Source organism: Oncorhynchus tshawytscha, linkage group LG22 (genome assembly GCF_018296145.1).
Source record: "Oncorhynchus tshawytscha isolate Ot180627B linkage group LG22, Otsh_v2.0, whole genome shotgun sequence".
Classification (NCBI taxonomy): Eukaryota; Metazoa; Chordata; class Actinopteri; order Salmoniformes; family Salmonidae; genus Oncorhynchus; species Oncorhynchus tshawytscha.
In genome coordinates this window covers 8361233-8415223 of record NC_056450.1, presented here as the reverse complement: position 1 = coordinate 8415223, position 53991 = coordinate 8361233, and the positions used below count along the sequence as shown (strand labels likewise).

General features: G+C 42.7%; 2 protein-coding genes across 5 annotated transcripts; one reads left to right on the top strand and one right to left on the bottom strand.

Moving 5' to 3' along the window:
* The first annotated feature begins 3932 nt into the window (after window positions 1-3932).
* On the top strand, window positions 3933-15572 carry LOC112221685 (myosin light polypeptide 6). Of its 4 annotated transcripts, none has more exons than XM_024383920.2 (6): window positions 3933-4165; window positions 6368-6395; window positions 12050-12199; window positions 12450-12623; window positions 12961-13038; window positions 14909-15572. In XM_024383920.2, the coding sequence occupies exons 1-6, from the start codon at window positions 3983-3985 to the stop codon at window positions 14935-14937; spliced, it is 642 nt and encodes a 213-aa protein (XP_024239688.1). In that variant the 5' UTR covers window positions 3933-3982; the 3' UTR covers window positions 14938-15572. The 4 variants fall into 4 exon arrangements, with proteins under 4 accessions (XP_024239688.1, XP_024239689.1, XP_024239690.1 ...); XM_024383921.2 differs by having other exon boundaries at window positions 3947-4165; window positions 12050-12193; XM_024383922.2 differs by lacking the exons at window positions 3933-4165; window positions 6368-6395 and adding exons at window positions 5507-5658; window positions 6112-6139.
* Window positions 15573-20458: 4886 nt separating this feature from the next.
* On the bottom strand, window positions 20459-40367 carry LOC112221683 (complement C1q-like protein 4). Its single transcript, XM_024383915.2, has 3 exons — window positions 40170-40367; window positions 38046-38711; window positions 20459-20660 (listed from the first exon to the last, which is right to left on the bottom strand). The coding sequence occupies exons 2-3, from the start codon at window positions 38595-38597 to the stop codon at window positions 20481-20483; spliced, it is 732 nt and encodes a 243-aa protein (XP_024239683.2). The 5' UTR covers window positions 38598-38711; window positions 40170-40367; the 3' UTR covers window positions 20459-20480.
* Window positions 40368-53991: the final 13624 nt, after the last annotated feature.

Genomic DNA, 53991 nt, shown 5'->3' with positions numbered 1-53991 from the left:
CCAACCCTGATCTGTACTTCTCCACAACTTTGTCCCTGACCTGTTTGGAGAGTTCCTTGGTTTTGATGGTGCCAGTTGCTTGGTGGTCCCCCTTGCTTAGTGGTGTTGCAGAATCTGGGGCCTTTCAGAACAGGTGTATATATACTAAGATCATGTGGCAGATCATGTGACACTTAGATTGCTCACAGTTGGACCTTATTTAACTAATTATGTGACTTCTGAAGGTAATTGGTTGCACCAGATCTTATTTAGGGGCTTCATGGCAAAGGGGGTGAATACATTTGCACGCACCACTTTTCCGTTTTGTATTTTTTTTTCAATTTTAAGTAATTTATTTTTCTTTCACTTCACCAATTTGGACTATTTTCTGTATGTCCATTATATGAAATAAAAATAAATATATATTTCAATTACAGGTTGTAATATTCAAACACAAAGGGGAATGAATACTTTTGCAAGACACTGTAGCTGACTATTTTCCACTCCTAATATGTCATATTTTTAATCTGACTCATGATGAAAGTGTTTGTCCTCAGGCCTGGAGGGAAGCCTCAGTTATTCAACTACCCAAGAGTGGTAAAACAGCCTTTACTGGTTCTAACAGCAGACCTATCAGCTTGCTGCCAGCTCTTAGCTGTTGGAAAAAATTGTGTTTGACCAAATACAATGCTATTTCTCTGTAAAGAAAATTAAGAAGGGCATTCAACATGTCCTACACTGACACAGGTGACTGATGATTGGTTGAAAGATAATAATACGATTGTGGGAGCTGTACTGTTAGATTTCAGTGCAGCCTTTGATATTATTGACCATAACCTGTTGTTGAGAAAATGTATGTGTTATGGCTTATCAAGCTCTGCCATATCGTGGATTCAGAACTATCTATCTAATAGAACTCGGAGGGTTTTCTTCAATGGAAGCTCCTCTAATGTCAAAAATGTAAAGTGTGGTGTACCACATGGCAGCTCTCCAGGCCCTCTACTCTTTTCTATTTTTAGCAATGACCTGCCACTGGAATTAAATAAAGCATGTGTGTCCATGTATGCTGATGATTCAACCATATACGCATCAGCAACCATAACTAATGAAGTCAGTTTTGCAGTCAGCTTTGGAATGGGTGGCCAGTAATAAACTGGTCCTGAATGTCTCTAAGAGCATTGTATTTGGTACAAATGATTCCCTAAGTTTTAAACCTCAGCTGAATCTGGTAAGGAATGGTGTGGCTATTGAGGAGACTAAATTACTTGGTGTTACCGTAGATTGTAAACTGTCATGGTCAAAACATATAGATTCAATGGTTGTAAAGATGGGGAGAGGTCTGTCCGTAATAAAGAGATGCTCTGCTTTTTTGACACCACACTCCACAAAACAAGTCCTACAGGGTCTAGTTTTATCTTGATTATTATCCAGTCATATGGTCAAGTGCTGCAAAGAAAGACCTAGTTAAGCTGCAGCTGGCCCAGAACAGAATGGCACGTCTTGCTCTTCATTGTAATACTATGCTTGCCAGTCATTCTTGGCTAAGAGATGAGGAAAGACTGACTGCATCACTTCTTGTTTTTATAATGTGTTGGAAATTGGTTTGCATAGTCAACTTACACACAGCTCTGACAAAACATGTACTCCACCCGACATGCAACCAGGGGTCTTTTCACAGTTCCCAGGTCCAGAACAAACTCAAGGAAACGTACAGTATTATATAGAGCCATGAGTGCATGGAAATCCCTTCGATCTCATAGCGCAAGTGAACAGCAATCCCGGTTTAAAAAGAACAAATAAAGCAACACCTCACGGCACAACGCCTCTCCCCCATGTGTCCTACTTGTTGTGTGTATGTACTGCCATCTATGTGTAACTAATAGATACACGCACACTACATGTTAATGTTTTTAAATATATGTCAATTGTAAATTATTTTGTCCGTAATCTCTTTTTCGCCTTGTCGGACCCCAGTAAGACTAGCTGTCGCCAAAACCTTCACAATTTGCAGGATCGCAAGTCAGCTCCATGGGTCATCATTTATAAGGTACTTCCATGTGTCATATAAAATAATCTTTTAGTAAATTAACTTATATCGGAATTCTACAAACATATACTTTTTTTTCTTCAAATTACTCGAAACAAGAGACTTCAAAAGTTTAATGTTCCATTTATATTACATTATCACAGGTGGCCCGAACACCTTGCTGTACATAAAATGATTGATTATTACCATATTCATGTTTGACATATGATCTGCTTCTCCAATGGAATAATACCCAGCCACTGTCAGGATGAAGAATCCACACAGGGTGAACTTTGTTTTTGAGAGCATCTAAATCTGGCAAAAATCTATGTACGGTTTGACACAATGCCTTTTCACACCTCCAGTATGCCTGTATGTGTGTGTGAGAGAGAAAGAGAGAGAAAGAAAGAGAGGGAGAGCGAGCGAGCGAGAGAGAGAGAGAGGAGAGAGAGAGCGAGAGAGAGAGTGTCACGCCCTGACCTTGCAGAGCCTTTTTATTTCTCTATTTGGATAGGTCGGGGTGTGATTTGGGTGGGCATTTTAGTTTTTCTATTTCTTTGTTGGCCGGGTATGGTTCCCAATCAGATGCAGCTGTCTATCGTTGTCTCTGACAGAGAGCGAGAGAGAAAGAGAGAGAGAGAGAGAGAGAGAGAGAGACAGAAACAGAATGCGAGAGAGAGAGCCACAGAAACAGAATGAGAGAGAGCCACAGAAACATAATGAGAGAGAGAGAGCCACAGAAACAGAATGAGAGAGAGAGAGACACAGAAACAGAATGAGAGAGAGAGAGCCACAGAAACAGAATGAGAGAGAGAGAGCCACAGAAACAGAATGAGAGAGAGCCACAGAAACAGAATGAGAGAGAGAGAGAGAGAGAGCCACAGAAACAGAATGAGAGAGAAAGAGCCACAGAAACAGAATGAGAGAAATTTGAAATTGGATTGAAATTTAATTGAATTGAGAAAGAGAGAGACACAGAAACAGAGAGAGAGTGAGAGAGACAGCAATAGAGAGAGAGAAACACACACTAGGAGACACAGAGAGAGAAATATGCACAACACGTCATGCCAATGAAGCAAATTTACATTGAATTGAATTGAGAGTGTCCTCAGTTTCTGTGCATGGCAGATCTGATTCTAAAATCACCACAGGAAGGAAGGAAGGAAGGAAGGAAGGAAGGAAGGAAGGAAGGAAGGAAGGAAGGAAGGAAGGAAGGAAGGAAGGAAGGAAGGAAGGAAGGGGGAGAAATATCTGGGTAATAAAGAGAATGTTTATTATTCCAGATTCCAAAATAGAACATTATATTTTTAGCTTTACTGGCTGTATCACGTCTTATTGTTACACAAATAGACACAACACACACACCCAAACCGCTTCACAGTATAATTAGTGGCAGGTGTATAGGTGATGATGTGGATAATAATCCAGGAATACTGAGCTCACTTACACAAACAAGCATACTCACTGACTCACCCACATGCCTTTCTGACCCATATAAAATGTGTGCTTTCTCTCTATAGCTGCGCCCCCTCCTCATTCGACTCTCCCTCTCATCTCCACTCCTACGCGGCTCAATCTCAGCGTCACTTACATGCTCTTCTCTTCTATACAACCACCTCTCTCTGCCTGATCCACCTGCCTGTCCCCCAGGCAACTATACTCATCCCTCTCTCTCGGCCTCTTTATCTCTCTCTCTCTTCTCTATCCGTCTCTCGCTCCCTCTTTCTAAATATATCCCTCTCTCTCTCCACTGTCTCTCTCCACTATCTCCCTCTATTTATAGACTTACCTCTCCATTTCTCTCTCTCTCTAGCTCTCTCGCCATCTCTCCCTCCCTCTTTTCCTCTCTCTCTCACTCCCGTACACATCTGACACACTTTCTCTATTTCTGCCTCCACTCCTCTCAGCAACCACATTAGTAACCAGTACAGGGAACACCGTGCGAGAGCGACAGAAGTACTGTTACGAACTCCAGAAATGGCCCCAAAAAGAGAACCATCTATTAAGAAGACTCCATCGCCTGTGGCCCAGCAGCCCAGACTAGGGCCTCCTTTCCCTTGCCTCCCCTCAGCTAACCCTGCCCAGCCAAGGTCAGCTCCTGAACAGAAACCCAGGATGCTGCGACCCTCTGATTCTCCATTTGACCCCAGCACCATGGAGGTGAGTGGAGGTGCCTCCCACAGCACCCAACTCTGTGTATGTGTGTGTGTGACAGCAATGACAGAGCTTATGTGGAATGCAATCCTAAAATCTAGATCAGTGGAAGTCTCTTTACAAAATGTATCGATACAGTGCTGAATAACTACTATGACTAATAGGGCATGCTGAAAATAGCCCAATGCTCCCATGCCATAATAGACTGGAAAGTAGGCAGAGCGATAGTCTGTTTCTTGAGATGCAAGCATTCAATCCATTTTGAAATATGCAGTTTACTACTATTGTTTTGTCCTGGGAAAATGTTCAAGGCACAAAGCATCTCAAATTATGTTTCTCTTATGTTTCTCAATAGCATGATGTGCTTACAAAGCGGACTCCACAAATCCTCTTCCAAATAATCTTCCTATTGTCTTATGCGAGACTAATAGGAACCAAACTACCAGTATCATTCTGGGATAAAGATGAGTTGAGAACTAGGGCACTGCTATAGAAGCTGTCTGTGACTGACCTCCTCTGGGAGGGAGTGTGCTTATTTCTCTCCAGGAGATACTCAGATATAACCTTGGGGGGGTAGTGAAAGGAGATTAAATAAACTAGTTTTCTTTCCTTTATAAAAATGTTCGATCAGAAATGTAAAATCACAGAGACATCACAATTGGTAGACCTATATTTGTGTTTCATCCACATTAGGTCTGTCACTCTGTTATGAAACAGCCATAGCTTTGCTCTCATCCATGCTTTGTATGTTACTTTGCAATAGAATTAATGGTCTGCTGCATGTCTGTGTTGTGAGAGTTTATAAAGGGGTCAACATACCCATAGACTGTAAACACTCCTTGGCACTTTGTCCTCATTGATCAGAGGACTAGACAGGTTGTGGCCTAGTCAATGAGCTAGTCTCCGAACCTAAGGAATCCAACACCATTTCTAGAACAGGCCAAAGTGAAACATACATTCAGAGTATAATGTAGCTAGGCCTAGGACAGTTTCAAAATGTTTTACCACAGATAAAAGAGGAAATTAGAAGGGCTAGTTATATATATAATAATGCTCCTGAGTGGCGCAGTGGTCTAAATCTCTACATCTCAGTGAAAGAGCCATCACTACAGCCCCTGGTTCGAATCCAGGCTGTATCACATCCGGCCGTGATTGGGAGTCCCATAGGGCGCCCCCAATTGACCAGGCGTCGCCAGGGTGGGCTGTCATTGTAAATAAGAATGTGTTCTTCACTGACTTCCCTAGTTAAATAAAGGTTGAATTAAAAAAGATATCTTTGGTTTTACTATGGAAAAGGGGCAGGGCAGGGGCCACTCCTGCCCTGGCACGGCCCCTGTCCATGGTTATGCGCACTGCGCAGATGCAGCAGAGGAGCTATGACAAGCAAGTAAACACTGCTGGGGCTGTGCTAGTACTAGTAGGGCTTTTCCTTGCTGTCGACCCCTCACATTCTTCCAGCTCCCGACGTCTTCGACAACACTCCAACAGCCACAGATATGGTGGGTTCTTCAATAACCAGTATTAACTAACTAGCCATCCACTCGAAATCCTATTCTATTTCGGGAATTGTAGCTATGTCGAATTAGCTAACAGTGCGTTAACTTTACTAGCTAACGTTAGCCAGTTTCATTGAGCAGAACCAATTAGCAAGTTGGCGTTTTGTCGAAACTAGTTAGCCAACTGGCTAACGTTAGTTGCTTACTCGCCAGTTTAGCAACCCTAGTTTATTGATATAAAGTGGCATACCAGTAGCTAAATCTCAATACAATTTGCCATTGTCTCCAAATGTCACCCAGATGTTAGTATTTCTCACTGACTAGTAACGTTAGCTAGCTAGTTCCTAGATAAGGGTGTGATAGAAAGTTGTCTGCCTAGCTAGCTAGCCACAGGTCTTTCACAACAGGATTTTACAATATCATAGTAGCTAGCTAACTTTATCTTTCTTTGAACAGTCTGACTTCTCAGAAGATCAAATCATGGGTGAGTTACACATTTTGCTAACTAGATTAGCTAGCTAGCTAGCTAGCTAATTTTCCCAAACTTGACCAACTATTGCATGTTGCCATCAACTCAGACAAATGCCACTTATTTTTCTTTCTTGCTCGTCTTACTTTGTCTTTACTGGCTATCATCTGCTTTATGCCTTGTCTGTCATTCCTCCTATAGTAGCAAAGTTACCACTCTTTCCCTACTGCTTGTTCTTTCCAGATTGAGTTTAACCTGGATCAAATACACGGTGAGTTATCGGCGAATGACCCTAAAATTTGTCCCCTGAGTCTTGGACCTGAATCTAACCGTGTTTAAGGCATGTTGTTGGTCTGATACAGTTGCAGTCACACCATGGATATTACGTAACAAGGTGTCACTGGTATATTTTAATGACAGACTGAGTCTTACCTGTTATTTTAGCCCATTGTGTCATGTCTGTTTCCTGTTTTTTTTTTTACTGTCAGTAGAAAGTCTGTTTTTATACCTAGTTTCATCGGCGTTAGCTCAGATCCAGTATACAAGGTAGTAATAGGCTCCTGGTGTGTTTATTAGTGCATTTCTATAGACAGGAAATGCACCTTGTGCATACCATAGGTCGTCACTCCACGTTCTGTGTTTGCATCAATCTGCATACATTCCCAATTGTCCCGTTCCCATGTACCATAAAAGTTTGCATGCTATCTTACTAGCTTGTCATCTCCCCTGGAGTGTTCCCTTTCCTTTTTTGGAGTTAGACACAGACTAGTAGATAAGTCTTCTCCACTCCCTGGCTTGTTTAATCATGGTTGACAATACAGCTCGCTGTCCCTCGCTCCTCCATGACCTAATATGGTGTTGGGAAATGGAACTCAGCGGGCCATGGGGGAAGAGGGAGGCACATTCCTGAGAACAGGAAAAATTACAACAGACCACTGCTGTGTTTGCCTGTAGTTCTGAAGGGATATCCCATACTCTGCAGGCCAGGGTTGCGGTCAATTACACTTCAATTCAGTCAATTTGGGAAGTATATGGACACTTTTAATTTAAATGTACTTCCTTTTCAGTTTATTTCCTGATTTCACAGAATTGAACAGGAATTGGCCCCTAGTCTGATAAGTGGTCCTAGAACCGAGAGACAACCACCAAGCGCTTACATAATTTCTCCTTCTAGGCCCTTTAGTTGCTTATGGGCCCTTTCTAGTTAGTTCGGCCAGCTTCTTTATAAGACTTTGCTACTACTAATCAACTTGTTTGTTTTAGGGAAATGTTCAGCTGAATAGTAAAAAAATGAAACCAAATGGACTGATCTCAATGACCTATGGTTGAGATGCTTTGGCATTGCTTCTAACACTGTCTGCTACGGATTTAGTGTTTTCTGTGTCCTACACTAATACTCAGTAGAAACCTGCATGCCTCCTTGGAAGGCTTCGATAACGTCTCCCGACCTTATATTACGCAGACCTATTCAAGGTCATCAAATATTCAGATGGAAGTAAATGCACAAAAGAGGTTAGGACATTTGAGAACTTACTGGTGCGAAGACTCAAGTGTTGGTTACATAGGAATTCATATTAGATTTTTTTTCCCCCCCTTGTTGATATTTGAGTCTACAGTGTCAGCTTAATTAGGCACATTTACAAAGCTCATGATAGTTAGTGTAGGCAGTAGCAGATGAGCCTCTTGTGGCTGTTTAGTTTGACTTGTTTGTCATTACTTGTTCATGTGGATGCGGACTAGGCTAATTCCCTTAGTGAACTGGGTGTTGTGCCATTAAAGGGGGAACCGTTGTCATATGTCATAACTGTTGTCTACAGTGGATCATTTTCCCCAGCCTTGCTTAGTTAATAACACCTGAGCAGAATGACTTCTTCCCCCGTCTACGCTGCTGGCCTAATTAACCCAAACAGCCCTCGTTATCCAGGGTAGAGTCTGATAGGCGCCTTCGTGTAAAATGAGCTGGCTTCTGTCGAAATCACACGGAGAGACCCCGTCAATGGCGCAAAATTTGCGCACGAGAGTAGCCAGCGTCAATTCACATACACTGCGAAGCCAATGGAATTGGCATGAAAATCCACAATAAACAGTTGTATTTGTTCGCTATGTAGCCCCTGGGAGGTATTATTGTGAGTTCCTTTTGACTCCCCTTAGATATCGTACGCAAGCCGCCGTACCTATGCTGAAGTCTTGTTGCTTTGCTAGCTTTTTGGTATTTTATTAGGGTCCCCATTAGCTGTTGCAAAAGCAGCAGCTACTCTTCCTGGGGTCCACATGAAATATAATACAGAATGACGTAATACAGAACATCATTAGACAAGAACAGCTCAAGGACAGAACTACAGACATACATTTTTAAAAAGGCACACGTAGCCTACATATCAATGCATACACACAAACTATCTAGGTCAAATAGGGGAGAGGCGTTGTGCCTCGAGGTGTTGCTTTACCTGTTTTTTGAAACCAGGTTTGCTGTTTATTTGAGCAATATGAGATGGAAGGAAGTTCCATGCAATAAGGGCTCTATATAATACTGTACGTTTTCTTGAATTTGTTCTGAATTTGGGGAAAAGACCCCTGGTGGCATGTCTGGCGGGTGTGTGTGTCAGAGCTTGACTATGCAAACAACTTATGGATTTTCAACAAATGTTTCTTATTAAAAGAAGTGATGCAGTCAGTCTCTCCTCAACTCGTAGCCAAGAGAGGCTGACATGCATACTATTAATATCAGCCCTCTGATTACAATTAAGAGCAAAACATGCCGCTCTGTTCTAGGCCAGCTGCAGCTTAACTAGGTCTTTCCTTGCAGCACTGGACCACACGACTGGACAATAATCAAGATTAGACCAAACTAGAGCCTGCAGAACCTGCTTTTTGGAGTGTGGTGTCAAAAAAGCAGAGCGTCTTTTTTTATTATGGCTAGACCTCTCCACATCTTTATAACCATTGAATCTATATGTTTTATCATGACAGTTTACAATCTAAAGTAACGGCAAGTAATTTAGTCTCCTCAACTTGTTCAACAGCCACACCATTCATTACCTTATTCAGCTGAGGTTAAGAACTTAAGGAATGATTTGTATTAAGTATGTTTGGCAGCATGAGTGAAGAAGGCTTTGTTGCGAAATAGGAAGCCGATTCTATAATTAATTTTGGATTGGAGATGCTTAATGTGAATTTGGAAGGAGAGATTACAGTCTAACCAGACACCTAGGTATTTGTAGTTGTCCACCTAATATAAGTCAGAACCGTCCAGAGTAATGATGCTAGTCTGGCGGGAGGGTGCAGGCAGCAATCGGTTGAAGAGCATGCATTTAGTTTTTACTAGCATTTAAAAGCAGTTGGAGGCCACGGAAGGAGTGTTGTATGGCATTGAAGCTCATTTGGAGGTTTATTAGCACAGTGTCCAAAGAAGGGCCAATGTACACAGAATGGTGTCTGTGTAGAGGTGGATCAGAGACTCACCAGCAGCAAGAGCAACATCATTGATGTATACAGAGAAGCGAGTCGGCCCGAGAATTGAACCCTGTGGCACCCCCATAGAGACTGCCAGAGGTCTGGACAACAGGCCCTCCAATTTGACACACTGAACTCTGTTAGAGAAGTAGTTGGTGAACCAGGCGAGGCAGTCATTTGAGAAGCCGAGGCTGTTGAGTCTGCCGATAAGAATGTGGTGATTGACAGAGTCGAAAGCCTTGGCCAGGTCGATGAAGACTGCTGCACAGTACTATCTTTTATCGATGGCGGTTATGATATTGTTTAGGACCTTGAGCGTGGCTGAGGTGCACCCATGACCAGCTCGTAAACCAGATTGCATAGTCGAAGGTACATTGGGATTCGAAATGGTCGGTGATCTGTTTTAACTTGGCTTTTGAAGATTTTGGAAAGGCAGGGCAGGATGGATATAGGTCTATAACAATTTGGGTCTAGAGTGTCCCCCTTTTGAAGCGGGGGGATGACCGTGACAGTTTTCCAATCTTTGGGGATCTCAGATCTCAAAGAGATGTTGAATAGGCTAGTAATAGGGGTTGCAACAATTGCGACGGATCATTTTAGAAAGAGAGGGTCCAGATTGTCTAGCCCAGCTGATTTGTAGGGATCCAGATTTTGCATCTCTTTTAGAACATCAGCTGTCTGGATTTGGGTGAAGGAGAAGTGGGGAGGGGGCTTGGGCACATTGCTGCAGGGGGTGCTGAGATGTTGGTAGGGGTAGCCAGGTGGAAAGCATGGCCAGCTGTAGAAAAATGCTTGTTGAAATGATCGATTATTGTAGATTTATTGGTGGTGACAATGTGTCCTATCCTCAGTGCAGTGGGCAGCTGGGAGGAGGTGCTCTTATTCTCCATGGACTTTAGTGACCCAAAACTTTTTGGAATTAGTGCTACAGGATGCAAATTTCTGTTTTAAAAAGCTAGCCTTAGCTTTCCTAACTGACTGAGTATATTAGTTCCTGACTTCCCTGAAAAGTTGCATATCGCGGGGGATGTTTGATGCTAATGAAGAACACCACAGGATGTTTTTGTGCTGTTCAAGGGCAGTCAAGTCTGGGATGAACCAAGGGCTATATCTGTTCTTAGGTCAACATTTTTTTGAAATCCACCATTGATCTTCACATATGGTGTCCAGGGCACAGCTGGGGGCTGAAGGGGGTCTACATGTGGCAACGGTGAGAGACTTGTTTCTGGAATGGTGGATTTTTAGAAGTAGAAGCTCGAATTGTTCGGGCACAGACCTGGATAGTATGACAGAACTCTGCAGGCTATCTCTGCAGTAGATTGGAACTCCGCCCGCTTTGGCATTTCTATCTTGTCGGAAAATGTTATAGTTGGGGATAGAAATTTCAGGATTTTTGGTGGCCTTCCGAAGCCAGGATTCAGACATGGCTAGGACATCCGGGTTGGCGGCGTGTGCTATAGTAGTGAGTAAAACAAACATGGACACCCATGCTTTGTTTAATGCCAGTGGCAGGTCATTGGTAAAAATAGAAGAGTAGAGGGTCTAGAGAGCTGCCCTGCGGTACACCACACTTTACATGTTTGACATTAGAGACGCTTCCATTAAAGAAAACCCTTTGAGTTCTATTAGATAGATGGCTCTGAATCCACAATATGGCAGAGGTTGAAAAGCCATAGCACAACATCACAAGGATGTTGTAGCTAATTAACCTGACTTGGAAACAACCAAGTTTCATTCTTCTACAAACAGTGACGTTATTCTCTCTTGAAATCAGAGTCCTCAGGTTTTGTTTAGGCTATAAGCCTGTGACACAAAGCTCCGTTCAAAAATAAAAAAAACAATGTAGCCTATTTGACTGATGAACCTTAGCTTGCAGGCAAATACATTTTAAACTACATCTTTAGTCTACTTAGCATAGGGAAGATCATAACAATTCCTATTCTGCACATGACCCACACAATTTATCTTCTTATTACATAGACTTGCTTTCTAAGTTGACGCTTGCAGTCCATCTATTTTCTCTCTAACACGTATGCATTCTATTTCCAGTGTGAGCACACTCGTTCATTCGCTTAAAAAAAGCTTTTTGTTTGAATTGGGCTTTAGGCTACCCACTCCACTGTAGTTGGTGCTATCTCATTTTACTTTCCTATGTGCCACCATGTTGATCCCGCTGGTCAGGTGAAGGGAGACCATGATTCGTCCATTAATGAAATAAACTGATGTTAAACAATGCCAAGTTCACTAACCTGTTATTCTGGCTAAAACTACCTGAAGTAATACACGCATTATCAGTTGTTTGGTGTCTTTTTTCTCCGGCCTCTGTCCAACCTCTCTTGCATTTCCAACTTGTTCACCGTCTTCCCGTCTTAAAATGTTTTTGCTCCATCTCCTCCTAACCATTTAACATCCCTCTCCCAAACCCACTCATTCTCTCCTCACACTCAACCATATCTCCCTCCCTCCTTCTAGAGTTTAAGGAGGCTTTCCTCCTCTTCGACAGAACCGGCGATGGGAAGATCAGTTACAGTCAGTGCGGCGACGTCATGCGGGCGTTGGGCCAGAACCCCGTCAATGCAGAGGTCCTCAAGGTCCTGGGCAACCCCAAGGCTGAGGGTGAGGGTGAGATACAATAGAATACTGTATACTAGTGTTCTATTTCATTATGTGCCCTAAACATATCTCTCTATCAGAACATGTTTGGACCAGGGTTCTTTGAATTTTCACAAGCGAAGGCGTTATCCGATGCCAAAATGATCTTAACCGCCTTTGACCTAGCAATCACTCTTGTGCTGAAAGGGTTGTAATGTTTAGACCCCTGTGTTCATTCATATCATCATCAATTCATTAATTTCCTCCACTTCTACTTCAGAGATGAACCACAAGATGCTTGACTTTGAGCAGTTCCTGCCCATGCTGCAGGCCATCGCTAAGAATAAGGACCAGGGCTCCTTTGAGGATTTCGTTGAGGGACTGCGAGTCTTTGATAAGGAGGGCAACGGCACCGTAATGGGGGCAGAGCTGCGCCACGTCCTCACCACACTAGGTGGGTTACTAGAGCATCATTCTTTTACTCTCATCCACATCTGAGGAAAGACATTTCATGTATTTAATGCAGAATGCAAATCCCTGAGCAAAAGGTCATCTAATTTGGAAGTTGACTCAGAAAATATAAATCCCAAATGTCGCAAAGATATTCTCTGTAATGTGACCATTTTTTATTTTTATCAAAGCACAAACATCAAGCCACACTTCAGATTTCAAGACGATTACTGATTTTAAAGTGTGTTCTTTTTAAGGTCAACACGAATGAGAACACCCAACTTTTGAACATAACAGTGTAGCTATTACTTTACTAATATATGAGTTTGTCTGTCTATCAGGGGAGAAGATGACGGAGGAGGAGGTCGAGACGCTTCTTGCCGGACACGAGGATGCTAATGGCTGTATTAACTATGAAGGTGAGCGGGAGGGAGGGAAAATGAAAGATGGAGATAGAGGAGACACGGATGTGTTGTTGGGTCTGATTAGGTTAACAATGTGTTGCAAGTACCCCACCACCCTTACACGACTTCTATTTCTAACCACAACACCCTGGTTATGCAATGATGACCGTGCATGTTTCCTGGGCTACAGTGTGTACAAAATGAAGATATGGATGTTTTGGTGCAAAGGTTTGTTTATGCAGGGACCAATATTGATAGCGCTATCTTGCAGGTAGCCTTGAGGTTAAGAGCATTGGGCCAGTAACTGAAAGGTCGCTGGTTCAAATCCCCGAGCCGACTGGGTGAAAAATCTCTCTGCCCTTGAGCAAGGCACTTAACCCCCATTCCTCTTATGAGTCACTCTGGATAAGAGCATCTGCTAAATGACAAGTGTCGATGGCTGAGTAAGTGGACATGTTGTTTTTCTATACCGTTGAAGCAGTTGGCTGAAGAATTGGACTGAGGCGGTAAAAGTACCAGAGATTACGATCTCCTGTGTCACTGCACAGCGATGCAGCTCTGCAACATTTTGTATACAGTAACTGTTTGGTGATGGGAGAACCAGATTGTGAATACAAAAACGGAATTGGTAACATGCTGTGTAACTGTTCTTCCTCCACAGCGTTTGTGCGTACCATCATGTCTGGCTGAGCTCCGGTATGAGCAGGGCAGCAGAGGGTATACTGTAGAGCCTACTTGAACAACGGGCCTCTTCTCAGGCTCTCCTGCTTTTAGGCATCCCTGCAAAACATACACACAAAAGCTGTTATTTGCCTTGTAAACCCATTGTACATCTTGCAGTGGGATAGCCTGGTGAGAGAGAGCCCTGTTGTAGGGCAGTTTGGACTGGAGGTTTTGACTCGTTGGTAGACTCCCTGTTCTCTCCTGCTGCCCCCTGTGTCTCTCCTACCCTGAGCCTGGCTGCTACAGCAGGCCCCTCTGCATGTCTGGATATCCCGTCTGTCTGAAGGATTAGTGGAATCTCATTTGTATTCCTCACACCTTTTCCTTCAATGCATATGGAGAAGAGGAGAGTGGAAATACAATTGATATTCACCCTATAGAGGGGTAGTTTATACATGCAGAGCACTCTAGCAGGAGTGGTTGTTGTACTCCATGTTGTGTTCAGAGCTGGGCTGGATAATGTAATTGAGCACCTTTTGCAGCAGGTTATTACCCACAATGCAATTTTCTCATTTGGGCCTCATCACATGAATTCCATGCTGCCACAAATAGGCAGTTTGCCTTGGAAGTCTCTTCACTGTGGAAAGCCCCTACATGAGAATTAACACTAAATTGACCATATGAATCAATGTGAGCATATCTTATATATTCCCCCAACTCTGACATAATAGACCAGTCACTCCTCCCTTTTTTTTGCAGTGCATTTGCTATTTTTGCTGGCGATATCTTTTCTCCTTAAGGACACTGATTATAGCTGAGTGCTATTGTGATCTCTGTAGAGCCCCCCTGATTTCCCCGGATCTTTGCCTCATTGAGAAAACAAAGATGGTTTCTCTTCTTTGACGGTCTCTTGGATCCAAGACCAGTCATCCTGGCCAAATCCATCCACTTTGGCTGACTAGGAGATACTGTAGAGATGATCGCTCAACCTCTGTCCTCCTCCCTCTCCCCCACTTTCCTCTACTCATGGACTTAGAGAAACAAGGGATGTATCTCCTACAACAGCATCCCGTTTATATAAAGTAAACAATGTTGAGGTCGAAGGGTTAATTTTCAAACAACCAGGATGTTGCTGTATTTGGAGTTGATCCCCCCTCCCCCAATTAGCTGTGAATTGGGATTCTAATGTTTTTTTCTCTCTTCCTCTTTCTTTACATCACAGAACTCGTCCGGATGGTCATGAGCGGTTGAAGATCGAGAAGAACATTCCTTCCTATTCTTCGTTTTCACCCTGTTTATTTCTGTGACGCATTTCCCCTCCTTTTTGCAACTAGTTTCCAGTCCTGCCCCGTTTCCTGTGCAATTTTATTAGTTCTTCACGTCTCTTTTTTTAAATTTTTTTCGAAAGTGCCTTTACATGCCCAAGTTAAGACCATTAGCGACCCAAGCTTTTTTAAAAATGTTTAATGCGTCAGCCTGGTCCATTGAATTAAGAATAAGACCAACTTGCATGTAATTAGAAGCTTTGTGTGCTGCTGGCGTGACCAGCAATAACATTCCGAGAGAGAGCACTTCATACCAACTGTTTGCGCTGTCTTGCCAGTTGCCAACTCTGTCAATGGTATGACAGTGACAGCGATGGAGTTGTCGAGACGGCACAAAAAGGATCTGAGACCAGGCTAATGAAGACTTGCTTTGGCTGGGAATGTCTCCCTTCCTATCGCTGCCAGAGCTATGCAGTTAGTTAACCAATATGTATAAGAAGCCATACAATCATGACGACATAGAAATCCATGAGCGGTTCAGTGGATTTTTACCCTTTTTTTCTTCCATTTATTTGTTGCAGCGTTCAAATAAAAAAAAAATGATTTTCTGAAGAAAAACAATGTGCTTTGTTTTTTTTTCTAACAAATTAAAATTGTGAACATGATTTGACAGGATGAACATAATACACCTGTGAGTGTTTATTGTACAATAATTTTAGCTCCACAAATGTTTAACTGACTCATTGTCTTTTAATGCTCAAAAATGTGTTGCCATCTTAAGTGGGCACAAGAGGGCAGTGTTGTGTCTGCAAAAAGACCATTCGTACTCAGCACATCCAAGCAACGTCTACTGCATGTTTTGTGAATTACATGTTAGGCGGTAACCATAAACCCACAATGAAACCATAACTAATTTAATGACTACAATTCTAAAAGTCTGCTTTTTATTGAATATTGTCATTATGAGTTTGTACTGTTGGAAAAGGCACTCAATGGAAATAGTTTTCTTCATATTACATGTTTCTATAGTTACGAAGTTCTCTTGTAACCAGTGTAATATTGTTCTTAAGAGCTTTTGTGTATTTTACAACCACTTCAACCTCAACTTTCCTTGGCTCTGACTGAATTTAAAAAAATAATTATTGCGTTGAGATTGTACTACAGTTAACTGATCAGTGTCTGATCCTGTATGACAGTGTTCTCGATTGGAACATGACAGTGTTCTGGAACATTCCCAGTAGAATCCTGTATGTTATGTTGCTTAGTGTGCCAAGACCGATTCCTCTCTGGCTTCCTGACCTTTTCCTTATTCCCCTCACAACCAGTCAACTATTTCCTCTCATTAGGTGCCAAGAGATCTATCGGTGTGTGTGCGTGCAAAAGGTAAGGTATCATAGCACAGGGGTGAATAGGTTGTCCACTAATTACTGAGCGTGTGCACAGGCCTGTGTTCGTGTTGGATGTAAGTCAAGTGTATTGATTATTTTAAACCTGCAATTTGTGAGCGTGTGATCCTCGTGGCTCTGCATTCGACAGGGGAACCTCTAATGGCCTGCAACCTGCCTCAAAACCTCTCCACCAATTAATTTTACACTGGAATCTATCTGCCAGGACTACTGGAGAGAGCAAGCGAGGGGGCTAAGCACACACACACTTTCGCTTTCTGTATTTTACTCACACACACATGCACACTCTCCCTTGCACACACGCAAAGATCCCCCACTCGTTCCCACAGGCAACAGATTCACCAAAGCCCTTTAAATCCAGAAGGCCTCTCTCCTTTAATTAAAGGTTTCCCTCTGCTCTCTGCCAATACTACAGGTACTGTAGTATTCAAGAACCAATCAAGGAGGAGGAGACATCGTCCTCTGGATGGCTAAATATTTCAACAGTGAAATTACAATAAAAAGGAGAGAGCAAAGATTACATACAAGCATAAATTAGTTCTACCTCGCATTTGAAAATACTGGGAAAAAACGTTTATCTGTCTAAATGGGATACATATCACTGGGGGAATCCCAGAGATAAATGTCTCAATTAGCCTAGTAATTACCAGACTGATTACCACTGCGTGGCGAACATGTATGTGAACTTGTGAGATCAGGCTGCTTGCGAGGCTGTCTCAATGCCAATAATAGTTATAGCTAAACTAGGATGATTATTGAAAAATTAAGATGATAATGGAAGGTTTATCATTCAGCCAAATTGATTTTTGGACTCAATTGGTATAGCACAGCTCTTGCACCACCAGGGTCGTAGGGTCTGATTCCTATTGGCGCAACACATGACTGTAAATCGCTTTGGATAAAAGCATAGGCTAACTATATACACACAATTAAATAATTTAGAGAGTAACAATGACAGTTTGAGGTGAAATCTCCATGCATATAATTCATGTATATGTTCATTTCCCGTCATTACCAGGCTTACATATCGATTTATTCCCTGAGAAAGTGACAGAAGCATAGGACTGACTATTGATTTTTTTTTTTAAAGCCAGTTCAATAATCTGCTTCTAATGGTGTACTTTTCAACTCTAACTAATCATGCGTTTTACATGACACGTTAAGCACAGACACAGAAATCAAGATCACCTCAAATATAATGTATTGACATGTTGTTTTGATTTACCACGCGACAATTCCATAGGCTCTCCATACATGTGTGAAGAGTAATATAGCTTATTCATCCTTATCATAATTATTTAGGAAGCATTTAAATAACATCTTCGATTTACCGAAGGTTACACGTGGTTTGTTGTGACAGCTAATACCTGTTGTTACGGGTCATACGGATGACTTAATAGAGCGTCCTAGAGCTTCAAATCCACATGCCTTAAACACCTGATACTTTTAAACACTGTTACACTTCATGTCCGTTTAGTTCTGTCAAGATAGATATCCTTGCCATTTAAAAAAGTAACATTGGATGGATTTTTTAGAGCAGGGTGTATCTTCTACAGCACTGGTCAATATATATTAATGTTTCATTGTAAGGCTGTGTCTTAACTAGACATATTGGAAATCCATTTAAAGAAAGGTTGGTCTGAGGCAGTGGCCACCCGTTGGGAGTTCGATCCCATTCCTCTCTCTCTCGCGCACAACCACACACAGCCATACTGCTCACAGGTCACATTTCCAATTCCACACAGACAGTTCAAGCACCAAGCAGTCACTCCAAATGAATGTCAAATTAGTGTGTTTGTGCATATATGTGCTGTTTATTTATCCTGTTAACATAGTTGGCTCCAACACAGTCCCCAGTCCATTTACAGTTGCTGGTGAATGTCATCCCCGGGTATCCAAACCAGACATGTAAGAATAGTGAAGTGAACAGCAGTGTTGTTGTTATATATATTTTAATAGCAATTCCGTGTACAACTTGGAAGTCAGCTTGTCAGGCTTTCATCCCAATGGTACAGAGAGTAGAGTAGTGTTTATACACATCAGATGGTTTTACATAATACTAAAAACTCATGTTAGCTCCCAAAGCTAACGCTTCGGGCTTTAGCTCAGTGGGCTAACACGATCTTGCATCACACACTCACAATCCGGTTTTAATAACCAGTTCGTCTCACTCCGAATGTGTAATGGGTAGAACTAATGATATTGGTTATACTATATGTACAGTTCACAATGTAAGTAGAAGAGAGACATGGAATATGCTGTATAATTCAATGTACCAAGTGTTAGTGCACCTATACTGCGCCCAATTTCCCCGATAGTGATGGGATTTGGGTTTACGAGTGTTTGAGAGATGTAACATACCTAAAAACCCCACGCAGAGAAAATGTTTGCTGTCTGTCGTTGAGGCATGTGTCGATACTGATAGGATCGAAAGAAATTCAACGCTGGTTTCGGATCAGCTTTCTCCATTTAAGTCTTACCTTGACCTAGACAGATATGATCAACTATGGCTGCAAATATCGAGGCGTCTTATTGTAATGCTTACCCTATAATAATGCACTAAATCGAGATTTGGGCACATCATTGAGCACGTTAGGCTACACATCATTAACTATATTGAGACAAATTACAGACAGTACCCTACAGTAGCAAAATATAACTCAATTGACATAGGCCTATAAGCCTACTGTATCAATATTTTAACGGAGTCATCTGGTTTTAATTTGAATAATATTTTTTTATACCTCGCTTGTTTGTATCAATTGCAAAGACAATTGCAACTTTATATGTGTAGTGTTTTTACGTTATCTGCGGCTAAACCATGTGATTCTATGTTTAGCGGAGATCTTCTGTGTGTAAAGTTAAGCTGGAGGCCAAAAAGCATCTAACGCCGCACTTGGCTTTCTATGGGCGGTCTGAGGCATGCCATAGATTACGAGCGTTTTCACGTGCAACATTAATAACGACGGTTTTGGAAAACAGCTTGAAGATTTTTAAGATGCTCACACTAAGGTTTTAACAATGAATTTATACTTAAGATGATTTTGGGAAGTCGGGCCCTGTACATTTTCTGATATCCTTACTTGTGCACACTCTGAAATGTAAACAGACAGGAGGGGTTAAGAAATTCACTTGGTCATGATGATTGCTTCAACACACAACTCTCTCATCACACACCCATAAAACACGTCATTGTAAAACCACACTCAGTCCAGTCTTTTGTGTTTGTTGCCATTTCAGTGTGTGTGTGTGTGTGTGTGTGTGTGTGTGTGTGTACTGTATGTGTGTGTATGTTGTGCGTGTGTTTGTATTCTACTCCTCTCCTTCCGTCCTCCCCTAGCCTCATGGTGTGATGGTTATAGAAGGTCAACCATCTGTGCTTAAACAGATGGGTTTGCTTTGAATGCTGTCTTCATTTTATTTTATCAGTTTTTGTGTCCTTCCTTGTTTGGTATTTTTATAACTTAAATCAATAAACAATTGATAATTAAAAATAATATTATAACAGTAAAGCAGTTCTGTCCTAGATTATGAACAACAGGGATCATACTGTACTTTGAACTTTTATTTTGAAACAGCAGGGGACTTTTATTTTGAAACAGCAACGGCTATTATTTTTTTAAACAGCTACCTTAGGGGATGTGATTGGGAACTATCCAAGTGGTCTTAAACTGAACTGCCCACTGGATTAGAGGGGGGTTAAATGTAGCGAAGTTGAGAACTTTGGAAAACTGTGATGGCTCCCGGAGCTAATTCCTTGGCTCTAGCTCAGTGTGCTAACCTGGTATTGATTCAAAACACTCCCGACCTTGGTCCCACTCAAGATGCTGAATGCATGGGTAGGACTGATTATCTTGGTTAAACTGTATGTCCAACTCACTATGTTAGTAGACGGTACATATGGCATATGCTGTATATTTCCCAATGCAACCTTGTGTACCTATTCTGTACATGTTGTAATATTCATATGTTCACACACACAAGGGGTCAATAAACATACTTGGTCATGATTGGCTTAAAATAACACTCAACACACCCATGAAACACTCCTTAATTTCAAAAACCACACTCAGTCTATGTCCTTTCATCCTTTCAGTGTGTGTGTGGGGGGGGTTGATTAGGGTCAGTCGGGGTAAATGAGGAACCCAGAGAAGGTGCTGTATTTGTTGGTGTTTCCTCCATGGACCTTCCCCCCATCCAGCTGTACACACACCTCGTCCCCCACGTCCAGATGCAGGATCACACTGTTGGATGCGTAGTCGTAGTTCTGGTCCGCATCCTGGGCTATGGCGCTGGCCTTTACCTGTCACACACACGCGTGCACACACAGAGGGGTAGACAGAGGGACAGTTAGGGGAAGGACAGAACAGACAGAGCAAATGGCATGGCTTGAAATACAGTTAAAACCATCAAGGTTCTAGCTTTAAAATAGGCAATTGTAACAGTAACTTAATTCATGCATGTGTGCCTACGTGTCCACATGAGTAAACCCAATTAAATGTTTTAACAAACAAGTAATGATCCACTGCCTGCGGGTCAATACAGACTGAGCTCCTTAACAGCATGCAAATGAGAATCTGTCTGACGCTCAGGCTGAGCCTGACACAGCAGATGCGCTCCAAATGGCACCCTATTCCCTGCACACATTTGGACCACAGTCATACTTGCCTTGATCAAACGCCGTGCACTATAAAGGGAATAGGTTGCCATTTGAGACGCTGACAGCCAGTCAATACCATGCATATTGAGCTCTGCTACTAGCACTAAGCTAGCATCATAAAGCTCGGTTTCCCGAAAGCACCTTAAGGCTAAGTAAATTGTTAGAACCTTGGTAGGTGCATCGTAAAATCGCCTAGCTGTTTCCCATAACCATTGTCATTAACGTGGCATGTGAAAACACTCGTAATCTAACGCCTTCCTCAGGCCACTCGTAGAACAGCTAAGTGCGTCGTTGTGATGCTTTTTCTGCCCTTCCACTTCTCTTTATACACAGAAGATCTCCGCTAAACATAGAATCACATCTCTGTCACCACTGATCAACTTCAGAACAAAGTTGACCACAAATACAAAGCTGCCAATGTCTTTCAATTGATACAAACCAGGGACTTATAAAAAATGCTTCAAATTAAAACCGAGATGACTGCATTAAAATATAAATACAGTAGGCTATAGGCCTATTTCAATTATATTGAAATACATTTAATGTTCAATCAAATGTGTTCTATTTTGCTACTTGTAGGCTACTGTCCGAAGGCTAATTATATGTCATGATGTATGGCCTAACGTGCACAATGATGTGCCAAATCTTTATTCAGTACATTATTATAGGGTAAGGATTAGAATAGGGCCCCCAGTGTCTGGTCTGGAGCGTGAAGTCATGAGCTCTCGCCTACTGTGTAGCAACCTCGCGGTGCCAAAAGCCCTGGTCTGCCCAAGAAAGCCTATGTAAATTACGATCACCAGAACAGCCAAACTAAAACATTTTGGAAGGCCGTTTTGGGTTCGTGTTTATTATGTTCAAGGTAAATCCCCACAGTAAATGATTTTAAAGTTCGCTACAAATTGAGATATTTAATTAAATAGTGATCCAGAGCATTGGGCCAGTAACCGAAAGGTTGCTGGATCGAATCACTGAGTTGACAAGATCAAAATCTGTCGTTCTGCACCTGAGCAAGGCAGTTAACCCACTGTTCCCCGTGAGCCAAAGACGTGGATGTCGATTAAGGCAGCCCCCCACACCTCTCTGATTCAGAGGGGTTGGGTTAAATGGGTTAAATGCAGAAGACACATTTGAGTAGAAGGCATTCAGTTGTACAACTGACTAGGTATCCCCCTTTCCATTCTGACTACTACATTGTCGTCACACAGGACCACGCGCTGACACAGACCAATCATGGGCCGACAGGCTATGTGGAGGCTCTCACCCTCATGCACGCTCTTTGCAAGTGCACCTAAGGGGGTGTGGTGTGCTCATAAATGTACTCTCTCAGGCAGGAAGAAAATTACTACATTGACCATGATCATTTGCTACTTACGGCCACTTTCACCATGATCCTTAGCGATCTTTTGGTGCCATTCAGCCCCATTCAGAAATATGGCGCCCTCCAAATTCAAATACTTCTGGTTTCATGCTCCATCGGGAGTTTTCCGTAGTGTAATGACTTGTTAGTCCTGAGATCGGGGGTGCCGGCTAGGCAAAGACCCCCCTCTCCTGGCGCTGTTGGCCAGTTTTATGATGGTCGTAAATACCTTCCCTTGCCAAGCAGTATGGAGGGAGAGACCTTAGTAGAACAAAGTACCTTCTCCTGCCAAAACTCCTACCTCTCCTAAATTTCAGAATTAAGCAACATTTCAATTTTTGAGAATGTGGAAATGGTCAGTGGAGACCAAAAGAACCCTCATGTCGAATTAGTTTTGATGTTGTAACATCATGAAAGACGGTAGAACCACATACTGTAACTGTATCTGTTTGTCTACACTTCTCAATTATGAGGTTTGCATCTGAATGTTGTATAAAATGAATGATTTAGTATCAGAATACTTTTGAGAAAATAGAAATGTGGTTTTAGTCTTCTAAATGAGAAAATGGTTTTTCATGTAAAGTTTATCAAGTCAGTAACCACTCCCACGTAAGCACAGAGATTATGCAAAACGTAATGGAATGCCCTTTTCCCCAAAGTGTTGAAAAGGATGCGCTGAAGAATTTAAATAAAGACCAGTTACGTGCAGCACCAGCTGAATACGTTACAAATGGTTCAGAAATCTACCACTCCATAGGCCATGCAGACTAAGGAGTAAAACTACAACTCTACCAAAGGACAAGACCAGAGAACGTGAGGACGCTGGTCCCCACATTGAAATGGTTACCACTCTATAGACCAAGCAGACTGACGTGTAAGCCAAATGTTGCAAAATGGTTCTAAACTCTGAAACTATCGATCACTACAGAAGAAGCAAATTCTAGACGTCACGTTATCAATCTGCAGATGGAAACGTATGTAGCCTAGGACGAGAACACCGACAACCTCTGAAGCATTCTAATGAGATCAACTTTAAGAACTACTGTACAGGGTACGTCGAAGTACCATTCTTACCACCACCACGACCAGAAGCTCTACCCAAGGACATGGTGATCTCTGGTGGCCGAACCAGAGCCGTGACCAAAGGATTTGGACGATCAAGGACTGCTCAATCGTAAATACATAAATTGCATTCTCTTTTCCGAATGAGCGGCTATTAGATTAAAAATCTGTTTTTTTCGTGAGCGTAGCTTCCCAAAGTCCGATAGAGTAACTCCTTTGTTTCCCTTCCTTACATCTTCAGCCATTGTAGGAAAGATGCATCGTCAAAACACTCATAAGCCTAAATTCCATCGTTATTGGGAAACCGTACCCAGGTCAATAGCTGGTGGTGGAAGATACTGTTGCTGTTTCTGGATCTGACTGGATGACTTCCAACCCCATAGACGACCCGTTGTCCCATGTTAACCTCTTCCTCATCTATTCTACACTAGCCAGTCAGCCTTCTGCTTCATTACACATGCCTGAGAACCCCATACACAGCTACAGCAGCTCTTTGATGACCAAAAATAGTGTGTGCGTGGGGGAGGGGGGTTAATGGACAATAAAGTACATATTATCTTATATTCACAGTCTTTTTAAAAAAGAGAGGAGTGAGTATATAAGATTTATATCTCAACTCTGTAGTCATATGTCTGTCTGGCATCAGTAGCCTAACCGTCCTTGGCTCTATCAGGCTCCATGTCCAGGCAGCCACGGCTCTGAGCACAGGCCACTCGATCTCTGTCAGCTCTCCAGACAACCGACGCACATCTCCAAGACACCGCACCACATGACAGGCTCAGAATATGATCTGCAGCTCAACTAACATGACTCTCAATCCCACCCACTGTACTGTGTCATTGGTAACACTTGACTTAAGGCTGAAAGGTATAATAATGCTTGATAAGCACGTATGAGCCCTTATGTCCTTCTCCACAACAAGCGACATTATGATATCTATATGCTAAGCTTAGGAAAAAAGGTGCTATTTAGAACCTTAAAGGGGTCTTCGGCTGTCCCCATAGGAGAACCCTTTGAAGAACCCTTTTTGGTTGCAGGTAGAACCCTTTAGGGTTCCATGTAGAACACTTTCTACAGAAGGTTCTACATGGAACACAAAATGGTTCTCTATGGGGACAGCTGAAGAACCCTTTTGCAACCCTTTTTTCTAAGAGTGTACATACCTGGCTAATCATTAGTAAGTAAGCCTTGTCTGAGCCAGAATGGCCCCTAGGTCCTTACCCCCAATCCATCTCCTTAATGCTGAGTGCCAAAACGAGAGGCATCGGGTCCCATTTTTAGAGTCTTTATTATGACTCAACCGGGGTTTGAAGCCCAAACCTTCCAATCTCAGGGCAGACCCGAACAAGAGAACACTGGCCCCACGTTCTGTATAAGTCATACTCAACAGAAATTTACCAGATGCTCTCATCCTGAGCAACTTACAGGAGCAATTAGGGTTACGTGCCTTGCTCAAGGGCACGATGGACATATGTTTCACCTAGTCAGCTTGGGGATTCAAACCAGCAACCTTTCAGTTACTGGCCGAACACTCTTAACCGCTAGGCTACCGGCAGATCATGCCGGCTTGTTTGTATGCTTTCTGTTGTTGTTGCACCATCTATGCTCAGTGGGCAGTCAGAGGGATAGAATAAAGGAATGATAGTCCTACAGTGAGCCAGGGGAATGGAGGACGAAAGAAAAAGAACATGACAGAGACGCACCACTTAGAAAAAACATGACAGTAAAAGGATGGCAAAAGGTTGACAGAGAGAGAGAGAGAGAGAAAGAAATCAGGGAATGAGAGGGGAGGAATATAGACGTGTGTGGGCTGAGGGACGAGGCAATAGGGAGATGGGTGGTGTGAGGGCCAGACTGAGATCACACCACAAGACAGATGTATAGACAAGACATGCAACATATCATGATAGCCAGACAAGTGAACAAACCATTAGAGAAAGAGAAAGAGAATGGGTTTAGACCAGGGCTCTCCAACCCTGTTCCTGGAGAGCTACCATCCTGTAGGTTTTTGATCCAACCTTAGTCTAGCGCACCTGATTCTAATAATTAGCTGGTCGATAAACTGAATCAGGTTAGTTACAACTGGGGTTGGAGTGAAAACCTACAGGAGGGTAGCTGCCCCGGGACAGGGTTGGAGAGCCCTGGTCTAAACCCATTCTGTCCCCCCTAGACAATGTCGATGTCTGTTATGAGTTACGTGAAATCAGTATACTAATTAATGAATCATGCTGACGTGATTCCTCCGGGGGATATTTCTCATGTTAACTCCACCTGTATGTGTCTGTGTTCGTGGTAGTTTCCTTCATTGCTGTTAGGGGACATTACATGTGGTTGGAGCTAGAGGTTATGGCGGTGACATAGTGACAGCAGTTTTTCCCCTGCCCTTGCCATCAAAAGTAATAGAGATTTGGTATTTAACGTTCTACCACGTTTGCAATGGTCTTGTCTACACTAATACTGTCTACACTGCTTTATAATATACCACAGAGGGGTAATATGTCATGCTATACTTCTTAAACACAACATCTCCCCTAACCTCTCATTAACTTTGTGGTGGTGCTATCGTTAATCTATTCATTTGTAGTCCCACGCGGACGATCTGTACATTATCTGGAAATAATGGGCAAAGTGGTAGGGACCTCAATACAATGTGCAATATGGACATACTGTCTTCATTCCCTCTGATTGAAGCTATCCCTGGCTCTTATTAATCTTTAATCCCGTAATCTTTTAATAGATCACCTGAAAGGTCAAGTGATTTCATACGGCCGTATTAAAATGTCAGGCCCCTGGCCCATTCTGTAATGACCAGCACCTGTATTAACTCCAAGTGACATGGATTGCTTCCCAAATGGCATCTTATTCCCTACATAGTGCATTACGTTTGACCAGAGCCCTAGTGGACTCTGGTCAAAAGAAGTGCACTAAATGGGGAATAGGATGCCATTTGGGGCACAAACATGGATATGGTAGAGCTGCTGAAATATAATATAATTATCCTTCAGAGTACTATAACGAAGGAAGCTCTGGCTCTGCCTATGTACGGTGCCTGACTCTTTGAAGAAGTGATGTAACCTGTATTTGAGACTTCAAGGCAACCAATAAAAGAGTTCATGATTATGTCATATAAATCTCTCAAAATAGAGATCTTTTGATCCTTCACGCCAGAGTAATTAGTAATCAGGTATGTACACAGTAAAGGCCTGTTCACCCGGCTACCATCTAAAAGGCGGAGACAGTAAAGGTGCATCAAAGCTGAGAGCGAGAGACTGATAAACAGCTTCTATCTCCAGGCCATCAGACTGTTAAACAGTCACCACTAGCCGGCCTCTACCCAGCCCAGTACCCTGCCCTGAACCTTAGACACTGCTGCCCTATGTAAATAGAATCATTGAACACGGGTCAGTTTAATAATGTTTACATATTGTTTTACCCACTTTAAATTTAAGCTAAGTACACGAAACATTAGAAACACCTGTTCTTTCCATGACATAGACTGATGAGGTGAATCCAGGTGAAAGCTATGATCTCTTATTGATATCACTTGTGAAATTTACTTTAATCAGTGTAGGATGAAGGGGAGGAGACAGGTTAAAGAAGGGTCTGTAAGCTTTAAGGCTGTTCTGAGGGCAAAAGGGGGTGCAACTCAATATGAGGAAAATGTTCTTAATGTTTTGTATACTCAATGTATATACTGTATTCTAGTCATGGCTCATCCTATTTAACTACTGCTGTACACACCTTTTCTATTTATACACAGTCCATACTGTCTATACACATCATTATATATATATAATCTGTATATACAATGCATTTGGAAAGTATTCAGACCCCTTGACTTTTTCCACATTTTGTTACATTACAGCCTTATTCTAAAATGGATTAAATAAAATAAAAACACAAAATAATCCATAATGAAATTTTTGCACACTTGAAATTCTTCATTTACATAAGTATTCAGAGCCTTTGCTATGAGTTTGAGATTGACTGAGTTTTTTTGGTAATGGGGTTGCTCCCTATGCACCTGCCAATGTTAATCTATTGAATATATTAGCAGCCAGACAGGAAACAGTTCTAAAGTTTTTTCCCCATTGATAACCTGAATGACAATGAACCTGACTCTCACCCTGAGGACATGACAAGGGAAAATACATATTGTAAGAGGAAAATCACATTTTTACCACCCGAAAGAAATCCCTCTCTTGAAACATATTGCCGCCTAGTTGAGAAAGATGTACATCATCTCCTGACTAAGAATAAATAGTACAAGGTATTCCACAATATGTCCAAAGCAGAGAAATAATATATTATGGAACTCTTATGGAACTGAAAGATCATTATAAAACCTGCAGACAAAGGAGGTGCAATAGTGATGCTAAATGCAGTAGACTATGAAAAGGAAATTCTGAGACAACTTAGTGATGATGAATTTTACAAAAGACTCCCAAAGGACCATACTAATCAATTCAAGTCTCTGATCCATTATAAATTGTCAAAAATGTGGAATGAAGGGGAAATTACAAAGACAGAATATGAGTTTATGAAAGTTGACTGCCCAATCACATCTGTCATATACGCTCTACCCAAAATTCACAAGCGCATGACACTACCTATACCAGGCAGGCTCATTGTGAGTAGTAATGGATCTCTGACAGAGAATATCTCTACCTTTGTAGACCATTTTGTGAAACCCTGGACAATCTCCCTCCCCAAGTATACTAGAGACTCTATTGATTTTATACTTTTTTTTTTTAACTCAGTGGACCATATACCTGAAAATCATATTCTGTGTACTTTTGATGTTACCAGTCTATGTACTAACATCCCCCATCAGGGTGGCCAAGAGGCCCTCAAGTTCTACCCCTAATGCTCTACCCAGCACCAATTGCATTGTTTTATCTTCAGAGGAGACTTTTTCCTCCAAACCAAAGGGACAGTGACAGGGAGCACTATGGCTCCTCATTATGCTAACCTATATCTAGGAATGTTTGAAAAACAGGTGATGTTGAATCCAGACCTTAACCCATTTCTCTTCAATATTCTCCTAATTCTGAGATGTTTGGATGACATTTTCATGATCTATACTGTCACCCTGGAAGAACTTTTGGAATCCCATGCTTATCTACACTCTATGAATGAACACCTTCACCATTATTTATGACCTATCACAAATCAGTCTTCTTGATGTGATGGTTATTAAGGACAAAACCACCCTCTATACAGATCTCTATAGGGGAAAGGGGGATACCTAGTCAGTTGTACAACTGAATGCCTTCAACTGAAATGTGTCTTCCGCATTTAACCCAACCCCTCTGAATCAGAGAGGTGCGGGGGGGGGGGCTGCCTTAATTGACATCCACGTCTTCGGCCGCCGGGGGAACAGTGGGTTAACTGCTTTGCTCAGGTGCAGAACGACCAATTTTTACCTTGTCTGCTCGGGGATTCGATCCAGCAACCTTTCGGTTACTGGCCCAACGCTCTAACCACTAGGAAACCTAGGGACAGGAACACCCTCCTTAGAGGTGACATCTTTCATCCACGTCCACTTATTAAAAGTCTCCCTATAAGTCAATTCAGTCATATCAGAAGAATATTCAGCTCTGATGCTGCTTATCAGAAACAGACCACGGACTTCACACAAAGGTTTAAGCAAAGGGGGTACAAAGACAAGTGGGTAAAACATGGCAATGATCGTTTTGAAGGACTAACACAGTTGGAAAGCCTTCAACCAAAAGTCAAAGAAAAAGCAGAGCATGTACCATCATGCATTACCCAATTCTCACCATTGGGTAAGGCATTGAAGGACATTATCAGGAAGCACTGGTACATTATTGATACTGACCCATAATCGAAACACATTTTTAAATATCCCCCACGTATGGTTTTTAAAAGACCTCCAAACGTGAGAGATATTGTGGTTAAATCTGATTACCCACCAGAGAAAAGGGAAACTTTTTGGGACAAGGTTCCGGAAGGTAATTACAAATGTGGCCAGTGTTCTCGATGCAGCTTACCCACCCCCGCACAGGAGAACGATTTAAGATCAAGGGCCTGATTACCACCAATGTTATTTACATGTTGAAATGTCCTTGTGGTCTGTCTTACATAGGGAAAACCCATAGAAGCCTTAAGACACGGACCAGTGAGCACCGCAGCAACATACGAACAGGTGAGACAAAACATCCGGTTGCTGTTCATTTTGTACAAGCTGGACACCCAATTAGTTCTCTGAGATACATTGGAATAGAAATGGTCAAGATGTCACGCAGGGGAGGGGACATTGAGAGGAAACTTCTTCAAAGGGATTCTTTCTGGATCCACAGGCTGAACACACTGTCTCCTCTTGGCCATAACGAGGAGTTTGACTATAGTTTCAATGTCTAAATTGTGTTTGTTTTTATCCTAATTTAATATTGTATGTGTATTACTGTAAATATTGATCACATTCCCTGTGTATGATCATATATTTTGATTCATTGAATGTTAATATTGGGAAACTATGTTCTACATTTTCTTTACCTCCTGTTTCAGGAAGTGATGTCACTGAGTACTGCCCCTATATATAGGATGTTCCACCCCCACCTGGGATATTGATGCCTGTCGTAAATAAATATCATCTGGGAGCATGAGCAGCAGGGAGCGGCTTTTTACTTTCTGTTGTCCACAAATTAAATTGATTGCACGTGATTTGGAAAAGCACACACCTGTCTACATAAGGTCACACAGTTGACAATGCATGTCAGAGCAAAAACCAAGCTATGAGGTCAAAGGAATTGTCCGTAGAGCTCCGAGACAGGATTGTGTCGAGGCAAAGATCTGGGGAAGGGTACCAAAACATTTTGGCAGCATTGAAGGTCCCCAAGAACACAGTGGCCTGCATCAATCTTGAATGGAAGAAGTTTGGAACCACTAAGACTCTTCATAGAGCTGGCCGCCCAGCCAAACTAAGCAATCGGGGGAGAAGGGCCTTGGTCAGGGAGGTGACCAAGAACCCAATGGTCACTCTGACAGAGCTTCACTGTGGAGATGGGAGAACCTTCCAGAAGGAAACCATCTCTGCAGCACTCCACCAATCAGGCCTTTATGGTAGAGTGGCCAGACGGAGAAACTAGGTAAAAGGCACGTGAAAACCCGCTTGGATTTTGTGAAAAGAGTCTCTGGTCTGATGAAACCAAGATTGAACTCTTTGGCCTGAATTCCAAGCGTCACGTCTGGAGGAAACCTGACCCGTACCCGTACGGTTAAGCACGGTGGTGGCAACATCATGCTGTGTGGATGTTTTTCAGCAGCAAGGACTGGGAGACTAGTAAGTATCGAGGGAAAAATGAACGGAGCGAAGTACAGAGAGATCCTTGATAAAAACCTGCTCCAGAGCGCTCAGGACCTCAGACTGGGGGCGAAGGTTCACCTTCCAACAGGACAACAACCCTAAGCACAGAGCCAGACAACGTAGGAGTGGCTTCGGAACAAGTCTCTGAATGTCCTTGAGTGGCCCAGCAAGAGCCAGTACTTGAACATTATCGAACATCTCTGGAGAGACCTGAAAATACCTGTGTAGCGACGCTCCCCATCCAGCCTTACAGAGCTTGAGAGATTCTGCCGAGAAGAATGGGAGAAAATCCCCAAATACAGGTGTGCCAAGCTTGTAGCATCATAACCTCGATGACTCGAGGCTGTAATCGCTGCCAAAGGTGCTTCAACAAAGTAATGAGTAAAGGATCTGAATACTTATGTAAATGTGATATTTCATTATTACATTTTTTTATACATTTGCAAACTATTAGGAAAACCTGTTTTTGCTTTGTCGTTATGGGGTTTGTTGTGTGGATTGTTGAGGGAAGAAAAGCAATTTATCAATTTTAGAATAATGCTATAACGTAGCAAAATGTGGAAAATGTCAAGGGGTCTGAATATTTTCCGAATTCACTGTATGTACAGTTCCAGTCAAAAGTTTGGACACACCTACTCATTCAAGGGTTTTTCTTTATTTTTACTAATTTCTACATTGTAGAATAATAGTGAAGACATAAAAACTATGAAATAACACGTATGGAATCATGTCGTAACCAAAAAAAAGTGTTAAACAAATCAAAATATATTTTCTATTTTAGATTCTTTAAAGTAGCCACCCTTTGCCTTGATGACAGCTTTGCACACACTTGGCATTCTCTCAACCAGCTTCGTGAGGTAGTCACCTGGAATGCATTTAAATTAACAGGTGTGCTTTGTTGAAAGTTAATTTGGTATAATTTCTTTCCTTTTTAATGCGTTTGAGCCAATCAGTTGTGTTGTGACAACAGAAGATAGCCCTATTTGGTAAAATACTATGTCCATATTATGACAAGAACAGCTCAAATAAGCAAAGAGAAATGACAATCCATCATTATTTTAAGACATGAAGGTCAGTCAACCCGGAAAATTTCAAGAACTTTGAAGGTTTCATCAAATGCAGTCGCAAAAACCATCAAGAGCTATGATGAAACTGGCTCTCATGAGGACTCTACAGGAAAGGAAGACCCAGAGTTGCCTCTGCTGCAGAAGATAAGTTCATTAGAGTTAACTGCACCTCAGATTGCAGCCCAAATAAATGCTTCACAGAGTTCAAGTAACAGACACATCTCAACATCAACTGTTCAGAGGAGACTTGGGGCCAAGAAACACAAGCAATGGATATTTGACCGGTGGAAATCTGTCCTTTGGTCTGATGAATCCAAATTTCAGATTTTTGGTTCCAACCACTGTGTCTTTGTGAGACGCAGAGTAGGTGAACGGATGTGTGGTTCCCACCGTGAAGCATGGAGGAGGAGGCGTGATGGCATGGAGGTGCTTTGCTGATGACACTGTCAGTGATTTATTTAGAATTCACTTAACCAGCATGGCTACCACAGCATTCAGCAGCGATACGCCATCCCATCTGGTTTGCGTCTAGTGGGACTATCATTTGTTTTTCAACAGGACAATGACCCAACACACCTGCAGGCTAGGCAAGGGGTTTTTCACCAAGAAGGAGAGTGATGGAGTGCTGCATCAGATGACCTGGCCTCCACAATCAACCGACCTCAACCCAATTGAGGTGGTTTGGGATGACTTTGACCGCAGAGTGAAGGAAAAGCAGCCAGCAAGTGTGGGAACTCCTTCAAGACTGTTGGAAAAGTATTCCAGGTGACTCCCTCATGAAGCTGGTTGAGAGAATGCCAGTAGTGTGCAAAGCTGTCATCAAGGCAAAGAGTGGCTACTTTGAAGAATCTAATCTTGTTTATTAACACTTTTTTGGTTACTACATGATGTGTTATTTCATAGTTTTGATGCCTTCACTATTATTCTACAATCTAGAGAATCGTGAAAAGAAAGGAAAACCCTTGAATGATTAGGTGTGTCCAAACTTTTGAATTAAACTGTATATATTTACAAAAATATGTGTGGGGGATTGGAAATGATGCAGACAATTACATTGATGGAAGCTACAATCTATCTGCAATATTAAAGCTGACCTACCTCCTCATTTTTTTTTTAAATAAACATCTCAAGGAGGATCATTGGAAACAGGATGCACCTGAGCTCAATTTCGAGTCCTATAGCAAACGGTCTGAAAACTTATGCAAATGAGGTATTTCTGTTTTGAATTTTTTGTACATTTGGAAAAATGTCTCAACTTGTTTTCGCTTCGTCATTATGGGGTAATGTGTATGTTGATGAGGAAAACAATTAATTTAATCCTTTTAGAATAAGGCTGTAACATAACAAAATGTGGAAAAGGGAAGGGTCTGAATACTTTCCAAATGCACATTTATCTGCAAATCTGTGCACGCAGACGATAAACTTTGTTTTCATTTTAATTACATATTCAGACCTCGTAGTCTAGACTGTTATTGTATAGGACTGTGAGAAGAAGAGAAACCTTGACATATGGTATCAAAATGTACAATTTAGCCCAAAGTATAATATATTGTAAATGAGATCTTTTGCATATCACAGTAATGCCACTGACATAGTCAACTGTATTTATAAGAAGGTAGCCCATTAGATGTTGTTAGCACTCACCCTCATTCATGTAAAATGCCAACAAAACTCTAGAAAACAATGCAATGCTAAAGTAGCTTGTTTCCCTGTAAAACCCAACCAAGAGTCCTCTTGGGGCAGCTAAAACCTTTTCAATAAATCTTCTATTTCTACTGCTTTCTCCTCACCCCGCTCTCGCTCTCTGCCTGCCTGTCTTGTCTTGCCATGTGCAGCAGAGAGAGAGAGAGAGAGTCCCCTCTCTAAAGAGCTACTTTTCTATTGGCTTCGCTCTAATAGGTCAGTATATCACAGCCAATGAATCCTGTCAGTTTTATTACCACTGGACCAAGGCACTACAGATAAAAACAAGGCTTTGTATACCCTCACATCTCCCTGCTGGTCTCACAGAATAGCTGTGCTTGATCAGTTTGTTACCCTAGCCACACCCAGCCCTCCTTCACCACCACCCCCCTCCTCTCATCCCTCTGGTCCTTCTGTTTTGTGTTTCTCCTTTCGTCTACCCTTGTCTGACTCTTTCAACACACACGTTCACACATCCCAGGTTGTATATGAAATGACAGTGCAGCTGCCTCCCTCGCTCCCTCCTTTCCAGGACCGTTAACCAGAGACTCTGTGTTGAAAGGGCCAGGCCCAGCCAGACACAGATAGAGAGACAGCCCCAGGCTCTAGGCTGGCCCCAGGGGCCCCCTTTCTCCTCGAAGCCCCAGGATCCGCTCAGTGTGGCGGCCTCACATGGAGGATCTCACTCCCCCTCTCCTGGCCATCTCCATCCCCCTGTTGCTCTCTCTCTCTCTCTTGCTCTCTCTCTCTCGCTCTCTCTCTCTCTCGCTCTCTCTCTCTCACTCTCTCTGTCCCTCTCTCTCTGCTCTGACTCTCTCTTTCTTGCTCCCACACAACCCCCACCTCCACATGAATCTCCTTCATAATCCTACCATGCCTCCCTCACGACTGTTTGTCTCTCTGTCATTTCACCATTACCAGCAAAAATAGCAGACCTACGTAAATAATCCTTTCACATATTGGAGCAATAGTTCTACCATAAAAGCCCCTGCACCCAAATATTATGCTTAATACATGCATAATAAATTATGTTAAAAAATCTTACAAAATAATAGACTTATACTTATACTGCTCCTTCTTTGAATAATTGGGGAAATCAAAAGTGGCCACATGCCAGCGTTTTTAACTTGAGCTTCCCTCCGACTATATGCCTGAGGGAAAAAAGCACCCATTCACAGTTTGCCCAAAATAATGAGGAGGATGACATATGCTGGGTGTCAATGGGAAGTCACAGCAACACAGCATCACTGTCATCAGCAACATGAGATGCTAATGTAATATTGGCTTGTCACTACGGACGTCTAGCAGAATGACAAGCTGACCTTTACAGATGACAATCAATCGTTGTTATTTAAATAATCTATGAGAAAACACATTGCTAAGAGCAAATATATGTAGCCTATATTACTTTTGTCTATATCATTACCTTGGTCAAAATGGTTATGTTATGGTAACACAAGATATTACCACTCCAGAGGAGTGGATGAATCAATTAATTAATCTGATGGGTTTTTAAACTTTAACCACCACATACTGTATAGAACCACTACTAACAGCCACATACAGTCGCTTTCTATAACATGTCTAAGATCTAATAAGGTTACGGCCATAGCACCACACACACACACACACACACACACACACACACACACACACACACACACACACACACACACACACACACACACACTTGCTTAATCTATCTGCCTTAGAGTGGACACTGGACAGACACACAGGGCTTAGCTGCACCTCTAGCTGGCTGGCTGGCTATAGACATGCTTCATGTCCTGTGTGGACTCCGTGACCTGCGTCTGATTTAGAAACAACTACCATACGGACGCTGACCAGGGCATGGAAAATAACTGAGGCATTGATCGATGTCTGGAAACAGAATGTAACTATGTAAATGGTGACTAAGAAGTAGTTCTAATATAGCACCACCAATGAGAGAAGCTTGGTGGGGGTGTGGGCGTTCACATAGATTTTCAGTGTGGAACGCATTTTCTCCCATGTTTATATTTTTACTTGATTCATTTAATTATCAGTCAGACCAACACAATGCCGTTGTGGCTATGAACTTTGATATTTTGTATTTATAATCCTTTAAAGCCACAGCTATAGACAGACACTGTGGGGCGTGTCCCTAAAGGACACTACTTAATCCCTATAGTACACTACTTGAGGACTATAGGCTGCAGTCAAAAGTGCATTATAGAGATAATAGGCTGCCATTTGGGGGACACACAACTTTCTCACAAAGTTGCAATACTGCTGCACCTGCGGCAATGGAAGAAGAGGTCCTTTGACTCTGAAGTCAGGAGGAATACAGCATGTTGGACACAGCGGCCATTTTGTAGATACTGTACCATCACTGATAGGGATATAGCCTCAGGGATAGAGCTCTTCTGCCTCAGGTGTTCAGAATGTAATGCACCGTTTGGAGGGTACGAAGAGTCAGGTAAATGAACGATACGACTTGGACAAGAGACAGCATACGGAATTCAACAGGACATTACTTTATTCTTGGTCAGGCAGCCACCATCTCAATCAGTTTACGTGACAGAGAGGAATATATAGACACAGGTCAGGCATTACTAATCAATGATCATCAACTCGAATTTGAACTCTTACAAGAATAAGACCATGCAGCAAAACAGTAGTGATTCATTTACACCACACTTCTATCTACATACATCTAATCTCTCGCGTGGACAGATGCACGTACCACAACTGGTATCATTGCATTTGTCAACAGACTGTGGGACGCAATGACTGACAAGGAACATTGTCTTGGTGCGCTGGTTTTTCGTCACTGACCATTTGGACAAATCATGATTTCGCAGGTACTTGCATCTTTCCAATCTCAAGAGGAGGGGACATTTGGCCCATAGACTTGCAACTTGCGGAGAGAGAGAAGGGTGGTGCAACCGCCTTGCTCTCGCCCCTCTTTCTGGTAACTTTTATAACACATCTCCCCACAGGACTTGAGCATCAGATGCAACTAGGCAAGATTTTAGTTCTGGGTTTCCGAGATTAAGTAAGCTAAATACATATCCCGAAAAACTTTTTGGGGAATTGACTAGGCTGCAGTCGCGGTAACTCGAAAAATCATCTTCTTATATTTAGAGTGGAACATGAACACTGATATTGTGCTGGAGATAATGAATAAGAGGGTAAAAAGTGGTGAACTGTCGCTTTAAACCGATTTCTAATATGAGATCTGATCTCTATATAAACTGTTAAAATAAACGGGGCCACCTGATGGTTGTGAGATGGACGTGGGTCTCTGTGACGTTAAATAATTGAATTGAGTGAAACTATAATTTATGGACAATCAATGGACAATGACGAGAGGAGGGTAGGAGTGGAGGATAGGGGGTAGAGAGAGGAGGGTGTAGAGGGTGGTAGAGGCAGGAGAGGCAGGAGAGGGGCATACGGGGGTAGAGCGGAGGCAGAAGTGGGGGGTGGGGGTGGTGTTTCAGAGGATCTAATCTAGGAGTTATGAATGATTTAACAGGGTGATGAGATGACTAGAATGACAATATATCTGATATCGCTAACTGGTAGCCAAATACATTCACTCAGGCTTTGGACACATTTAAAGGACTGAATGCCACACTGCTAAAATAAAGAACGTGGTGACTGTCTGATTTATTCAGATGAAAACATAGCAGTGTTAAAGTCCTCAAATTAAATCCCTGTGATTTATCCCACACCTCTTATTTTCCTCTCCAATTTTTTGTTCCTCTTCCCACCATCAGGCCCTCTATCTTTAATTAGTACCAGGGGAACGAGAGAACAGGGAACGAGGGATGAGTGGCCTGTCAGTTTCACTTTCATTATTTATTTATCTATCTGACGTGTAAGCTGACTCGTCCGAGTTGTGACAGCCTGTGCCCCAAATGGCACCCTATTCCCTTTATAGTGCACTACTTTTGATCAGCGCAGGGCCCAAAGGGCTCTGGTCAAAAGTAATGCACTATGTAGGGAATCGGGCGCCATTTGGTACACACACTGAAGGACAGACATTTCTCCAGTGCTCCTTAGCGCTTACATTTAGGAGATATTTAAGTCCTGGAGTATAATACCAAATGGCACCCTATTCCTATGGGCCCTATATAGTGCACTATATAGAGGATAGGGTGCCATTTGGGACACAATCCTGGTGTATTATATCGACTCATTTTACTTTCCTTTGGTGAAGACCGACGGCAGCATACTGCCACTTGTCATTTGGCTACGGCTTATGGGAATACAAATATTAGTAACTGTGATTTGAAAGTGTAAATGGTGTTTTTAAAGCACGACTTCTCTTTAATGAGGGAAAATATTTTCTTAGCTATATTTTGCTGCCGTGTTGCTGCGACCCGTAGGTACATGGGAATGTGATGTGAATTGAAAGTGACCAATCTTGTATAGCAAAGGTGAAAATGAGTCAATTAGTGACTCTGAGGTAATGGTCAGTGGAGATGTGTTGCTCGGACAAACACACATGCACGCACACGCACACTCTCTATCTCTCCTACCTGTCCGTTCTTCTTCAGGTCGGCCCACATGCTGGTCCCGTCTCCACCCCTCATCAGAACATGGTAGGTGAAGTAGTAAATACCTGGTAGAGGACAGGTGAACTTCCCAGTACTAGGCTCATAGTAGTTCCCTACATTGGTCACCACATCATCAAACTTCAACACCTCGATGCCCTCATGCTGTTTCCTTAGCCCTGCATAGAAGGCAATCTTAGGGCTGTAGAAGGAGGGGACATAACCATTAGGTCCAGGGCCGGGAGGCCCCTGTGGGCCTGGCTTGCCTGGTTCCCCAGGGGGCCCTGGGTCGCCCGGAGGACCAGAGATCCCAGGGACCCCGCGGTACCCCGTTTTCTTCCGCCCAGGGTAGTCCGGTTGGGGGGACACGGCTGTCAGCTCCTGGCCTGGTTGGGCAGTACTATATGGATCACAGACCATTCTGCAGCTCCCCAGCATCTCATAATGGGTCCCCCCTCCGCCACTTCCTGGGTTAGCTCCTCCACCTTTGGCGGTGTGGACCAATAGAGGGATGGCGATCAGGAGGAGTAGGACCATGGCCACGCCCACGGCGGCTCCGATGACACACTTCCAGCGGCTGAGCCGAGAGGCAGCCAGGGTCAGAAAGTCCTCCTCCCCTTTAGACGGAATGCTGCCGGGTGCCAGGGTGGACTATAGAGAGACAGAATATGAAAGAGTGTAAGGGGGGGTAGGTGAATGAAAGACTAGAAGGAGTGCATGGAGAGGTTTGGCTGCTGTATGAATTTGGTGCTCTCAGACTAGGACCACAGGCAGCCAATAGAGAGGGTCCATTGAGACACCCTGAGTAGAATGTGGGCGAGAAAAAGGAAGATGGCGGACGGAGAGATCAATGACGAAGGGAAGAGAGGAACAACAGGGGACAGGGGGATGACGAAGGGAAAGGGGTGGTGAAGGAGCAGGATTGAACTATTTTAAAATCAGTGTTCAGGCAACACTGTGTTGTAGTTGATCTGGACAAAGATCTGGTTTGGATTGTGTTGGACAGCTTATAGAAAACATCATTTATTTCATTAAGCCTCTTTCACCCGTTTTTTTCCCAGTTCTTGTCTTCCAGAGTTCTTCTAGTCTCTGCTTTGAATAAATTCCTTATATTTTCTGTGCATCAAACATCAACCAAACCCAGCCCAAGAGAGAGTACAATAGTTAAACTTGTGACATCAGAACTTATCCAGAGCTCACTGATTCGACATCAGGTGCCAAATTCAGCTAATTATGTACTGTAGTTGGCAATTGTTTTTTGTTTGTTTAATGAAGAGTCATTCACAGTCTCTTGTTAATTAAATAGAGCACATCTGCTTTACTTAATGTCCCCCTACGAAGGACTGCATCTCACCTAATAGAGGTGTCATGGCTGTGAGGGAAAAGATAGGAAGAGAAGGAAAAAATAAAGTCGATGTGTTCAGAGTTCCCTTCCTGTCAGAATAATTTTAGTCCTCTGTGTTTAAAGGATGGTAGTGGTATTATAGGGTTTCCTGGTCTAATTGGAGGGTGCCGGGGAGAGAAACCAATAAAATCTTTATTTTGTGATCCAAGGTATTCTGGGACGCACAAAGTCTGTGGAAAGATGAAGGAAACAAAATACATTCATATAGTGTTTATATTTCTATTATTTTATATTATCCCATCCAATTAATATAATTATCCAAGCTACAACTCAAACGCTCCTTGAGGTTTGACACTGACCACTCTCATTTAAAACAACTGGTATTTTCTACATGGAGGACAGTGTTTCATTTCAGGTCCTCTTTTCAGATACATGCACAAATAAGCCAATTATTGAAATCGTTTATGAGATCTTACAAGGTCAAAATTTTACAAAATCTGACAAAATGTAGTTTTATGTTCATCCCAAGCGATCCCTACATATTTAATTAACAGCCTTTTTTAAAGGAATTTAATTCACTTCCAATTATCAAGTAATTTTTATTTGTTATATACTTAATCGAATTATTAGTAGCTTATAGGTAGCCTACAGTATTTATATTCGTTTGTATTACTGTTCAGAACATGTCTCACTCTCTCCATGACAAATCTGGGGAACGGACACATCAAATCAAAAAGCATGCACTGCGCCTTATTGTTACTCACTCTCTGTCTTCCTACTGTAATGACACTGGAGTCAAGAAGATATCTCCACCGGGCGTCTTTGAATGGAGTGTATCCAGGTACGAATCCTCCCAGGTGCGATGAGACTCCGCGAACAACTTCGCGCGTCAAATAAATAGCCGAGGGCGCGCGCACTTTTAAGCAGGAGAAGCCCGGGAAGTGAAGAGAAGGAATATAAAAAATCACTCCTCACCACCACTTCTACGGTAATTCTCCGTTTCGACTGAGATCAGTACAGTGCGGTTACTTATGAAGTCCAACATAGATCTCAATAAATGAGGGAAATAACCAACCCGAAGTTGCTAAAAATGTTTTTTTTTGTCGCCCTCGGTAGCTTGTCCAAGTTACTGTTGAGTGTTGAACACGGAGCATCCTTTTGTTTATAAAAACCGAGTTACTTTGAGGAACGGATTTTGTTCCATCTCCAACAAACCGCGTTAAAAAATCTCCCACTCCCTCCCTGTGTAGGCAACACCTGTAAGATCTCTCGCTCTCTCACCCTCTATCTCTTTCTCTCTCCCCCCACCGTCTCCCTCTCTCTCTATCCTTGTGTTTTTGATTGCAATCATTTTATTACAAAATATAGCCCTTGGAATGTCTTTTATATGGAAGCCCATACCCGCCTCCAATTATTCTTTTTTATGTCGATATGTCGAGATACTATCTAAGAATGTCAAGATACTAACTTCAAAGTTTGAGATACTTTTGTATATATAGTGTATGTGGACACCCCTTCAAATGAGTGGATTCAGCTATTTCAGCCACACTCCCTTGCTGACAGGTGTATAAAATCGAGCACACAGCCATGCAATCTCCATAGACAAACATTGGCAGTAGAATGGCGCGTACTGAAGAGCTCAGTGACTTTCAACGTGGCACCGTCATAGGATGCCACCTTTCCAAGTCAACTCGTCAAATTTCTGTCCTGCTAGAGCTGCCCCGGTCAACTGTAAGTGCTGTTATTGTGAATTGGAAATGTGTAGGAGCAACAATGGCTCAGCCGTGAAGTGGTAGGCCACACAAGCTCACAGAACGAGTGAGCTTGTGCTGAATGCTGAAGCGCGTAGCGTGCTGAGTGCTGAAGTGCGTAGCGCATAAAAATCGTCTGTCCTCGGTTGCAACACTCACTACCGTGTTCCAAACTGCCTCTGGAAGCAAAGTCAGCACAATAACTGTTCGTCGGGAGCTTCATGAAATGGGTTCCATGGCCGAGCAGCCACACACAACCCTAAGATTACCATGCGCAAATGCCAAGTGTCGGCTGGAGTGGTGTAAACCTCACCGCTCTGGAGTGATGAATCATACTTCACCACCTGGCAGTCCAACGCCGAATCTGGGTTTGGCGGATGCCAGGAGAACGCTACCTGCCCGAATGCATAATGCCAACTGTAAAGTTTGGTGGAGGGGGAATAATGGTCTGGGGCTGTTTTTCATGGTTCAGTCTAGGCCCCTTAGTTCCAGTGAAGGGAAATCTTAATGCTACAGCATACAATAACATTCTAGACGATTCTGTGCTTCCATCTTTGTGGCAACAGTTTGGGGAAAGCCCTTTCCTGTTTCAGCATGACAATAACCCTGTGCACAAATTGAGGTCCATACAGAAATGGTTTGTCGAGATCAGTGTGGAAGAACTTGACTGGCATGCATAGACCCCTGACCTCAACCTCATCAAACACCTTTGGGATGAATTGGAACGCCGACTGCGAGCCAGGCCTCATCGCCCAACATCAGTGCCTGACCTCAATGCTCTTGTGGCTTAATGGAAGCAAGTCCCCGCTGCAATGTTCCAACAGTGGACACTACGTTAAAAAAAAACTAGAAAACAACTGCAATGGACAATAGAACTAACCCTGCATAAATCAAGCTCAGCTCTGTTAGTTCTTTTATCCAATCATAGTTGTTGTCTATTTTTTTTTTTACAATATGACCTGATTAGAAACATCTGGTCCCATCATAGCCCATATAAAACCATTTTACAACCATTTATTACCATGTCACGCCCTACAGCTAGGGTTCTGAGTTTTACCTGGTTATGTTAACCTACCAGATTAGGGGAAACTCTGGGCTCCAGGAAAACACTCCTGTGGTACCGCCTCTGAAATCACCACACAATGTTACAAATTAAGGAACATATCCTATACGTATAAGTTCAATTTGTACTTACGTTACTCAGCATTTTTACTAACTATGTTGAAATGTTGAGATAGTATCGACGTTAAAAAAAATGGTGGCAGAGATGGGCTTCCATAGTTTTTAACCATTTTTCTTTTCAAAAGGACACAAAATAGATAGGATGAATGGCAATGCTAATGGTTATATTTCCACCTACCCTGATGAGAGGGGAGGAAGGAAACAAACAGCTATATAATGTTGTATAAAATACCTACAATTTGCCTGCTTGTTCATGCTTCTCTACAACTACATCACATGTCCTTAACCCACCTGTTGTTACCTGTTGGTAAGACTTCTGTGGCAAAACCATTAAATGGTAGGCACAATCCTGCAAGAAAGAGAGGTAGAAGGAGGAAGAAACAAGGCGAGGATGACTAAGTATAATTATTGTTGTACGTATGGGTGAGGAATGGAGAGAAGACACTAAATGTTCCCCAGACTTCTGTCTGAGTGACACACACACACACGCACGCACACGCACGCACGCACGCACGCAGGCCTAGACTATTGTCTGTCTGTGTGTGTCGCTTTCCCTCGTTATCAGGCCTCATTAGGAGGAGATACTGAGCCACACAGAGAACTGTTCTTCTCTTACACACACACACACGCATACACACAAACACACACTTTTTTTTTCCCAAGATCCATGTTTTTGCTCTCCGTTCTTTTTGTCATCAGGTGTTATTATAGTTATATGATAATAAAATAAATAACTTAAAATAATTGCAATAATAGTAATTTACAGTAACTGCATCTCAATTGCCCAATTCATTCACTAAACAATTGTGGTCAAAACAGTTTAGGGACATAGTTGTAAAATAAATGTATGCATAATTATAAAGGTATTAGTACATTTAATGGCTTTAATAACTTGTTTTTAAATGCAGGTTTTACCTCTGTATCCTCCGAGATTTGTATCTCTCTCCATGACAGGCGTAATCACACCTCTGCATGTTTAAAGTTTATTGACTGAGATGGGAAGCTGGTGGGAGGCTCTGGGGAAATACATATTGATGATGACTCTTTTTCATCAATTGCCAATCGTTCTACCTCTATCCCTCTTTCTTTAGATATGACCACTGTCAAGGGAGCGAGGGAGAAGCCCGCCAGAGAGAAAAAAAACAGAGAAGGTAAAAATTGTGCCTAACAAGCGTTAAGCTTTCTCGCTATCAGCCTACTGAATATGTCAAAGTCTAGAAAGTATGACAACGTGAGACTAGATTCGGATGGAGTGTTAAGAGAAGGAAAAGGGTGGGTGCGGGACTAAGCTAGATTGGGTTACTAGGGCTCCAATGGGGTAATGTTTGAGGACTTAACATGTGCAGTCCAGTCCTATCCAATACAGGTATGTGTTGTGTTAAATGGTGTGTCAGTCTCATTTTGTGGCTTGGGGAGTCTGCCAGTGCCATTAAAACCATTAGAATTCTAGAACATTACAACATAATAGAACACTCCTCAGAGCTCTAGAGGCAGTCTCAGTCACCGACAGGACAACAGATAGATAATCATGGCCAGCAGTGAGAGGCAATATAGTCCGAATTGGATTTTTAGGGGCTGTTAAAATATTACTGAGCTCATTAATATTGAAATTTGCATATGTCTCTGAGCTGTCTGTCTCTTTCTCACTCCCTCCTTCTGTCTTTCTCCCTCCCTCCCTCTCTCTCCCTCCCTCTCCCTCTCTCTCTCTCCCTCTTTCTCCTGCTCTCCCGCTCTCTATCTACCCTTACTTGTCCTTGTTAGATTTGTATTTATTGTGAGAAGAGTTCTTTTTTTTGTGTTATTGAGCAGTGTGCATCCATGCTTCTGGTAAGCAGAGGTGTGAACAGGACATTCCATTTACTGTAGCTAGGGTCGGGAGACATTTTGAGTTGTTTGTTTAATCGGCCTCATATCGTGGTGCAACAAGGAGAATCTCTCTCTCTCGCTCTCTCTCTCTCTCTCTCTCTCTCTCTCTCTCTCTCTCTAACCAAGGATTTAGGCTCAGTCGTTTCTCTCCTCTTTGTCAAAAGAGAAAGGGCAGGAACCTATTTTATGGTCACATAACTCATGGAATATTTCTCGCATTTGTCTGTGTGTGCTTTCTTGAATACACTACCGTATCACGATTTGAATTTAGCCATTGTGAGAATGCAAGGCTCGTTTAATATTTAATTGAAGACGATATCAGAACCTCAATTTCAAAGAAGCAGGCCACAGAATGCAATAGTCTTACAACTTGCATTGTAAAGACAAAATATACAAACCTGCTTGACGATACAGCACGAGGTAGATTTCAGCGAGAACGTTCCGCATATTAGATCAGCATCAGTGTGAGTTCCAGTCTGAGGGGATGTACGGATGGTGTTGGAGAGATGGGTGAAGGGGATGGTGAAGGGTGGAGTGATAACATCAGAAGGATGGTTGTTGGATCCCCTAGAGGCAGGTCACAGCTTGATGTCTGATGGCCACCACTGCTACTCCCTAGGGTCCCACTCCTCAGCAACAAAGCTACCCACAGCTCGACCCACACTACCACTAAACACAGATCCAACTATCTAATCCTCATCCACTGCCAGGGGGACAGATAGCAATCAATCTGGGGGTCATTAGGATACAGAGGATACAATGGCTTCTACAGGGTTGTTTGAGGACAGGCCAGAACGGCACACAGACATGCACGCACACACACACACCAAACGACGGACAGGAGAGAGTTATTACTCAATATAACGATTGTGGGAGCTGGGGTGAGAAAGAAACAGAACGTGGGGCATCTATACTACAAGTGGTTAGTGACAAAAGAAAGTAAGGAAGGAAGGCATGACCTGACCTCCAAATAAAGATGGAGAGGATGTCTTGCCTAACTTTGATATGGTGTTAGTTAGAAATAGGGTCAATACCTCCCAGTTTGGTATGGCCTCTCAACAATGAGATCAACGGTATGGAAGGAAAGAGAATTCTTAAGGCAGGAAAAGGGAAGGTATACACTTGCCCGCACAGCACGTGTGCGTGTTTGTGTGTTTGTGCGTGTGTGTGTGTGTACAACATGTTTGTGCTGTGCTGTTCCATTAGACTCTGATTAGGAGGCCTGATGCAGAGTGACAGTGTGCAGATTGAGTTGCACAACCATTCTCATTCTCCCTATTAATAATACCAGCTACATGCCCTGCCCTGCTCTCTCTCTCTCTCTCTCTCTCTCTCTCTCTCTCTCTCTCTCTCTCTCTCTTTCTCTCTCTCTCTCCCTCCCTCCCTACACACTGCCGGCCCAGACCACATTTATTAATCACTATTTGTCACCTGTCCAATGCTCCACCCTCTCTCTCACTTTCACTCTCTCTCTCTCTCTCTCTCTCTCTCTCTCTCTCTCTCTCTCGGTCTCTCAGTCTGTTTTTTTAACTCCTCTTTCTTCAATCGCTCCCTGTCTCCCTCCTGGTCTGTCCAGTTATCCCTTGCTTTCCCCCTCTTCCTCCATTCCAAGCTCTGAGACATGGTCAGGCATACTGAGAGATGTTCTACTCTCTCTTTCTCTCTTTAAGTCCACATACATTTTTGGTTAAAAAAAAGAAGAATCTTTCCTATTTATATCATTTACGGCCGCATTGTCTTTACAAAAAAAGTCTGATGTATAATGAATACTTATATACTTACTCCCACAAACGTATTATACATATGAACAACAACTTACAGACGCACACAAACAATGACTACATCTCACCTGCCCCAGACCCACATGATCACACCCCCATTCCTAGTGCCTGCATTATTGTTTGCCACTTGGCCTTAAATTGTACTAATTTGCTTTTCTTGGTCTCCCATTCTATTTCAATATTTCAATAATAAATCTTTTTCTTTTTCCATTATGTTAATGATGGCAGATTGATTGATTTCCAGGTTGTTAGTAGACGTTTTTCAAGATGAGTGATGAGAAGAGAATCGTCCAGCCCATTGGGTGTCTCACTACACCCCCATATGACACTACACCACCATATACCATGTCTTGAAATATGCAGACAGACGGAAATAAAAGTATGTTTACGTTGTAAAACTTATGACGGACAACTTTCTAACGCCGCCCATAACTTTTAGACTTTATAGAATTCCCAGAATGCATGGATTAACTGAGTCATTCTTAGTTTTACACTTAAGACATGACTCTGCCGTTGTGCTGGAGAATTTTTGAATTTTGTCTCTTGTATAATAAATTCTATACATTAGTTTATACTGGATTACGCATACATTTTCCTTAACTGTAATTTTGTTAGTTATGCTTCAACATTCCTTCAATCAGTTATTTTGAAGTCTTGGTTCCAATAGTTTATATTTCTTTCTAAGAGATTGTCAGTTGGAAATGCTCTCTGCAAGGTTTTGTATATCTTACCTATCATATGAACATTTTATGGCTCAAATAATATACCCTCAAGGAGGACCGACTTTAGACATCAGTGGAATGTCTGGTGGAATTAGAGTATGATAGCTACGGAGATGGAGAAAATTCTGGCGTTTGATTGCAAATATGCAGAGGGAGTTGAAAAGAGAACACACAGAAGGCTGTTTATAAAACACCTGTCTCCGGATTACATCTTCAAACTAAGGGCAACCATGGCAGGGAGATGCATCCATCCATGTAAGATAGTCTAGCTAGCTACATTTTCAGATAGTATCTAATGTTGTCAAATTGTCGTTTTCATTTAAAGTTTAAGGTTACTGTTTATCAACTTTCAAAGCAGAATTACTTTTCCATTGTTCCTCAACTGTAGTGTATGAAATACTGTACAATTTTCTAGTGCTGTTTTCACCCGTGTTTTGTGGCAACCGTTATTGTTCGCACATTGGTACTGTTACTTGCGCTATTTTCTTGAGTAAAATGCGTTGTTCACACATCTCTGCTCTCCTGCGCCTGACTTCATGCACCAGCTACACCCACCGCCTGACAGCTACCCACTACTGACATTTTTATGATGTTCATTTTGAAAATCAGTAAAATTCAAATTAGTCAAATAGGTTAAAGGATTTGGACAAGGAGTGGGCACACTAATAAGGGTTTGGTCTCAGAATGGAATTTAATAGGATAATGATACTGTATTTCGGGAACACTACTAAAAGTTCTGTATACGTTGTATTTTTTCACTCGATTGATCCACTCTAAAATGATCTCCCCAGTCACTAAGTTTATCTTTGTCATAGACTAGAAACAACTCTGGTGTATATTTAAAACTGTTCCTCACTACTGTACTCAAGTCGTGGCATAAAGTAGAGGAATTTTGTATGAGCAGTTTTTAATTGGATTCCACAAGCCAAGAGTTCTGACTGTGGTTTTCGTTGTGTGAATGCGGGTGAACTCAGATTCAGAGAATGAACTTCATATGATGAAGACGAGGCCGTGCTTGTATCAAACAGAGCTGATACCCATAGAGCCATTTGAACTCTGCCCACATAATCTGTGTCCCTTGATGTGTTATATGAAGCTTCAAGGGGAACTACAGGAAATCCTAGCATGTTGGATGGAAACCAACAGACAGACAGAAATCCACATGCGCCTCACACCCGTCACATGGTGAGGGGGTGAGGGAGAAAAGCCGAGAGAAATGTAAAAACAGAGAAATGAAAGGAGCCATGGAATGAGAGGTCGTGTAAATAGCTGGAGGGAAGGATGGAACTTTGTGTTGGAATTAAAGGATGGGATGTAAGCTTTGGTATCCAGTGAGACCTGCCAGTAGGTTTAACATGGTTTGGTAGGAGGGTCGATAAACTGACAGTCATTCATGTCCACAGCACAATCCCAATGACAAAACGGCTGATTTATAAAGGTGGAAATACACTGAATATTCTCATTCTACCTGGGGGTTTGAGTAGCACTCTTTAATTAAGAACTCAGGAACCAATAGCCTATGACAATCTTTCACATGTCAATCAAATGTGTGACACACCTTTTCTATGTCAGCTTCCTCCAAAGCATTGTGGGTAACATGCATAGCCATCAAATGTCATTCAGAGGTGTTTGTTTGGTAAAAGCCTGACAGATGAGAGAGGAGAGACAAGCATGTTGTCAGTTCTAATTCTACATGGGGAACCTCACAGCGCTCTAGTCTGGGGAGTAGCGCACACACACACACCTGGGGAGTGTGGGGGTTTTCCGACATGCCCCTCATTGGGGAGGTGCTGTGTTGAGCCTGTGAGCGTCCTGGAGTGTCCTGGAGCCCCCTGGAGCGGCAGAGTTTGATCCAGCTGCTCCAGCTGCGGCACCAAACTGCAGGCATAGAGATCTGCAGGCAGACAGGTCTCCACCGGGGCTCTCCTCCAAATGCCACAGTGACTCACCCTCCTCTGCCTCCACAGACAACACAACATTATCAAACCTGGCAGCTCTGAAAGCGCTCCACACCATCCTGCCCTGTGTCCCAGAAAACACGTGAGAGAGTATTGTGGCTATTAGGGATGGTCTGGAGTAAGGATTTTCTATTCCCACAGGACGTCTTATTTCATATGAAAGGTAACAAGCCTGTTTTGATTAGGAAATACAGCTTTTAGTCACAGAAAGAGATAAGCGACTCACATAAATAAATATAGTGCATTCGGAAAGTATTCAGACCCCTTCACTTTTTCCACGTTTTTCTAAATTACAGCCTTATTCTAAACAAGATTAAATCGGGGGGGTTTCTCCTCATCAATCTACACACAATACTTTGTAATGACAAAGCGAAAACAGGTTTTTGGACATTTTTACAAATGTATTATTATTTTATTTTGGTATGTTTTATTTAAGTAAGTATTCACACCCTTTGCTATGAGACTCGCAATTGAGCTCAGGTGCATCCTGTTTCCATTGATCATCCTTGAAATGTTTCTACAACTTGATTGGAGTCCACCTGTGGTAAATTCAATTGATTGGACATGATTTGGAAAGGCAAACACCTGTCTATATAAGATCCCACTGTTGTCAGAGCAAAAACCAAACCATGTGGTCAAAGGAATTGTCCTTAGTGCTCCGAGACAGGATTGTGTGGAGGCACAGATCGGGGGAACGAACGGGTACCAACACATTTCGGCAGCATTGAAGGTCCCCAAGAACACAGTGGCCTGCATCATTCTTAAATGGAAGAAGTTTGGAACTACCAAGACTCTTCCTAGAGCTGGCCGCCTGGCCAAACTGAGCAATCGGGGGAGGAGGGCCTTGGTCAGGGAGGTGATCAAGAACCCAATGGTCACTCTGACAGAGCTCCATAGTTCCTCTGTAGAGATGGGAGAACCTGCCAGAAGGACAACCATCTCTGCAGCACTCCACATATCAGGTATTTATGGTAGAGTGGCGAGACGGAAGCCACTCCTCAGTAAAAAGCACATGACAGCCCGCTTGGAGTTTGCCAAAGGGCACCTGTTTTTACATTGTTACATGTTACATCATTTGGTCTGATGAAACCAAGATTGAACTCTTTGGCCCGAATGCCAAGCGTCATGTCTGGACGAAACCTGTCACCATCCCTATGGTGAAGCATGGTGGTGGCAGTATGCTGTTTGGATGTTTTTCAGCAGCAGGGACTTGGCGACTAGTTAGGATCGAGGGAAAGATGAACGGAGTAAAGTACAAAGAGATCCTTGATGAAAATCTTTTCCAGAGTGCTCAGGACCTCAGACTGGGGCGAAGGTTCACCTTCCAACAGGACAATGACCCTAAGCACACAGCCAAGACAACATAGGAGTGGGACAAGTCTGTGTAGCAACACTCCAACTTGACATAGCTTGAGAGGATCTGCAGAGAAGAATAGGAGAAACTCCCCAAATACAGGTGTGCCAAGCTTGTAGCATCATACCCAAGAAGACTCGAGGTTGCAATTGCTGCCAAAGATGCTTCAACAAAGTACTGAGTAATGGGTCTGACTACTTATGTAAATGTGATATTCCCGGTGTTTAAAAAAAAAAAAAAAAAGTCTATAAACCTGTTTTTGCTTTGTCATTATGGGATATTGTGTGTAGATTTATGAAGGAAAAAAACGATTTAATACAGTTTAGAATAAGGCTGTAATGTAGCAAAATGTGGAAAAAGTCAAGGGGTCTGAATACTTTCCAAATGCACTGTACAGAAGATATACTCACACGAGTGCACACACACACACACACACACACACAGTCTTTCGCTGAGAGCTGAAAAAGTGCTTGCTGTGAATCAACTGTAAACAAAAAGGGTGATCTGAGACCATAGTTGTCATCTCACAGCTTCAAGAATCAATATAGCCCCACTTTCACACTCTGATCCCCCAGCACGTGTGGAGCACTTTTGGCGGCGGCTGGGACCTGCAGAGAGGCCTGGGAGGGAGAGAGAGGGTACACACTATCTTCAATGTCCTCTCATCTTTACCAACTGACGTCTTACATTTGTTGTACATTTATTGTAGAGTAAACATAAGCCTAACCCCTTTGCTGCATTTGAATTTTGTTACAATAAAACAAATCTGTTGCCTCTCTCTTCTGTTATTCTCTCTCTTCCCGCCTTTCTGTCTCTCTCTCTCTCTCTCTCTCTCTTTCTCTCTTTTCTCTCTCTCTCTCTCTCTTTCTCTCTCTTCTTTCTCTCTCTCTCTCTCTCTCTCTCTCTCTCTCTCTCTCTCTCTCCATCTCTCTCTCTCCCCTCTTCATTCTCTCTCTCTCTCTCTCTCTCTCTCTCTCTCTCTCTCTCTCTCTCTCTCTCTCTCTCTCATTTGTAATTCTGTGCAGCCTTTGCCTTTCTTATTAGGAAGCATCTCCATGGTTGAAATTCATTCCCGCTGCCTCTCTCACTCCTCTGCACCCAAGTAGTGCACAGCTTCCCCACCCTGTTTTATTCCATCCATTATGTCTCTCTCACATTCCATCTTTCTCTGTCTCTCTCCCTTATTGACTTCATCAGGTTCTTTCCTAACTGGTGGAAGAGTGAAAGCAGTTTAAAACAGCGGAAGAGAGAATGAAAGAGGCTGTAGGAGAGAGAGAGAGACAGAGATAGAAAGATGGTGGGAGAGAGACAGATAGAAAGAGAGTGAGATAGAGGTGCGTTGGGGTGGGTTTAGGGGGAAACGCTCCAGTGCTTGGCTGACAAACAGAAGGTCCCTCCAGAGCAGAGCAGATGAGAAGAGAGGAGTGAAAGAAACGGGTGCGAGAAAAGAGAAGGAGGGGAGTTTGATGTGAGCATTCAAACCCCTAACCTCCTTCGCTCTCTTTCCCCAACAGAAAGAAAATCTATGGCTGCTTTCTTAGTATTCCTCCCATCCTCTAGTGAAGCCTCTACGGAAGGAGAACGCAGACAAGCGGATTGCTGGTGAGGCCAGGGCCGGCTCTAGCTTTTTGGAGGCCCTAAGCAAGATTTGGTTGGGGGGCCCCCCACCTCATGGCAAAAACATTTTGTGGCCCCCGTCTTGAAGGGGGAGAGAAAATGTTGTGTTTTAAAGTTTTAAAGTTTAAAATTCTACACATTATGTCATGGGGCATAAAGAAAACGTTGCTGTTTGAAAGCTAATTTCCTGCAATTCTACACATTTTGTAATGACTTATGCCATGTTAATATGATCTGAGTGAGAATGACTAACATATTCAATGGGGGCTCCTCTGGAGGTAAGGGCCCCTGTGCACAAGCCCTTCATGGCTGGTTGGTATTTTGTCCATGATTACTACAAGTTTAGATAGCTGGCTAGACCAACTACCAATCTAAAAGTTTGGGCACACCTACTCATTCAAGTTTTGTTTTTGTTTTTTTAAGCTATTTTCTACATTGTAGAATAATAGTGAATACATCAAAAATATGAAATAACACATATGGAATCATGTAGTAACCAAAAAAGTGTTCAACAAATTTTAGATTTTAGATTCTTCAAAGTAGCCACCCTTTGCCTTGATGACAGCCTTGCACACTCTTGGCATTCTCTCAACCAGCTTCACGAGGAATGCTTTTCCAACATTCTTGAAGGAGTTCCCTAATCTTGAAGGAGGTGACTTGAAGGAAATCTTGCACCATCCCTACAGTGAAGCATGGTGGTGGCAGCATCATGCTGTGGGGATATTTTTCAGCGTCAAGGACTGACAGACTAGTCAGGATCGAGGGAAAGATGAACGGAGCAAAGTACAGCAAGATCCTTGATGCTGGAGCAAAGGTTCCCCTTCCAACAGGACAATGACCCTAAGCACACAATCAAGACAACACAGGAGTGGCTTCGGGACAAGTCTCTGAATGTCCTTGAGTGACCCAGCCCAATCAAACATCTCTGGAGAGACCTGAAAGTAGCTGTGCAGCGACGCTCCCCATCCAACCTGACAGAGTTTGAGAGGATCTGCAGAGAAGAATGGGAGAAACTTCCCAAATACAGGTGTGCCAAGCTTGTAGTGTCATACACAAGAAGGCCCGAGGCTGTAAATAATCGCTGCAAACGGTGCTTCAACAAAGCACTGAGTGTCATGTTCTGACCTTAATTCCTTTTTTATGTCTTTGTGTTAGGTTGGTCAGGGTGTGAGTTGGGGTGGGTAGTCTATGTTCTATTTTGTTATATTTATGTGTTTGGCCTAGTATGGTTCTCAATCAGTGGCAGGTGTCGTTCGTTGTCTCTGATTGAGAATCATACTTAGGTAGCCTGTTTTCCCCATTTTAGTTGTGGGTGTTTCATTTCTGTTTAGTGTCTGTTCACCTGGCAGAACTATTTAGTTTTCTCTTCGTTGTTATGTTGTGTAGTGTTCAGTTTTTCAATGAAAATATGACGAACACTTACCACGCTGCATTTTGGTCCTCCTCTCCTTCCACCAACGAGAATCGTTACACTGAGTAAAAGGTCTGGATACTTATGTAAATGTGACATTTCAGTTTCTTTTTAAATATATAAATTACATTTCTAAAAACCTGTTTTTGCTTTGTTGTTATGGGGTATTGTGTGTAGATTGATGAGGGAAAAAACTATTGAATACATTTTAGAATAAGGATGTAACCTAACAAAATGTGGAAAAATTCAAGGGGTCTGAATACTTTCCAATGGCACTGTATATATTGTGTCGGGGGCCCTCTAGCGGCCAGGGGCCCCAAGCAACAGCTTACATCGCTTATGCTTGGAACTGGCCCTGGGTGAGGCCCAGGCCAGCCTTGTGTGATGCTGCTGGGTGGTGTGGTTGTGTGTGTGACAGGTGTTTGTTCAGGCCTGACAGGGCAGACGGGAAGACTAGCGACTTGAAAGCTCCTCACCAGGGACTTGGGCTGGACAAGTACTCCCTTTACCTCTCCTTTCCGCTCATCTCACTTATCACCGGTCCTGCTCTAGTCCTGTACACTGTTCTCATGCCAATCAGATCAACATGAACAGTTAGAATCCCATCAACAATTCTGTGATATATTCACTTCTGATTTCTAATACTCGGTTGAGGTGCATGTCATCTATTGTCTTCTTTATAAGGGCAAATGGCATAGAAATGCTATCCCATCAATCATCTCTACCACGACTTCCACTAACCAGACACACAAAATCTTTGTCCGTTCCTCTTTCTCTCCCCCAAATTGTTCCTCGTCTGTAACGTGGGGCCTGGTAGTCATGCTTCCCTGATCATTCCAAAGGTCACAGCTTGTAGCCACGGTCATTACTTGTCACTCTTCTCTCCCTCCCTCCGTCCCTCCCTCCCTCCATCTCTCCCTCCTGAAGACACTCTCTGTCATGCA

Bases quoted from the DNA above. Each gene is read 5' to 3' on its own strand.
- LOC112221685 (XM_024383920.2), top strand. From the start codon at position 3,983: ATGGCCCCAAAAAGAGAACCATCTATTAAGAAGACTCCATCGCCTGTG. The intron at 4,166-6,367 runs GTGAGTGGAGGT...TGTTCTTTCCAG, and splicing joins TTGACCCCAGCACCATGGAG to ATTGAGTTTAACCTGGATCA. The intron at 12,624-12,960 runs GTGGGTTACTAG...TCTGTCTATCAG, and splicing joins CCACGTCCTCACCACACTAG to GGGAGAAGATGACGGAGGAG.
- LOC112221683 (XM_024383915.2), bottom strand. From the start codon at position 38,597: ATGGTCCTACTCCTCCTGATCGCCATCCCTCTATTGGTCCACACCGCC. The intron at 20,661-38,045 runs GTAGGAGAGATA...TGTGTGTGACAG, and splicing joins ACCTGAAGAAGAACGGACAG to GTAAAGGCCAGCGCCATAGC.